The sequence below is a fragment of the Medicago sativa genome, chromosome 6 (genome assembly GCF_051527215.1).
Source record: "Medicago sativa cultivar Bolivia chromosome 6, Bolivia_mono, whole genome shotgun sequence".
NCBI classification, from domain to species: domain Eukaryota; kingdom Viridiplantae; phylum Streptophyta; class Magnoliopsida; order Fabales; family Fabaceae; genus Medicago; species Medicago sativa.
In genome coordinates, this window is record NC_140754.1 from 4,394,488 (window position 1) to 4,466,576 (window position 72,089).

The following is a 72,089-nucleotide window of genomic DNA, read 5'->3' on the forward strand; positions in this document are numbered from 1 at the left end:
TAATGAATAGTTACAAAATCAACTCACGAAATTCTTCTATACAACGTAAATGATATCTTTTACATTATTTCATGATTACTAAAACAATCAAGTCAGACAGTTGGCTTTCATATGTAAATGATAATTTTTAATCCAATGAAAATTTAACATGTGTCATTTTTATGTTGTTGAGCCAATCACAATGCATCATTTTGGCTTTGTCACATCATATTTTTTTTATTTTTAATTTGCTTCAACTAATATTTTACTTATACTATTAACCTATATGTACCTAACGACACCAAGATATGATAACATCTCTGAGATCAATCGTGACACACACCTGTTTACGTTTGTTGTTCATTGATCAGGTGATGATGATCTAAAGTTCACAAATGCATTTTTTTGGAACATGTGACGAATGCTAGAAATTAGAAGCATGATCAATTAAAAGTTGTAAATGTGGGAAATTTTCAAGGGAAAAAAAATAATATAAGTTCCCTAAAATATATATATATATATATATATATATATATATATATATATATAAGTAATTTGTTATGTATCTATTTTGGAGAACATGTGACGAATGCTAGGAATTAGAAGCATGATCAATTAAAAGTTGTAAATGTGGGAAATTATCAAGGGGAAAAAATAGATAAGTAATTAGACAATCATTAAACTGTGATAAATGAATAATGAATAGTTACAAAATCAACTCGCGAAATTCTTCTATACAACATAAATGATATCTTTTACATGATTTCATGATTAAACAAACCAATCAAGTAAGACAATTGGCTTTCATATGTAAATGATAATTTTTAATCCAATGACAATTTAACATGTGTCATTTTTTATGTTGTTGAGCCAATCACAGTGCATCATTTTGGTTTTGTTACATTATATTTTTTTATTTTTAATTTACTACAACTAATATTTTACTTATACTATTAACCTATATGTACCTCATGTTTCTTCAATCATTTCATTTGCATTTTCTCTTTCATAATGTGTTGTAACAACACCAAGATATGATAACATCGATCTCTGAGATCAATCGTGACACACACCTATTTACGTTTGTGTTTCATTGATCAGGCGATGATGATCTAAGGCGCACAAATGCATTTTTTTGGAACATGTGACGAATGCTAGGAATTAGAAGCATGATCAATTAAAAGTTGTAAATGTGGGAAATTATCAAGGGAAAAAAATTGTAGTGTAGGAAAAAATAATTTGTCATCAAATGAATTAATCTATGCTTTGTCTTTTGCTTTTTGATTGATAATGTTTATTTAAACCTAAATGAAGTCGTATAGTGAAAGGAAATTCAAGAAAGAGGCAGAAAAGAAGAGAAAATATAAGAGAAAATAAATCAAGAGAAACAATTTATTAAATATAAATGATTTAATGTGATTTATTTTCTTTGTATGCCTATAGTTTATGTACCTCAAGAATTTAAAATAGAAATGATTTAATGAATTTCATTATTCATAAACATGTATTAAATACTCTGACATAAAAAAAATACGTAGACATGAGACAATGTAAACATGTAAATATTATTACTCAATTCATTCATTCATTCTATGCTTATAATCAGATAAAATCAATTTAAAAAATTGTTAGAGCATCTCCAATATATTTTTTTTTCTTTTAAAACTTGCTTTGGGTCACATCCACTATGAAAAAATAGTCCCTCGATGTCACCTCATACTTATGGAACTTATACCCATTTTTCTTCGAGCATTGCTATTTATTTAGAGAGTTTTTATCAAGAAAAGGTTTCAACCAATTAAATTTGTTATTTGACGGAAATCAAGGGAGGTAATGGTGTGTAATTAAGGAAAGGTATTAACAAATACACTGTTTTGAAATTTTCTTGATAAATTTTGTCACTGTATCTATCATTTCTCTTTTTCTTTTACAATAAAAAAAATGCAACTCAATACCAAAAAATTATACAACTTTTAACAAAACACACACACACACACACACAGAGAGATATATATATATATATATATATATATATATATATATATATATTATTTTTATTTCTATTCAATGATATTCTATTATATCGTATTTTATTTAAGATATTTTTACAATTTCTATGCTACCTATTTTGTCATAATACTCCCTTCCAAACTCTAGCTACCACCAATTTATTTTTCTTGATCTACCGTATAAGGGTAGTTTAAGGTTTAATTTTGACCCAAAGTCGCTCATCTAAATTGTTTTTCTTTCTCTTTTAGTTAAATAAGTTATTTCTACATATTTTTCAATCTTATTTTTGTTTGTTTTGTCATTTCGTCATCATTAGCACGATTCTATTTGTTTTTTATTTTCCGTCTTTGTGTTGTGTGTTTTTGATTTACCGTCTTAATGTGGTGTTTACTTAATTGTGGTTGAGATATTAAATTTGATAAAATGCATATCTAATACTTTGACATCTTCAACGTTGATAACCTTTTTTGAATCTATAATATTAATACAATTTTTTTTGAATATATCTAAAATAATTTAAATTGTGCCAAATAAAATTACTTAACAACCCTTCAAAAAAATTACTTGACAAATATTCAAATGAATACTGTTCCCAAAACAAAACAAAAAAATCAAATGAATAACTCTTCAAATAAATATACATTTCAATCTCTTTATAAATTAGGAATGATCCACAAGCGATCACATGGACATAATTTTTTTAATTGACTTCAATGATATATATTGTGCCATTTTTCATAATGAAAGTAAATAATTACGAGTCTTATTAGCAAAATATATAAGGAAAAAAAGTATTGGATCCATTTCCTATCTCATGAAAATTGTTTGTCAATGACATTAACAAGAATATTTGTGGGATTTTGGAAGGTATGTGTGAGAAATTTATGGATTTCAAATAAATGAAATATCTGTTTTTGGTAAATTAAAATATCTTTTTTTAAGGAAAATATCTTCTTCTTTTTTTCTGCATCAAAATACATACCAAATACCAATATATATTTAACAAAAATCAAAAGTGAGGTTTGATCAAAATACATACCAAATACCAATACATAATTTTGGGACTTGCGGCGGATTCTATACTGAGTGTGATCACCACATTAGAGTATAAACCACACAAGTGAGGTTGATATCACATATTTGCCAAAAATCTTATGGCATCATGTATATGGGTCATTTTACTTATATGTGTTCAAAATCCACTCTTCCATCCTTTATAGAACTCTAACTCACAATTGACACGTTAACATCTTTTAATCAAGAGTGTGACTCTACGTGTCCGTAATTATGTGACATAGTCAAAAAATTGAAACGGAATCACATGTGCAAAAAGGTTGGTTGGTGTGATTTCATGGAGGGAGATTTAATGTTCCTTTCTTCCATAAGAAGAGATAAAAGAATTTAGAAGAAAAAAAAAAAGAGTATGGAAAAAGGAAATTTTACATTAGATAAGATAAAGGGAAAAATAATTATTGTGTGTTATCCGTGGGAGTAGATGGAATAGTGTAAGTTATAGGTAATTTTATGGGTTTGTTGTATAAGTTGGAGATTTTTTAGTGATTATTTAAAAAAAAAATACTCATTTAAAAAATGTTACATAATTGTAAATGTCTAATAAGCATGTATTTTGTCAACTCAACTTAACATTTCTGCAATTTCTCATTGTCACATGCACTAAAGACTAAAAGTAAAGGAATTTCAAATAATAAAGGTTGAATGAAAAAAATCGTAGGAAAGAGAATGACATTCAAAAACTAAATTTTAAGATAAAAATCAAACAAATGACATCCAAAAAAAAACAGTTCATCATAATGTTGTGACTTCTGGTGGATCCTACATTAAATTTGATCATCACATTAGACTAACAGATATCACACAAGTGAGATTGACTCTACATCTTCACCCTAAACCTTAAGACATTAGGTATATGATTAATATCACTTAAATGTTGTTCAACAATTACTCTTGCAGTCAATGCGAAACTTTAACTTAAACTTGACACATTAGCATTTATTCCTTAAGTACGAGACTCTTCGCATTTGTGATCTACCATCATGAATCAATACCACTTTCCCACAAAGTTGAATCGGGTTATGATACCACCGTCAGACCTTCTAAGGGAGTCAACAATGATGTGAGTCGACTCATTGCACAAAGAGCAACCACGCAAGTGTAAGAAGTTTCGCACTTATATATTGTTCAACTTTCATTGTACTACTCAATGTTAGACCGCATCTGACACTTGATAAATCACAACATATGCTCACCCTCAAGTATGGAGAAACTCTACCCCGTGCTTGGCACGGGTCCACATACTAGTTACTTCAATTTGGTTACCATGGTTAGTAGGGATTCTAGCTACATCAATACACTAAAACTCAGTTTTCCTATTCTTTTATCTGACTAATTAGATTCCGAATAAAAACCATTCAATACTGAATTGAGCTTGTTCAGTTATAGATATTCAATTAAAGTCATATTCTACTGGTTATGTGGAATTGGTATATCTATTCTTCTTTAATGTTTAGTTTAACAGTTTATTATTTTATGCTCTCACGGTTTGGCGCACGGAGTTCTACAATGTTTTTTTATGTAACTTGTATATTTTGTTTTATTACCACTGCGTTAAACATAAAATTCTATTTAGAGGGGTGGTAATTGATGTATTTTTGTTTTAATATGTATTTTTATTGATGTAATTTTTATTGAAGTACTGTTACGATATTATACTAGTATGAAACCCGTGCCATGCACGGGGAAAACTACGTCATTATATATATATATATATATATATATTAAATTCTGTTGATGGAAATTTATATATCTAAAAAGTTTATTCCAAACTATTTGAATATGTTTGTTCACATTGTCGAATGATAAGAGATCTTCAACACCAAAATTTAATAGTTTACTTTTTCCAACTTTCAACCTTCTTACACATCCTATCTACACATTAGTAATTCAAAGAATTAAAGTGTTTTTCAATATATTATATGTTGTTTAATAGAGTAAATTACACTCGCTTTCCCTATGAGAAATTTGAATTAGACTCTCCTCTCCTCTTATATTAAAATATACACTATATTTCATTGAAAAATAAAGTTTATACTTCATCTCCTATAAGATGTTTGAATTACAATTCTCTCACTTAATAATTAAATATGGATCACACTTTAGTCTATTTTAACATAAATAAATATTTTATTTTATAAACAAATATTGAACCACCATTCAAATAACATAAATAAATATTTTTATTAGATAAACTAATTTTCGCTCAAACAAAATTATATAAAATAATTTATATAAAATAATTTCTAACCTATATAAATTTCCAATGAAGAAAAAAGAAACCATGGAACAAAAAAAAAAACGTTAATTCCTAAGGTGGTAAAATAATAACAAAAAGAAGAAGAAACATAGTATGATTTCTTATCCTCTCGCATCCAGTGGCGGATCTTGTCCAAAAAGTTAGGGGGAGCGGCAAATACCAACTAAGATATATTTTTTTTATCATGACCTAGTTCAAATTGTAAATATTATTTATGTACTAATTTTAGAACAATAACCGAGAATTTATGTGCTATAAATCTAGATTTAGAAATAAGAACTAAGAATTGATTCGAACTCTCTCTTATATATTAGAAAGAATATTTGCTATTAGAAAAGTGTTCGGTCGCAAACACAAAAAGACTTTTTAATAAAATGACCTAGTAGCGAAGCATTTTTCTATGGTCATAAACATAAATGAACAATGTTTGGTCACAAACACAAAAAAAGTTTTTTCCCCAACATACTAAATCATTTTATTATTTTTTATTATTAGAGAAAGTCTTCTAATATATGTGTCAAAAACTGTTCATTCATGTTTGTGACCATTGTAGCATTCCTCTTTAAAAAAAAATGTCATAAAACAATAGATAAATAATTAAAGGTTTAAGGAAAAAAAAAAAAGCAATAGAGCAGCTTCCTAAAAACTAATTAAAAAGTAGAAGAAAGAGAACAGAAGAAGGGGAAAAAGCAACCGAGAAGCTTCCATCTCGGTTATTCCGATTCTCTTTTGTGTTGCTGCACATTGCAATCCAACATCATCCCAACATCAACAATCCATAGAGCAACTTTATTACACCGCAATCTAAGCGCCGATAGCTTATACGTTAAAAGGAAAGAGAGTTCAAGGAAGGAAAGGATTCGAAATTGAAAGGAATTGCCGTAGTGGGCAACTAATCTACAATGCCAAACACCTGCCCTTGTAATCCAAGGTAATAATTGTAAAATGCTCTTAATTATGTTCATCATCAGTTTTATTTCCAAACAATTTCACTCAATTTCATAAACAATATATCTACTCTGTGAGATATATGGCGATTAGAATAGCTTGCAGTTCAGCTTCCATCATATTTTAGTTAAATTTCTGACGTGGTTATCCATGTCGCAGTAGCAATAATTCCAGAATGTGTAACCCGGACCAACGTGATCATCCTTTCTCACAGGTTAGATTTAACTGTTAAACTTAATAATTTGGGGAATATGGTCGAATTAAGAGTCATAGACTTATCCAGAATGTTGTTGTGAATTACTATAATCACACAGTTTGAAGATACTTTTGTAAATAGTAATTAGTATAACACAGACTATATATGTAAATTGCAATAACTATAATAAAATTATATAACCATCCGCAATTGCCAATATCAACATAATTATAAAAACGTCAGAGTTGCGTATGAATGTTAAAATTGACTACAAAATGAAATTAGATATAACTTGCTGTATCCCTTGATCTGTAGATATTGCTTGTTTCCTGTGAAATCTTGAACCTACATGTCGTAGGTATATATATATATATATATATATATATATATATATATATATATATATATATATATATATATATATATATATATATATATATATATGTGAGTTGGATTTATGTGTGGGAAAACAATTTTCAATAAAACACACACTCAAACAACTGTAAGCATGTGGATTGTCTATATGATTTAGAATATAAACATACCTGCAGAATCAGTCAAACGTTGTCAAAAACCTCACGATAAACAACATTCTGAGTTGTAGTGCAGACTTTTTTGTCATCATCTAAAATCAAAATCTTGAGTCCCTTTCTTGTCTTGACCCGAGATAACGCCACATACAGTTGACCGTGAGTGAAAACAGGCTTCGGGAGATAAATACCTACATGAGACAGTGACTGGCCCTGACTCTTATTAATTGTCATTGCAAAACATAGCTGCAAAGGAAATTGTCTCCTGCTGAACTTAAAAGGCAACCCAGGATCACTTGGGATTAAGTTCATCCTTGCAAGTAAAATTTTATCCCCTATGTTTGTGCCTGTAAGCACTGTTGCAGATATAACATTTTTACCCAAACCTGTGATCAAGAGTCTAGTTCCATTGCATAATCCAGCGGATTGATCAATGTTCCTCATCAGCATGACAGGCACACCGACCTTAAGTACCAACCTATGGTTTGGAATTCCTGAACATTTAATTTCATTCAGAAACTCAGTAGTGAACCATCCACCTTCAACTTCAGTGTCTTCATCCGAATGACACACGGAGTCACTACTCAGATACTCTACTTCATCACCAGGAATTTGTGAAATAATCAACTCATTTACCTCTTGTACAGCATCAAGAGTAGGAGCAAGTATCGCTCTCTCATTAAAATAATCTTGTGTTTCCATATTCTTTAGTATCTCAGGATATGCAAAATTGATCAATGTTTGTAACGGTGTCTCACTGTCCTGTATCAACATATCAGATGGAATGTCAATGTCACTCTGACCATACTCGTTAGAAACTCTATCACCATCACCTATCTTAAGCAGCCATTCGCCAAAATTTTTGATATCCTCCTGCGCTGAATCTCCAGAGTTACACTGTAGCCTCATGTTCTTCGTGAGCCTCAAAACCTTGCATGTGTCCCATATCTTTGAAGAATTTACAGCAGACGAAACAATATCCTCCCTATTTGCTTTTCTGATCACTGGCAAAATTTGTCTGAAATCACCACCTAAAACCACCACTTTACCACCAAACGGTTTGTCCTTGTTGTTTTCATCTTGAATGCTCATAATGTCCCGCAAAGTACGATCCAAAGCTTCGAAACAAAACCTGTTCATCATCGGAGCTTCGTCCCATATGATAAGCTTGGTATGCAGCAGCAATTTTGCTCTTGGGCTTTGTTTATCTATATTGCAAGAGGAAGCCTCATGAATTACCAAAGGAATTGAAAACGTTGAATGAGCAGTTCGACCTCTAGGCAACAATAATGAAGCAATTCCGCTTGAAGCTACATTCAAAACAATGAACTTCTGTGATCGTAAACCTGCTGATAAAGTCTTCCACAAAAATGTTTTTCCAGTACCACCATATCCATAAACAAAAAAGAGACCACCGGATCCTCCGACGACAGAAGACATGATCTCGTTGTAAACCTCTTTCTGTTCTCCTGTTAACTTATCCATCAAATCTGCATGAGTTTTTTCCAATTCTCCTGTATCATACTGCAGCTCTTCCGCAATTAGCCTATTATCGAATTCGTTCATGTCTGACACTACTGGAAACGGCATGGTCTTAAATTTGGATAAAGACCTCCCACTTGAACACAATAATTTTTCCAATTCAATCAAACATAGGTTTTTTAACTCAGCATCAGAGATTTGTAGGTCTGCACATGTAATTATTAATTAATGACTAATATTTTATTACAACCATACAGAATATTTAAACAAAAAAAATAATCATTAACAAATATTAATAATATACCTGGAATATTTAATTCTCTCCTCTTGTTATATAGAATATCATCAGACAAAAGCCTCCATGTGGATTCCCAAACAATATCTGGTTTTGACATTGTATGCATCATTAATAACGAAACAAACAGCCTTCGTAATTGAAATGCAGATGCTGTCTCACTGCCTTCCTTGATTCCGTCTATGAACTCCCTGTCATCAGCGAGTAGTCCCATCTCATAACATGCTTCATGGAAAGAACCCTTTACTATCCCATTCACGGTTTTTATACTTTCATAGCTAGTACACCCTCTTTGAACGGTTAATAAAATTCTCATATAATATAACTCGCCAACACCAGGTGGAATGTACTGAAGCCTCCCAATACTATATCCTTTTTTTTCGTGGAAGCCACATCCTATCATCGCGATGGTAAGTGAACTTAGTAGGAAATTCAGCATATGTCAAATTCCTACCCTCAGGGAACTTTCGGTTTGCTTCAAACCATGCAAGAAACATTGTGTCGGCCTCTTCATTCTTCTTAACAACATCTGTAAGAGGATCATAATCATGGAAGCAGACAGACTGTTCATTTTCGAGGTGAAATTTCAACTTAAATACGGGCGGCCATTTATGATGAATATCAAATTTAAATATCCGCCAAATTGCTTCACATGGGGATACGTATCTACAGTCGTAATATTGCTTGATTTCATCGACCACCTTATCTTTGGCATTGTCATTGTCATCTTCTCCGTTTGAAATTTCCAAAGTAGCTTTATCCGGACCTTTGTTGACATATTTAAAAAGATATTTGATGGAGTTGGACTTGTTACAGTACTCTACGTTGACATGTCCACCATAACGCATCAGAAGATGCGGATTGTAAGGTACTACATTCCTGTTGTCCAATTCAACACCGTGTTTAGTAATGTGAATTCCACTAACACGACGTCTATATCTTGGATAACCTTCTTGATCAATCATGGTAGTAGGTGTGTAAGGCTTTGGATAGAACTTTGAGCATCGCTTATCTGTCATGCAAGGAGAATTGATGTTGGCAGGACCACATGGGCCATGAATCATGTATTTGGCAACGGCCTCCGACAACTTTGGATACAATCTCGAGTCAGGCAACTCTGCAGTTATGACATTGTCAATGTCCGCTCCGGTTTTCAGCTTTGCATCACCGTTTAACCATAACAAAATGTGGGCATGCGGTAGACCTCTCTTTTGAAACTCAACGGTGTACATTACTAAAACGAATTGAAATATTGGGTTAACAGTCATTGTTATTAAATAACATATATTAAAGTAATTCTAAAAATAAAATTTTACTTGCCTGCGTCAACCTTTCCAAACAGTTCTCCTTTCCTCAAATCATCCATTAGTTGATCCAACTTAATTTTAAAGACACGACAGACTATATCGGGTCTATCACATGCTTTCAAATTTCGGGCTTTCACAAAATCCTGAATTTCTCTCCAGTTTGAATTGCATGTAATTGTTATGAATAGATCAGGATAACCATAACGCTTACACACAGCCATTGCATCCTGGCAATTGTTGAACATATATCTCATACCTCCGGTAAATGAACCTGGTAGAATTACTCTTCGTCCAATAGACGATGCGTTAGTTTCGCCCCGGGTAACTGCATCTTGAAGACCGTGTAGGATGTCACATCTAATAGTCTCTTGGTTTGCTCTAATATAAGATAACCTTTGAGATTCAATCATCGTATACGTATCAACTGAATATTGTTGAAACAATCTCTGAGAGTTAACTATATTGCCAAACTCAACACTTCTCTTCTGGATTCGAAAAGCAATAAACTCCCTCATTGCTACCCTGGTTCGAGTACGGTCTGGATTGGCTTCCTCCTTTTGACTTATTTTAATATTTTCAGAGAAACCATCTTCACCGTAAGGGAAGATCAAAGGATATTGTAATGGAATAAAGGAAGTATGTGTCTCATGAAGTCTTTCCAAATGACCTGATTCCTTTCTGACGATAATATCTCTTCCATATTCTATACTGTCAGTATCTCCGACAATTAGAGCTGCCACCTCATCAACTTCTGGTATGTTGTGCATCCTAGCATCCTTTGAACGATTTCTCAACAACCTCAAACAAAAATCTGATGTTACATTTTGTTCAACTAAATCACGAACTTTTCTGAAATTCTTTGCGAGACGATTATGTCTATCAATCATTTGCGTCAAGTCTTGAATAAGTGTGTCGTCAAAGTTTTTTTCACCATCAGATCTGCATGCAACCAAAACTAATGTCAAGTTCTGTAATATAGAATTTAATTAAATTAAAACTCATAAGTAGAAAATTCCTAACCCGAAGTTGCTAACTCTGTTTAACAATTCGTTACTCGTGTCATATATGTAAAGTTGGGCAAACTTTGGCCTATGTCCTTGTTGAGGCAACAAACTCCCAATACGGTGATAATTCTGTCCACTAATGATGAATTGTGGCGGGCCACCTCCGTCATTTATGCATCTCTCCACCTTCCCCCCCATAGAAGTAAATGAAAACATGCTATTATATGCTCTTATGTTGTCCTTGAAATGGCTACTTCTGTGATCACTTCCATTAATCAAATTCAAGAGTAGGTCAGGTGGTTTTTTCAACAATGGTAATTGTACTTTTCCCTTCATACAACACAAAGAAGATTCTGGCCGTAATGCATTCTTGGTTTCTTCATGCCTCTCGTCAAAAAATAGAACTGCTTTACAGTGACGACAAACACCATCTGGATTGCCAATATCAAGACATGCTGTAAAATGTATTTGAATAAGAATATTAACACTTGTAGAAAAAAAACAAAAAGACAATGTTACGTATTACTTCAATGATAATTATGTATTTATAACACTCATGCTCTTCCTCTGCCTTGTCGTAAAGTATATTCTGTGACACATGGAGTTCCTCTTCAGAGTCTAAATATGCCAATAGTAATTGAGTTATTGAATATCATGATAAATATTTGCAAAAAAATACCTACAACATTGTTGAATTGCAATATTAAATTTAATGAGAAAATAGCCAATAGTCAATTGAGTGTGTTCAATTACCAGATGCAAAGGGTGGTTCCTCATCTTCATCTGAGTCAAAGTTAATTTGCACTCGTAAATTTTGAAATGACCCCATGAACCTGTTTGATCTTGACACATGTCTTTGCGGTCTTTCCCGGGCTGACTGATCTGTGACCTCGCAAAAAGGAGTGTCACTTGTTTGATTTCTAGAAGTGTCCCTGATACCTTGTATAAGTACTTTATAATATATGAATGGTCAATTTAGGTTGAAAATAGTTTTTAGAATAACATCGTCAAAAATAAATATTGATGTACAAAACTTTCATGAAAAAATTGGCATATATATTGCTATTTAACATTTTATTACCTGATCCTGAAGAAGATGCATTGTTGTGGTCCATGGTGATCCCACTGTGTGGTGTAATCATGCCATCTGAGATATTAATAGTAGTTGTGATATTTAGTTATCTAAAAGATAAAATTTGTGTACTCTGATATTAAAATATATATTTAAGAATGTAATTTTATGATTCAACATATAAGTTCTGTGATAGTACAAACCTTGTATAGATCCAGTTGGCAAAGAATTTCTAGCTGTCATGACATTCTTTTCTTTGTCTGTCACTCCGGAACTATGACGTGTATTCATATTTGCTAATATTGGTGTTTCAATACTCATCCTTTCATGACCTGCTATTCAACCAAAATGTTATTGTATGCAGGTCAATACTCAATTGAAATCGACATAAGATAACTGTAGACCAAGATTTTCGGGTGTCAAGCCATTGATTGAACTTGAACCTTCAATCTACCGGACTTGCTCGATTTTATTCTTGGGAAGGGAAAAAGAGATTGAAAAACCCTTTTTGGATCCGGGGGTTGGTTACGATTTGGGAAGGTGTTAGGCACCCGCGTCGTTCACGGTACTCCGTGAGAACCTCTTTCTAACTTTATTTTTATTTGAAAATTTTTGTTACTTAAAGCTAAATGAAAGAATGGAGGGAGAAGTAAGAAATTTGTTATTTTTATTTGATTGATTTGAAAGGAATAAAGCCTCTGCCTACGTACCCTTAAAAGGGATCAAAACCACCGTAGTTCACTCTCAAAAAATATTTTTGTGGGTTAGGTTGATTTTAATTTATTTTGAAAAAAGGTTTTAAGAATGGTTGCGAGACCTCAAGGTATAGAAGAATAAAATAGAAGTGAGGTTGTTTCATTTTATTTGAGAAATTTAGTCTAGGTTTAATTAAAGTTCATTTAGGAATTTGATTAAGAAAATAAAGGGAAAACAACTTGGATTTGGATCCAAGGTTTATTAAGAAAAATAATTTGACCTTTACTTATTTGAATTTTGAGATAAAAGTGATTTTTCCTAACTAACGGAAAGTTGGCGTACTAACGTGAAAAATAAAGCTAGAGTAAAGCGATAAATAAAATGATAGTGTCGGTGCTTGTGTCGGTGCTTGTGTTACCTACATTATTACAAAAATTCCTAGATACATTCTATGGCCTCTTTGCCAAGCTACAAGCCAATGGTAAAAAATATACACCCATTTCCTGGTTATACACACTAAAATCATGGAATTAAAGTAAAATGCAAGCATAAAGAAAATGCATGAGATCATCTAGAATTAAAGCAATATAGCAAGATAATAAGAAACTCAAAAACATCACATATTAGAATAAAATTCCAAAGCAATGCATGATGTTAAAAATTTTAAAGCAACGCATGAAGTAGAAATTGAAATATTAAAGCAAAGCTAACACAAGATATTATGGAGTGAAAAATTTGAAATGCATGGAACTAGAGTTGAATTTTAAAGCTAGGTTGTAAGAATGTTTGATGAAACCACAAACAAAAGATGCATAAAATGATTTTAAAGCCAAATTAACAATAATGCATGATGTGAACTTTTCAAAAGCCTACGTAAACTAAAAATATGCATGAGGTAAAAATTTAACTACTAAATAAATTAGATAAAAATATGCATTAAAACACTAATCAAAACATATGAAATAAAATCAAAGCACTATATGAGTTTTACAATAAAAATGCATGATATAGAAAATGGTTTGAGCAAACACTCATGGAAGCATGACTAAAATCTGCACAAACTATATAGTAAAACAATGCACAATGCAAGAAAAGATTTGAATGCATGAGATAAGAAAAAAATTAAGTTAAGGAATGCATGGTATGAAAATTGAGACACTGATTAAAACGCATGGAATAAAATTAAGAACATTAGATAAGTTTTTTTTCTTTAAAAAATGTGCGTGAGTTTTAAGAAAACGAATACTTAGAAAACTAATGTAAAGGAGGGTGCAACAAGCATATGGTAATCACAAAATGCAAAGTCCAGAAGGAGAAAGGGCCAAGCAGTAGCAGACTGGGTTTAGGATCAAGGTATCATGGGCTGATTCAAAGAGTTGGACCGGTTCAGGAACGGGTCGGTTCAACCGAACCGGTCCAGCAAGGGTAACATAAACCAGTTTGGTAAAAGCTTCTTCTTCTTAAAAATTCAGCAGCATCGCTGCTCTTTCCTTCCTCCTCCATGTTTCCTTTTCACAAAATAACTTCAACATGAATCAAAATTCTTCCTAACTAACATATAGTACAATGAATCGATTCAAACAAACACATATAAACTAACTTACTCCTCTATCTCTTCTCTACTCAATTTTGAAATCAGTTTTTGAAATCAAACAATAACAAGGCGTAGATCTAGGCTTAAAGCATGAACATATGATGAAGAAACAAACACTTATACCTTCTTCAATCTGGACAGTTCAGCTACTGTTCTTTTCTCCTTCTTCTTCTCAAACTGGTTCTATTGCTCCATTATAAATAGCTGCTGAGTCCGATTCTGTTCGTGCCATTATCGAACCGGTTCTGATCTGCTCTACGTTCTTCTCACTTCGAGCTGGACACTTCCTCTTCTTTCACCGAGTTTCAATTCACACTCTTCTCAAATCAGTTTTGTTGAAAAGATGAAGAGTGGGCCGATTTGATAGTGTATTGTGATGTTGATTCTGTTAAGGGTTGTTTGGTATAATGGACATGATTTTGGTTTGAGTTTGGATTGATTTGTTGTTTGAGGACCGATTTGTGTTATTTGTGAAAGGAGGTGTTGGATTCGAATTTGATATTATGTGTGATTGGGAACTTGAAGTCGTTTGGGTTATGGCTTATGTAATTAAAATGGATTTGGAATGGTGAGTTTGTGTAGGTTCAATCCGAAAGTAGAAATGAGCATGTAATTTATGTGATTTTGATATGATGATGATGATGATGCCTTTGATTTGAACATAATGTTTAACGTTTCTGAAAGTGCTGATGAATATGGATCGGAATTGTTATTTGTGATGGTTGTTGTTATTGTGATAGGAACTATTATTGGAAAAAGCAGTTTAAATGAATTTGTGTGATTGTAGAAAGGGAAGGTCGATGTTCATGAGTGATAGATATGCAAGCTGTTCTTGAGAAAGGTTTAAGAAGAATGGAGTGTTTAATATGATTTTTTGGGTCTGCCGATTTTTGACTTGTGTTTGTAAGAATTTCAGTGCAGCCCCCTTTCACCAATGATTGAGGGTCTATATATAGGGACCAACTAGGTTAAATGGAATGAATGGACAAAAGACAAGACTGCCCTTAATGAAACTTGGAGAGAAAGAAAATGCTTTGGATGCTCTTTGGACCAATAACAATGTAACAAGTGGACTTAAGACAAAACAAATTGTTGATAAAAACAAAATAAAAATAACATTAAAAGAAAAAAGAATAAATAGTAAAAATGAAAATAAAATAAAATAGAATTGTAAAATAAAATAAAAGTGATAAAAGAGTAATAAAATTTAAAGCTGTCGAAACTTCGACTGAGACGACTAAGACTCGCGGTGTTTTAAAACACGAACAAAACTTTTTAAACGGTTTAATAATGCGGACAAAAAGGAAATTACCTAAAAAGGTTTATTTATAAAAAGAAATGAATAAAAGACTTTAAATATTTTAAAAGCACGCGTAAAAATTTAAAATGCCTGAAAAGACAAATAAAGCAATTTCAACTGGACAAAATTTTACTTGCAAGATCACAGACTTTGAATGATTAAACAACGACTGAGAAAGGTTTTAACTCGTTAAAGCGAAAGGAAGAGAAATTGAGCCGTTTTAAAATACGGACAAAAATAGGTAAAAACAGAGCAAAGTGGTCAAAATTTGGGGTATGACAGATGCCCCTATTTAAGTTTCTTCGTCACGAAGATTTGAAAGAAAACTTTTAAATCGATGGGTCGAAGAATCTTAAATACTAAGTACACCGAATTTTGACCAATTGAAAAGCTGAGAATGCGATGAATACAATAATATGAATGCATGCGATGCGAGTATGAATGCAAAGACGACGGAAATAAACTGACTGGGGAACAAACTGATAGGTATCACTGGGGAGATAAAGCCTGCCTATTACCAACTGCCGTGAAAAAGACGAACATACGGAAGATAAAGCTTGAATTTTACCAACTGCTGTGGTAAAGACGAAAATACAGAAGATAAAGCTTGGAACGGGCAATAAAGCTTAAGACGGAAAATAAAGCTTGAGACGGGAAGTAAAGCTTGTCTATTACCAACAGCCCGTGGTAAAGACGGAGATACAGAAGATAAAGCTTGTCTATTACCAACTGACGCGGTAAAGACGAAAATACAGATGATAAAGCTTGTCGGAATATAAAGCTTGAACAGATGGTAAAGCTTGGAAGATAAAGCTCAGAAAGCAAATAAAGCTTAAGACGGGAAGTAAAGCTTGAGACGGAAAATAAAGCTTAAGACGGAAAATAAAGCTTATGACGGAGAGTAAAGCTTGAGATGGAAAGTAAAGCTTATCAATTACCAACAGCCCGTGGTAAACGATGACAATGCGGAAGATAAAGCTTGGACTGAAGATAAAGCTCAGACGGGAGATAGAGCTTGAGACTGAACATAAAGCTTGAGACAAAAGTAAAGCTTGAGGTGGAAAGTAAAGCTTATCAATTACCAACAGCCCGTGGTAAATGATGAAAATGTGGAAGATAAAGCTTGTCTACTACCAACTGCCGTGGTAAAAACGAAAATACTGATTAAAGCTTGTCTATTACCAACTGCCCGTGGTAACGACGAAAATGCCGAAGATAAAGCTTGTCTATTACCAACTTCCCGTGGTAACGACGAAAATACAGAAGATAAAGCTTGTCTATTACCAACTGCTCGTGGTAACGACGAAAATACAGAAGATAAAGCTTGTCTATTACCAACTGCTCGTGGTAACGACGATTAAACAGAAGATAAAGCTTGTCTATTACCAACTGCCCGTGGTAAAGACGAAAGAACGGAAGATAAAGCTTGTCTATTACCAACTGCTCGTGGTAACGACGAAAATACAGAAGATAAAGCTTGTCTATCACCAACTGCTCGTGGTAACGACGATTAAACAGAAGATAAAGCTTGTCTATTACCAACTGCCCGTGGTAAAGACGAAAGAACGGAAGATAAAGCTTGTTTATTACCAACTGTCGTGGTAAAGACGAATATACTGATTGGTATCGGTAAAGTGATTACTTGATGAGACCTGCCACTTGAACACATACTGATTGGTGACATTTATGGATTAGACACTTTGAGATTGACATCTTGTGTATTGGAGTAAGACGCAGGAAAATAATGCAACTATGCATGAATGATATTTGTATGCGTGCTATGTATGCATGGATGAATGAATGCATATGAGACTTATTTGACAGTATAATGGTGAGACTGTTGAGACAAGATTGGGCAGGTCTAAAGAAAGTGGCCCGCCATCACATTACAAGCGTTCATCACCCTTCACTGGGGATAACATTACTGGGGATGAATCAAAACACCGCTGGGGTAAAGCCTTTCCAACCATTGATGGGGTAAAGCCTATATTCAAACCAACTGACGGGGTAAAGCCCATATTCAAACCCAACTGCAGGGTAAAGCCCGTATTCAAACCCAACTGACGGGGTAAAGCCCATATTCAAGCCAACTGATGGGGTCAAGACCCATAATCACCTACTGAAGGGGGGAAGGGTCCAATAACCAATTACTGAAAAGAGAATGCCCCATAATCAAACCGCTTGAAGGGATAACAACCCATTGATCATACTGTTGAGGGGAGAATGCCCCATAATCAAACCACTTGAAGGGAGAACAACCCATTGATCATACTGCTGAAGGGAGAATGTCCCGTAGTCAAACCACTTGGAGGGGTAACAACCCATTGATCATACTGCTGAGGGGAGAATGCCCCATAATCAAAACACTTGAAGAGAGGATGAAACATTGATCGTACCGCGCTGCACGGGGTAACAACACATTAATTATGCCACTGAGGAGATACCAGATACCAACCCATTAATTGAAACACTGAAGAGGTAACAAACTTTTTAATCAGGCCGCTGAAGATGTAACATATCATCAATTCAACCACTGGAGGGGTAACAACCCATTGATCATACTGCAAAAGGGGTAATGACACATTAATTATACCGCTGATGGGATACAACCCAACAAACAAAACTGTTGATGGGAATATGACCCAATATGACGTCTCAGTTGATGGTGAAGTAATCATTCCTTGGGGTAAAGCCCGCCAATCAGAAACCTGACAGAAGTCGCCATTTCTTGAGATAAAAACCCATCAATCAAACCACAGGCAAAAGATGTCATTGATCAAACCACAGGCAGCAGTCACTATCAATCAAAGCATTGGTAGATGACGCCCTTTCTCAAACCACAGACAGAAGTTGTCATTTCTCGGGATAAAAACTCATCAATCAAAGTCTGGCAGAAGTCGCCATTTGTAAGCTAGCACAAAGTGCATTCTTCCATTTAACCCACTTGAAATTGTGATGCCTCTGTCTTTGTGTTTTTTTTTTTGTTCATTTTTTGTATTGTTTTTTTTTTGAATCCCTAATTTTTGCCTGGACCGCCCTTTCGGGCTTTCAATCCACCGGGAATATACTTCTTTTTTGTTTGCCCCTAATTTTTGCCTGGACTGCCCTTTCGGGTTTTCAATCCACCGGGACGCTCATTTTTGCCTAAGCCGCCCTTTCGGGTTTTCAACTTAGCGAGCTTTTTTTTTGTATTCTTCTTTTTTTTCTCTTTTTTTTTTGACAGAGGTCATCTCACAACTTTTGGTCATGTTTACCTTGCAGAGTTTAACTGTCCTTGAGACGAATGTTGATGTATGTTCCTACTGCTCATAAGTTCAAAGAAGATGTACTGTTGTTTATGCTTTTCAAAAGACAATTAAAAATGTTTTAAATTTTTGCTTTAAGTATTCACATCAAAAATAGAAGAAAATTATGCAAACAGAATAAATGAGAATTTCAAATAAATGGGCACAGGCTCAAATTAGATGTAAATAAGTGGTGACCTGCCAAAGGCGTGGCTCCACAGATTTTAAAAGTTTGGAAAATGGTAATTATATGGGAAAGGTACATTGAACACAATAACCGCTATGCTCTCTAACAACTTTGAATTTCACTGTTCTGAGTCTTTGATTTTGCAGATGCTTCGTGTCGAAGGTTCTTTTGACAGTTGAAAATGCCCCAGATGAATCATATCTGATTTGATGCAGTTACCTCGCCATAAGTTGGAGATCTTTTGACGGCTGAATTGCCTCAAGTGAGTCATGTCCGAACAGATGCAGTTACTTTGTCATAATCCTTAACTTTTGCATAGGTCGCCCTTGCGGGTTTCAACCTATCAGGATAAACATTCATTTTTTTTATGTCTCTAACTTTTGCATGGACCGCCCTTTCGGGTTTTCAATCCATCGAGACGCTCTTTTTTGCCTAAGCCGCTTTTTAATGTTTGCGACTTATCGAGCTGATTTTTGATTTTCTTTCTTCATGTCTCTAATTTTTGCATGGACCGCCCTTTCGGGTTTTCAATCCATCGAGACGCTCTTTTTGCCTAAGCCGCTTTTTCAAGTTTGCGACTTATCAAACTTTTCATTTTAACAAAGTATTTCTTGACTGCATTGGCATTCACAGGACATACAAGTTTGTCACCATGCTTTTGTAATTAGGCATTCCTTTGCCCCTGGAATCCGGTGACGTATTTTTGAGCACAAAGCCACTTTCTTGACATTCACGGGGACGAGCCTTCTTTATCGAATACTTGATATAACTGTCGGTGGCACACAACAATAACACTTTTGAATTCAACCAAGCTTAGCTTTCATTGGAACCTCTATTGACAGGACTTTGACCTCCATGTGGGACACTGCCTTTAAATTGCATACTGAGGGATGGTGGGGGGGTTGCCCCTGCTAAAGTGTGCACTTGAAGTACAATATCCCTGGAAGGCAGATGGAAGCATCTTGTGCCAGTCTTTGTGTATGAAAGTCCTCTTCAGGACGATCTTTCTTTGATATTTGCAGCTTTGATGGCCAAGATCCCCCAGTAGGCGAGAAATCACATTGGAAACTTCTTTATACTCCTCTTCAGTCTCGGATACAAGGAACTCAAAGTTGAGAGAGAGAGTACAAGGTTTAAGTGTTCAACGGGTTTATTAATGCATGGTTTGATTATTGATATAAACATTATGATTATGCAAATATGTGGAAATGATTTAAAGAAAAGAATTTTTGGTTTTTTGTATTACCATCTTTCCAGAAAAAGCACAAAATAAAAACAAAGTCGGGATCAAAGCGACCTTTTAATTAATGATAAAAATACATAAAGCAAAAAGCCCTAAATAAGTTCACTTCCGTCTCGGGTGGGACGAAAGGATTTTTTTTTTTTTTGAAAAACATAAAGCAACAAACAAACATATTAATTAAACAGATGAGTAATAGAAATAAACATCAACAAAGACCCAAATGCAGCTAAACATTCCATGTACCAACATCAGGTTCCACGATCCGATAACAGATTAACTTGCACCTTCAAATTCAAAACTCTTCAAAAGGTATGAGATTTTTCTGGATCAACTTCTGAACTTCTTCCTTCAAAGCGTAACATTGCTCGGCGTCATGGCCTGGTGCCCCCTGATGGAAATCACATTTGAGGTCAGGGTGATACCAAGATGGCAGCGGATTCGGCACCCGAGGAGGTGGTCTGGTTTGAACAAGTCTCTTCTTAAGCAAGATAGGAAGCAAAGTTGCGTATTTGATAGGAATTGGGTCAAACTGCGATGCTTTCCGAGTCTGATTTTGAAGAATGAGTTGCTGAGGAACCTGATTTTGAGGGATAAGCTGCTGAGGAGCCTGATTCTGGGAGGTAAATGGCTGAGGAGCCTGATTCTGAGAAGTAAATGGCTGAGGCTGTTGAGGAACCTGTTGTCGAGGTCGTTTCATGCACATTGGCTGACATAAGGGCTGAGACCTTTGCTGAACAAGCGGTGGATTCTTTGCAGCTATCAATGAAGATACTAGGCTAGTTAACTTGTCTACCTCAGCCCGAAGTGTTGTTACCTCTCCACGAAGCTCGTGGACCACTTGCTCAAGCTGATCAATCTTTTGTGTTTGCACGAGTGTTTGCATATGCGAGCTGAACTTGGATGAAGACATCGGACCACTTTACTGATGGATTGACCTTTTGTACATAGAGATAAAGTATGAGACACGGACTAGAACTATGAATGCAACATGATGCATGATATGTTTATGCAAAAAAATGTACAATCTTTTTGTTATCGAAGGATTTATCAAGGTAAATTGTAAACATTGCAGGTGAACATGGTTTCATTTTGAAGATTTGTAAAGATATTGCAATAGGTTCCCTTTTTCAAAAGTTAAGAACGAACCCAAGGAAGAAGTTCTTAACAAAAGCAAAAGCTTAGTTGAGATTGTTGAATTTGTATTGCTTGGTGTTCATTCTTACAAGGCCCATTCCTTTGATGTTTACAAAAAGCTTGGCTAAATCCTTCAATATTTTTTTTTGATGAAAAAAAAAAAAAAGTTTATGGATGAATGCATGTATGCATGATTATGCATGGAAAGTATACAATGTTGGAGCTTAGAGACAACAACGCCATTTGGTAAGAATTATGGTTTCCAATTGCATAAGTAACAAAGGTTCTACCAAGGTTCCCGAATTACAACCGCCACAGAACTTTATCGGATACCGAGACAACACCCGGTCCAACAACGTTCGTAGGAAAGTCTAGTTCGAGTGTAGCATTGCAAGTAGACTAATACCGAGACATCACCCGGCTTAGCCACCGCACTACATCCTAAAAAAAAGGCCAAGATGGGTTAAGGGTTACTAAAGGTCCTTAGCGTACAAACGGAAACTTAAAAGCAATAGAGTCTAAGCGTGACAACACCCGCCGACATATATCACTTTAAGCTCCTCCGCTAAGTGTGGTTATCTCACGTGTGACAAGACACAAGAATACTCTCGGTATGCCACTATGAGTCTACCACTCCTATCTTATGTTTCACTCGAGTCCGGGTATAGGACTTTGTCTCACCACTCACGTAAAAGTATTTACGAAATATATACAAATGATAAAGCAAAAAATAATAAAGAAAGAAAGGTGGGCTAAACCCGCGTAGGATCCCCAGTGAAGTCGCCATTTTTGTAGACCAAGATTTTCGGGTGTCAAGCCATTGATTGAACTTGAACCTTCAATCTACCGGACTTGCTCGATTTTATTCTTGGGAAGGGAAAAAGAGATTGAAAAACCCTTTTTGGATCCGGGGGTTGGTTACGATTTGGGAAGGTGTTAGGCACCCGCGTCGTTCACGGTACTCCGTGAGAACCTCTTTCTAACTTTATTTTTATTTGAAAATTTTTGTTACTTAAAGCTAAATGAAAGAATGGAGGGAGAAGTAAGAAATTTGTTATTTTTATTTGATTGATTTGAAAGGAATAAAGCCTCTGCCTACGTACCCTTAAAAGGGATCAAAACCACCGTAGTTCACTCTCAAAAAATATTTTTGTGGGTTAGGTTGATTTTAATTTATTTTGAAAAAAGGTTTTAAGAATGGTTGCGAGACCTCAAGGTATAGAAGAATAAAATAGAAGTGAGGTTGTTTCATTTTATTTGAGAAATTTAGTCTAGGTTTAATTAAAGTTCATTTAGGAATTTGATTAAGAAAATAAAGGGAAAACAACTTGGATTTGGATCCAAGGTTTATTAAGAAAAATAATTTGACCTTTACTTATTTGAATTTTGAGATAAAAGTGATTTTTCCTAACTAACGGAAAGTTGGCGTACTAACGTGAAAAATAAAGCTAGAGTAAAGCGATAAATAAAATGATAGTGTCGGTGCTTGTGTCGGTGCTTGTGTTACCTACATTATTACAAAAATTCCTAGATACATTCTATGGCCTCTTTGCCAAGCTACAAGCCAATGGTAAAAAATATACACCCATTTCCTGGTTATACACACTAAAATCATGGAATTAAAGTAAAATGCAAGCATAAAGAAAATGCATGAGATCATCTAGAATTAAAGCAATATAGCAAGATAATAAGAAACTCAAAAACATCACATATTAGAATAAAATTCCAAAGCAATGCATGATGTTAAAAATTTTAAAGCAACGCATGAAGTAGAAATTGAAATATTAAAGCAAAGCTAACACAAGATATTATGGAGTGAAAAATTTGAAATGCATGGAACTAGAGTTGAATTTTAAAGCTAGGTTGTAAGAATGTTTGATGAAACCACAAACAAAAGATGCATAAAATGATTTTAAAGCCAAATTAACAATAATGCATGATGTGAACTTTTCAAAAGCCTACGTAAACTAAAAATATGCATGAGGTAAAAATTTAACTACTAAATAAATTAGATAAAAATATGCATTAAAACACTAATCAAAACATATGAAATAAAATCAAAGCACTATATGAGTTTTACAATAAAAATGCATGATATAGAAAATGGTTTGAGCAAACACTCATGGAAGCATGACTAAAATCTGCACAAACTATATAGTAAAACAATGCACAATGCAAGAAAAGATTTGAATGCATGAGATAAGAAAAAAATTAAGTTAAGGAATGCATGGTATGAAAATTGAGACACTGATTAAAACGCATGGAATAAAATTAAGAACATTAGATAAGTTTTTTTTCTTTAAAAAATGTGCGTGAGTTTTAAGAAAACGAATACTTAGAAAACTAATGTAAAGGAGGGTGCAACAAGCATATGGTAATCACAAAATGCAAAGTCCAGAAGGAGAAAGGGCCAAGCAGTAGCAGACTGGGTTTAGGATCAAGGTATCATGGGCTGATTCAAAGAGTTGGACCGGTTCAGGAACGGGTCGGTTCAACCGAACCGGTCCAGCAAGGGTAACATAAACCAGTTTGGTAAAAGCTTCTTCTTCTTAAAAATTCAGCAGCATCGCTGCTCTTTCCTTCCTCCTCCATGTTTCCTTTTCACAAAATAACTTCAACATGAATCAAAATTCTTCCTAACTAACATATAGTACAATGAATCGATTCAAACAAACACATATAAACTAACTTACTCCTCTATCTCTTCTCTACTCAATTTTGAAATCAGTTTTTGAAATCAAACAATAACAAGGCGTAGATCTAGGCTTAAAGCATGAACATATGATGAAGAAACAAACACTTATACCTTCTTCAATCTGGACAGTTCAGCTACTGTTCTTTTCTCCTTCTTCTTCTCAAACTGGTTCTATTGCTCCATTATAAATAGCTGCTGAGTCCGATTCTGTTCGTGCCATTATCGAACCGGTTCTGATCTGCTCTACGTTCTTCTCACTTCGAGCTGGACACTTCCTCTTCTTTCACCGAGTTTCAATTCACACTCTTCTCAAATCAGTTTTGTTGAAAAGATGAAGAGTGGGCCGATTTGATAGTGTATTGTGATGTTGATTCTGTTAAGGGTTGTTTGGTATAATGGACATGATTTTGGTTTGAGTTTGGATTGATTTGTTGTTTGAGGACCGATTTGTGTTATTTGTGAAAGGAGGTGTTGGATTCGAATTTGATATTATGTGTGATTGGGAACTTGAAGTCGTTTGGGTTATGGCTTATGTAATTAAAATGGATTTGGAATGGTGAGTTTGTGTAGGTTCAATCCGAAAGTAGAAATGAGCATGTAATTTATGTGATTTTGATATGATGATGATGATGATGCCTTTGATTTGAACATAATGTTTAACGTTTCTGAAAGTGCTGATGAATATGGATCGGAATTGTTATTTGTGATGGTTGTTGTTATTGTGATAGGAACTATTATTGGAAAAAGCAGTTTAAATGAATTTGTGTGATTGTAGAAAGGGAAGGTCGATGTTCATGAGTGATAGATATGCAAGCTGTTCTTGAGAAAGGTTTAAGAAGAATGGAGTGTTTAATATGATTTTTTGGGTCTGCCGATTTTTGACTTGTGTTTGTAAGAATTTCAGTGCAGCCCCCTTTCACCAATGATTGAGGGTCTATATATAGGGACCAACTAGGTTAAATGGAATGAATGGACAAAAGACAAGACTGCCCTTAATGAAACTTGGAGAGAAAGAAAATGCTTTGGATGCTCTTTGGACCAATAACAATGTAACAAGTGGACTTAAGACAAAACAAATTGTTGATAAAAACAAAATAAAAATAACATTAAAAGAAAAAAGAATAAATAGTAAAAATGAAAATAAAATAAAATAGAATTGTAAAATAAAATAAAAGTGATAAAAGAGTAATAAAATTTAAAGCTGTCGAAACTTCGACTGAGACGACTAAGACTCGCGGTGTTTTAAAACACGAACAAAACTTTTTAAACGGTTTAATAATGCGGACAAAAAGGAAATTACCTAAAAAGGTTTATTTATAAAAAGAAATGAATAAAAGACTTTAAATATTTTAAAAGCACGCGTAAAAATTTAAAATGCCTGAAAAGACAAATAAAGCAATTTCAACTGGACAAAATTTTACTTGCAAGATCACAGACTTTGAATGATTAAACAACGACTGAGAAAGGTTTTAACTCGTTAAAGCGAAAGGAAGAGAAATTGAGCCGTTTTAAAATACGGACAAAAATAGGTAAAAACAGAGCAAAGTGGTCAAAATTTGGGGTATGACAATAACCAATATTGTACTCATGTATCCATATACATGGAAATAAGAATATACCTAAGGTTCCTGCTTTGCCATGCATACGCTTTTGTTGTAGAATGTTCTTCCGATTTTCTCGTGCAATTCTAGCTATTGATGCAGAATAACCATTGATTTAAAAACTGACATGAAAAAATTGACATCTATATTACGATTTAACATTTTATCACCTGATCTTGAAGAAGGTGCATTAGTGTGAACCATGGTGATCCCACTGTTTGGTGTAATCATGCCATCTGAGATATAAACATTAGGAATGGTAGTTATGTGCTTAAAAGATGAAATCCGTGTGCTTTGATATTAATATATAAGGTAAAGAATGTGATATGAGGATTTAACAAATAAGTTTTGTGATAGTACAAACCTTGTACAGATGCAGTTGTCGAAAAATTCCTAGCTGTCATGACATTCTTTCCTTTGTTTGTCACTCCTGCATTATGAGGTGTGACCATATTTGCTAATATTGGTGTATCAATACTCATCCTCTCATGACCGGCTATTCAAGCAAAGAGTTATTGTATACAGGTCAATACTCAATGTAAATCGACATAAGATAACCAATATTGTATTCATGTATCCATATACTGGAAATAAGCATATACCTAACATTCCTGATTTGCCATGAATACGCTTTTGTTGCAGAATTTTCTTTCGATTTGCTCGTGCAATTCTAGTTGCTGATGCAGCATAATTATGAGAAATCCGGCCATCTTAACAGAAACCGAGTAAAATTTTAATAGTCATATATAGGTGACCTCATAAAAGACACTATTCATAAACATCATAGTTGTCCTTGAATTATACCGCATGATTGTTGTGCCGATAATTTTGCAACACTTGAAGCACCATTTGATACGTGTGTATATGCTTTATTTGGATCTTTGTTCTCATCTGTACATGAGTAGTCCATTGATTATTTTCTTCGTTATAATGGCGTAAAAACATCTGACTAAAATCTTAATTTTTATCAGCTAGATTGATACCTGACAATGATGCTTGTCTTTTTTTAGATCTCTGCCGCATAATTTCCATTCTATTTGAACGGGCTATTTTAGCCAAAAATTGGTTTTGGTTACTCTGTAACTGTTGACGCTTCAATTCATGAACATCCGTGGTTGTCTTTTGAAATTGGGTGTTTCCTACATGTATTCAAAGTCATATAATGGCGTGAAAATAATATATTTAATATTAGGTTTGTGTGTGTGACTAAAGGAAAAAATCGGTTAAAAATAATATATGTATACCACTCGATAATTGTCCCAACGGTTTTCTAACATTATAGCAATGATCAGAAGCATCTGAAGAGGATTCCTGTAAACATACACTTTTATCATCCTGTGAATCTGTAAAAACATATTACAGCAGAACCATTAAGACGTTAACATACAGTGATGAGTACATCACAATATATATGTCTATACAAATCCAGATTTTTATATTATACTACCTAATAAGTGTATCTACAAATATAAACCCATATAATTCAATATTGCATAAGACATATACTAAAAGTTAAATTCATAATACCTGATTTTCTTTTTTTTGACAAATTATGCTCTTTGATGATTCTACTATTGTTATTTGAACATAATTTAGACTGATTAAGTGCTTTCATCCTGCAAACAATAATGAAATGCAAAAAGGGATGCAACAATGGATTGTAGATACCACAAAAATATATGTTACACGAAATTGCAAATAAATATAGGACAGTCCAGGGTTCATCTTATAATATAATAAATGTCACCATTCCTTGATTACAATACAACTTGTTGCTGACCTTATACTACTCTGTTGTAGATTCAATATTGTTTAAATTTTGAAGAGGTACACAATGCACAGTAGGAGCTCTATGTAACAGAGGTGAGAGTCACTCTTATTTTTATTTTTAATGAATCACCTTTTTTTGTAACTGATTACAAAAGTCATAATAAAAAAAAAAACTGATATTAAATTTGGAACTTATTTTGTATTTTAAAGAGTATATTAATGTCTTGATTGATTTTTTGGGTCACTGATTACAAAAGTCAAGCTAAAATAAATTGATACTAAATTAATGTCTCGATTAGTGCTTTAAAGATTTATGTTGTATCACATAATTTTTTTCCTTCCTGATTTATATGAAGACCATACTCCTTTGAAATTGTAAAGTAATGACTTAATTGATAATGAAAGCAATTTACATGAAATAATTTTACTTCCTCAATTAGTTGGAAATATTGATAAGTATTTGAAATCATAAATTAATTTTCAGTTGTCAACGCAAGATTCATACCAACTTTTTTTGATTTAGCACCATATTAATTTTTTTTTAAAAACTAAATTTTTCCATCTAAATAGACACCATGAGTATCGAAGGTGAGACTTTGTTTTAGTAGTATATTCTAATCAACCTTTAATATTCCTATATGAAAATTGTTTTGTCTCCTGATTCTTCAAAATTAAAATTTTGGAAAATTAGTCGCATGGCTGCAATGACTGTGAAAATTAATCAACGTTGTTTTATTTTTTTTGAAGGACGTGAATATTAATTAACGTTGTTTACATATATTTGTTACCACTACATTTATTAACATGATACATAATAATTATAATTTTAAATTTTTTTAGTAAATATAATTATAATAATTAATAATGTATTATTTACACTGCTCAGTTATACGTTTTGACGGAACAACTTGACAAACTTGCAGGATTCATCTCAGAATATGGATAACCTATCGAGTGTAGGTACGTCATCAATTTAATGTCTTACACTATTTAATTGTCGATATTTGAATCAACAACACTCTAATTACATGAATAATTAACACAATTATTATACTTGTAAACTTATTAATTTCAAAGATAATTTCTTTAATTATATTACAGGAGGATGATAAATTTTTTGTATAGTTTGGTAATATTGTCGCACAAAAAAATATAGAACAAAACACAAAATATGTATAATAAAACACTGAAACTTTAATTTTGTTTCCGTTTACATGAACAACACACGTAATTTGGAATCAAAAGACACTTTGCAAGAAATATGACATAAGATTCACCAGAGTGAGACGTCTGCAATTATTGACACAAAAAACAACATCTAACATAAACCATGAGCAGAGACTCCATAACCAACACTTGTAACATCCACTTCAATCCCTTTCAAGCTTGACAATTTTCTTCTCCACATAAGATTCAGGCATGTGATCTTCAACATCTGAAAACGGGAAAGGCCTTTTCACATCTAGACCAATTTCCTTAGGCTCATTAGCAGCACTTACTGCAACAACAGCTGCAACCTTTTCAACTCCTTGAACATCATTCACAAAATCCTTATCACCCTGGTAGTCCTTGTTTTCAGCGCTTTTGTCAACCTTGTTCGCATCAGCTTGAGCAAGATCGGAAGATAAGACCTATGAATAAGTATACATTTTTAGCTCTGTGTTTGTAGTTAATATATGAAAATTATATGGAAATAAAAAACTATAATGATATTGATTACATACCAAACCTACAGAATGATGACGTCTGAAATATGCAATGAGTTCATAATCGTCATTGACTTTTGAAATTGGATAACATTTCTCACCATCGACTCCAGTACCAACCTTGGTGAAAATCATAAATAAGTAGGATTTTCCAATCATCTTCAATATTTCATCTGGGACATACGTAGTCACTCCAGCCTACATGATAAATGTTTAAAAAAAATTAAATTTAACAATGTTGTAAAATATACTTTTTATTGTATAAAAACTATAAGTTGCCAAGGACATTCTCAAATATACATTTCCACTGGATTCAAGCATTTTACTGCACGACATCCCAAAAAACTCAGCAGCAACATTATCATGCATTATAAATGTAGCTGATCCTGTGCTATCACTCACGCGAAATTTGATGCTATACCTATAAATAGAGAATCACAAATTATATATAACATATAATATATAATTTATTCACCATTAACAGAAACAACTGCAAAACTGTGAAATAAAAAGCCTACCTCGGAGTAACCATTAAAACATGCTTATTACACCTTTCACAATAATAGATAGGGCTATCAGGAATCACTTTTTGATTGCACACACAAGACAGGTACCACCAACCCTCATCGGTGCCACTTAGCTCAACAGTGGCGAATACGACAGACATTGATTCCTGAATAAGTTAAAGAATACGAATTATACAGTGCGCGCGCAAAGACGTATATAAATACAGCCCAATCAAATTTTAAATAGAATGAATAATTGCGTTTGACAATTACCACTGTATTCTTTTTAATAGCAGATACATTGGTTACTGCTGTTGAGTACACCCACTGATCTAAATTATGAAACCAAGTATTTTCACTACTTTCATATATAGCCTTGTATGGTGAAAAAGTTTTGTCCAACATCCTACAAATGGGAGATAAATTATTTTATATTTTGGTAAAAAGATAAATCTTCAATTTGAATTGATCAGAAAAATAGTATAAAAATAAGAATATATACAAACGAAACCTTTGCTTCAAGTCTACAGCAGCATCGAAATTTGGATTGAACATAATCTTGGTATAATGACCGAAATTCTGAACAGTGGGTATGCCTGTATACACCCTAATTTATTAGAACGAATTGTAAAATATAGATTTTTATTTTAAAAAATTTGTAAAATACCTTTCCACAATTTGATCTTGCCGAGAAAAAGCGCCACACACGCATTGTCAGAAGATCCGGATAGCAAAAAATCGCTCAAGTCATCCACAAAATGGCCATGGAGAATACACTTAAATCGATAACTAAATAAACCACAAATATCAATGAATATTGTCGTGTTACAATTTATACAAAATAAATATTTCTTCATTTTACATTGTCAAAGAATAAAAATACCCATTATTTGCCAAATCCATGGAAACAATCCTGGTCATAATACCATCAATGACATATTCATCTTCAACATCAACCTTCGCAAGGACTCCAATCACATCTAAAAAATTCAGACAGACTTATGTACATAGATATGGAAATTCAAAATAATATCTCTAACCTTATATGATTATATTTTAAATTTGTTTTCAAAAGCAAGCTAAAACTCACCAACCAAAACCTCAGATTTGTAATTGTTTGAAAGGAAAACTGAAGGATGGGCGAAAAAATACGAATTATAAGGCACAATTCCATGGTCAACTGGTCTGATTTTTGTCTTATCGGTAAAGTAGATACAATATTTGTGCGAGGTCGTCATGACCTCTTGGATCTCATTTTTACCAACTCGGAATTTATACATTATGTAAACTCCTTCTTCTCTCAAAGAATGACCAAATTCCTTGATCAGTTCGCTTCCAAGGATCGCATGAATTTTGTGGCCCTACGTACGAAAACAATACAAAAACATAAATATAACATATCAATCATATCTAAATTATGATAATTTAACAGTATCATGATATAAAATCTGAAGAACTCACATAGTTATCCATCAGAACCAAATGGATAGTTGATGGTCTATTGGAATATTTCGAATCAACTGAGTTCCACAACCTAACAACTCTTGCAAAAAAACACCATTTACTTTTGGTGTCATTAATGGAAATGACTGAATCATAGCTGGGAGCCATTCGTGTGAAGACGGACTTAAGCGTTGAATGATTGGTGTACAGTATGGGCGATATTGGAGTCAATTTATAGGGTGAATGATAAGCTATGACTACACATGCGTTTCACAAATCCCCTTTTTTTTTGGTATAATCTCAAATTGGTTTTTTTTTTTTGACAAAAGTAATCTCAAATTGTTTTTCTTCAGCGTGACAAATCAAAAAATCTCTACTATTTAATTATATCAATAAAATAAATTATGGGCTGAAATAAAATCTTCGTTGAAAATTTTCAATGACATTAATTTAGGCGTGTAATCTGAAATTAATACCATAAAAAAAAAAAAGATTCGCGTTATTTGAGAATAAAAGAGAATTGTCTTCATTTTTTCAATCATATCTCTGCTTTAGTCAATACAGGAAAACTGCCAATGATAATAATGGTTTCGATTAAATTACTTTTAGTAAAAAAATTGTGGTATCAAATATGTCTGTTTAAGCACGATGTATTCCGTTAATGAATACATGAATTATAAAGTCTCAATAGACAATCAACATTTATGGTAGGAAGAATTAATTTAATTTATTTAATAATATTGGAGTCATTTATGTCAATGTGTGACTGTACGATGAAATAATCACATAGAGAATCATATCATTTATGTCATTTATTCTCTTTAAAATAATGAAAATCAACTCATTTAAGTATGCTTAGAAGGTCTTACAGCTGGGATACACACCATTTAAGAATAAAAAAAGTGAGTCCTTGATGAAAACGTAATAAGCCTGATATTATTTTTGACTAATTCATTGTGTGAAACACTAACCCAACAGTGGGCTAATGTGCCGGTTAAAAAAACAAAAAACCAATAACTTTCCTTCATTCCAAGCTAATAACATATCATAGTAAATTATAAGAAAAAAAAATAAAACATCATAGTAAATATTTATTTAAAATAACAAATACAAATGCAGTCTACATTAACCTATGTAACTCATACTTCTTTTATCTTAGTTCTTCTTTGGCACTCCTTGTGCTTGATAGACTAAAGTTTGATTAATATATTTCATCTTAGCTTCTTAAAAAAAACAAAAAAATCAATGATGTGTGTATTTCATTCTTAATATAAATACTATTAAACAAAACGATGAATGTTGGACAAATACATCTCTGCTTTTGGCAATACAGCAAAATTGCCAAGGGTAATTCCCTTTTTATGAAGATATGAGTAGCATGAATAATACACTTTTAATAAAGAAATTATGGTATCAAATATGTCCAATTAAAAACATGGTTTCCTGGTAGTGAATACATGAAGCATATAGTTTTAATAGGCCATCAACATTTTTCCCTTTTTTTTTGTGAGGAGGACATTTATCTTTATGAACACCGTATAAATTATAATAGAATGTTTGTCTTGTTTCAGGTCCTTTGTACGAAAACGATTGAATGCATCATCGCAAAATTGAGGCCTACTCATATATGATCATGAAATCATATGCTGATATACTCAGTTAGTTTACGTGAAAAGTATGTTAAAGCCATGCAATCTACCCCCCTTCAACTTGAATTATTGAAATATTATTTATGACATATTGATTACCAAATGTATTTTACTTTTGATAAAAAGATATGTAAATGCTTGCAGACTATTTATTATTTACTTATCTATCCAGCGTACGTCGAAATTCATAGTCAAGGTGTTGAAAGTTGAAAATAAAGATGCGAACATCTCAGTCTGCATCGTGGAACTGAAAGGTAACTTGCAAGTTTATGAATCACATTCACTCTCTTCAATATTAATGTAATACACAGTGTCTATAACCAAACCTTGTTTATACAAATTCAGATCTCACCAACAAAGTAATGGAGTTGTTCAATGAAAACAAAAGTAGACATTTCAACACAGCTTGGATGTACATGCTTGTGTTATATTGATAAAGGTATGGTTCACTTTTACTTTTTCATGTTTTTTTTTTTTTAATTTTGTAATATATTGGCTTTCATTCCATATCATAACTATTTCCCAAACTAATACACAGAGATATGCTTCGGATACGAAACTAACGATAATCATTGAGATAAGATAAAATGTCTTAATAAACAAACTCTTGTAAACAAACGAAATTTGAACCTAAAAAACTCTCAAAACACCACAAATAAGATTGATAAACGAAAACAAAAACAAACACAAACACAAATCATTGTCCGACATTGTCGATAACTTCAGCCTAAGAAATAGATTTACTCTATAGAATGATGATGTTTGAAAGATTGTATCAGCACATCATCTTCACTGATTTTTGTAACTCGATAACAGATATTAGCACCATCTCTTCCACGGAGATTTGTAACAACCATGAACAGATACCAGTTTCCAACCATATTCTGAACTTGCTCAGGGACTTGTCCATTCAGTGCACCCTGAATAATACAAAACAATTGCAAAATAATTAATATTAGCATATTAATTAAATAAAAAGTTCCTAAAAAAATCGAACTGCAACATATACATTCGTTGTAATACCTCTCCAGCTAGTTCTAGCATGTTTTTGCATGACATTCCAAAAAACTTAGACGCCAATAGATCATCCATAACAATCGTAATTGATCCTGTGTTGTCCCTCACACGGATCCTGATCATATACCTATGAAAATAATATTGATTTCATATATTAGTCCTATATTTTTTTTTAAAAAAAAAATTCGATAGAACTAAATATATTTTTAAAAATTACCTTGGAATGGCGGTTAAAATATGCCTCTGACACCTCGGACAGTAAAAATAGCCTCTATCAGGAGTCACTCTTTGACGACACACACAGGATAAATACCACCAATCAAAGTCAGGCTCGATTACTTCAACACTGGCCAATAAGAGGGACACTGATTCCTGTAACAGATATATATGGTAAGTGTATTGTATACAAACTAAATAATTTAAGGGTATAGGTTGTGAGAATTACCATTCCGCAGTTACGCAAGCCATATACAGTAGATCTTGCTGTAGAGAGTACCCACCAATCAAAGATATGCAATTTTGGTGGAGCTGAGGGATACAAATGTTTACATGGGGCAAATGTTGTGCCTGACATCCTGTTTCATTTTAAACTACATTAATTATTGAACTACATAAGGTGTATTATGACTGAATATAAATATACAAATGCGAATAACAAAAATTTAATACCTTTGTTTTAGATTTACCGCAGCATTGAAATTTGGATTGAATAGCATCTTGGTATATTGTTCCAAATGATGAACAGTAGGTTCACCTGAGTTTTGTAAATGTTAGACAACTTTTTAAACAGTGATATAAAATTTAATCTTATCCACTATTTGTCAATACCTTTCCAAGACTTAATCCTCCCAAAAATCATTGCAACACATGCATTGTTCGACGATCCGGACATTAAAAATTCACTCAGTTCATCCACAAACCGGCTATGCAGAATACACTTAAAACGGTAGCTAAATAAAACAGAAAGATTAATAAAATATGTGTGTAAATTTGATTCAGTATTTTTCTTTAAGTTCATCGCATAATAGAGATATAAATAATGAAAAAACAAACCCATTATTGACCAATTCCATAGACACAGTCTTCCTCACTTCACCATCAATCATACAGTCATCTCCAACTTGAACTTTATCTAGCATTCCAACCACGTCTAAAAAATTCACACATGCAAATCTTGATTAACACACTAATCAATGCAAATCTAGAATTTTCTTATAATTTCAGGGAAACTTACCAACCAAAACTTCAGATCTGTAATTCCTTGAGAGGAATTCAGTAGGATGGGTGAAAACATATGAGTATATAGGTACCAACTCATTCTCGACTGCCTTGATCTTCGTATCGCTTGTGAAATTCAGAAAATATTCGTGGCTTGTTGTCTTCAGTTCCAGTTGATTAAGCGTTACATAAAAATTATACATTATGTAAACTCCTCCTTCTTTGACTGATTGTTGAAATTTGGTAATTAGTTCCCCACCAATAGTTGCATCTATTTTATGGCCCTTCATATAAAAAAACAAATAATAAAAACAATCATAAAACATATATCCTCTCAAAAAATCATATAACATATATAAAGCAGAACTATATTAATGTTGTAATTAGAAACTATCTTGAAAACTTACATAGCAGTCCATTAAAACCAAATCAATGGACAATGGCAATGGCGAAATCTGTGTATCTATTGATTCTGACAACCTAATCACTCTTGCCATAAAACACCATTCACTTTTCTGGTTGTTAATTTCAAGAATGGAATCGTAGTTAGGAGCCATTAATCAAATTTGTATTGAAGTGGAAAACACAATCAGCACTGCATATTTTAGGGTCTATGGTGGATGATATATATATATATATATATATATATATATATATATATATATATAGAGAGAGAGAGAGAGAGAGAGAGAGAGAGAGAGAGAGAGAGAGAGAAACATATTTTTTAGGGTCAAAGAATCGTTATTAAATCAGTAATAACTGGTACATTCTTAAAATGTCAACTTTTTTTTTATCAAAAAGAGGACTAAAACCACGGTATATTATTGTCTTAGGTTTTGATAAAACATGTGAATGTGTAATATGAAAGTAAGAATTACCAATAAATTAATTAATTGCAAATTAATTATCGTTGGTCAAAATATAGTATAAAATGGGCAATTTGAGAACGTTTTCCATTCTAATTGGTTATAGACACTCAATTAGTTATGTTGTAATTAAATGCTAATTTTATTGTCACTGATTAAATTGTCATAAGAGAGAAGGAATTTTATATAATACTCCCTCTGTTGTTGTATGTAAGCCCCCTTTGTTTTTTCTTATTTTTAAGAAAAGCTGTTTTTGTAATTTATGTGTCTATTTTATTGGTTAATATTACCAAATTGTTTTTTATTTGTATGTGTATTAAATTTGACTTTTCATATTTCAAAGATATTTAGTAGTATTAAGTAGGAGTATGTTTAGAAAAAAATAATAAATGCATCTAGTAATTTGAAAAGGAGTTTACATTTAAGAACAAAAATAAAGTCAAATGGGTGCTATTAGATATACGGACGGAGGGAGTACTATAATTTTAATGTTAGTTTTAACGGAGTCTTTTCCGTTAATTGCGATCATATGATTAAACAATCATATAGAAAATCATATAATTTAATCATTATCAAGAAGGGTCATTAGGTTCGTATACACACCATTTAAATATATTACAAATTAATAGTATAGATATTTTATCAATAGTATAGATATCTTGGTGTCAACTATCCGATTTATATGGAGAATCAACCAAATCAAGTTTTTTTTAGAAGGGTTATTAAGGTTCCTATATACACCATTTAAAAAATAAAAAATAATAGTATAGTATTTTTAGGTTATAACTATCCGATTTACAGATGTAATAAACCACAATAATTCAAAGTTTGATTGTTAGGTATGTAAATAAAATCGGTGGTATGAATTATTCCAAGTATTGGGATCATTTCGTACCAAGAAAGTATTAGTTTCTCTTAATTTTGATTTGACATTTCTAATAAAAAAATTGGCTCGAATATTACGATTGACTAAGAAGACTATTTCCATTTCTCAATGGTCGAAGAGGAGTAATATTTGTACAACTATTTGTGACAACTTGTATGCGAGTATGGGAGAGGAAAATGTCAATAGGTTGTGATTAAATATTAAACAAAAATTTATGTGTCTATTTTATTGGTTAATATTACCAAATTGTTTTTTATTTGTATGTGTAATAAATTTGACTTTTCATATTTCAAAGATATTTAGTAGTATTAAGTAGGAGTATGTTTAGAAAAAAATAATAAATGCATCTAGTAATTTGAAAAGGAGTTTACATTTAAGAACAAAAATAAAGTCAAATGGGTGCTATTAGATATAGGGACGGAGGGAGTACTATAATTTTAATGTTAGTTTTAACGGAGTCTTTTCCGTTAATTGCGATCATATGATTAAACAATCATATAGAAAATCATATAATTTAATCATTATCAAGAAGGGTCATTAGGTTCGTATACACACCATTTAAATATTACAAATTAATAGTATAGATATTTTATCAATAGTATAGATATCTTGGTGTCAACTATCCGATTTATATGGAGAATCAACCAAATCAAGTTTTTTTTAGAAGGGTTATTAAGGTTCCTATATACACCATTTAAAAAATAAAAAATAATAGTATAGTATTTTTAGGTTATAACTATCCGATTTACAGATGCAATAAACCACAATAATTCAAAGTTTGATTGTTAGGTATGTAAATAAAATCGGTGGTATAAATTATTCCAAGTATTGGGATCATTTCGTACCAAGAAAGTATTAGTTTCTCTTAATTTCGATTTGACATTTCTAATAAAAAAATTGGCTCGAATATTACGATTGACTAAGAAGACTATTTCCATTTCTCAATGGTCGAAGAGGAGTAATATTTGTACAACTATTTGTGACAACTTGTATGCGAGTATGGGAGAGGAAAATGTCAATAGGTTGTGATTAAATATTAAACAAACATTTCCTCTCATAGTTTAATATGTTCAAAGGAGTTTCACCTCGTGCAAATGTTCTAATTATATTATGTACATGGTTACTAATTAAATTGTCGTTGTGTATGCTTATTCTAATTGAGTCATTTTGGCTAACATACTAATTCAATGGTGTCATTTTAATACTCATTTAAATTTGTATTTCGCAACAAAAAAAAGAGATATTCCGCTTTGCAGAGAATGGTCCTTAAGGTTTTTATACACACCGTTTAGTTTTTATTTAGAATGAGAGTATTAATTTCAAGTAATAAACACCTTTTAATTTGTCAATTTATATGTTGCATGTTAAACAGGTACGACCTCAATCAACTGGGTCGCTAAGCTGTATTGGACACCGCAAGAAGGAACTCACTTATTACATTTCCATAAGAATGGTATGGTTTTACAAAATTTAATGTTTTGTAAAGTTATAATATGTCACAGACTAAGATTAAATTAGCAGACCAAATGTTCGCGAGACAGCAAAATAGAAAATTTCGTGGAGAAAAAAAATACCAAAATTACGGAAATCAAAAGAGTTGTCATTGATATTGTTTACAATAAACCCATCATTGAGTAGATGGTGGGTATTACAGGGCACAACAACGACACCATTATTAAAACATCTTGAAAGGGAAACACTTAAGACTCTAAAACTCGCAAAGCTAAAAACCAAATTCAAATGTGTTGTCGTTAGTAACAGCTTGACAATAAACTCAACATCAAGTAGATGGCAGAGTACGTCATTACTACGACACACTTATTAAAACATCTAAAAGGCAAATACTTAGACCTTAAGAACAATCTAAAAGTCCATCAAGATAACACAGGAAAAATAGCTCAGTAGCAATCTCGATGTGAATTCACTTATTTCAAATTTATTCTTTTTCAACTTTGATCACCTTCTTCAAGACCAATGAACCTGGTGTGCCATTCTCATCCCCTTCAAATGGGAAAGCCCTTTTACTGCCAGCATCACCATCCTTTTTGTCACCTGACACATTATCATTTACTTCAGTAGTGTCTTGACTTAGATCGATAACAAATGAAGATGTAGTTCTGCTACAATTTTCACCTTCTGCTTCCTCAAACTTGTTATAGAGATCCTGATTAAAAAAATATTGTATTTTATATTTTAAATAAAAAATGTAAGAAACAAAGTGAAAATAAAAAATTGTGGTTTTTATCAAACCTGCGCAACCCCTGAGGTTCCTATGACACTTGTAGTATCCTTCAGTTTATCTTTTCCTTTGTCAACCTGCATTATCAACATATAATTTAAAGAAAAATATCAGTTGCTTAAAATTATTTCATTATACAGTTAAACTTAACTATAATTTTCACTATAAAGGAGATTTTTAGTTGGTATTAGACCTCTGAGCAAGAGTTCTCGAATTTCTGCAACATTTCTCCATCAGGTACAACTCTTTTGACCCTATAAGACAACCTAAATCTAGAACTGCTACCACTTGGAACTTCAACTTTGAATAGAAACTTCTTCCCAACCAAGTCAGTGATATCCTTGGGTACAGTTTCTTCTCCTGGAGTCTGATTCATTTTGAGACGGGAAAAAAACATGTCATTATAAATTCATTTTGATAGGTCGCACTACGCGTCCTAATTGTTTAACTACACACATAGTTACCAGGTTGCTAGCTTCAATCAATTCAACACAACTTTTTTTCAGCAATAGGGTAGCATCACGGTCAAAAACGACAAAGGTTGACATAGCTGTGTCATCCTTGACACGAAGCTTCAAGCAAAACCTATGACAAATGAATAAATGTACCATAGTCAAAGAAATGAAAATAAATGTAATAAGGATATATTAATAAATAATTTCAAACTTTGACCTTGGAGTCACATTAACCACATGGCGATCACACTTCTCGCAAAAATACATATTGTCTGCAGGATAGACCTTTTTGTTACACTGACATGCAGAATACCACCAAGTGCTAGAGTCAACCATGCTATCAACAGTGGCAGCAACAACATAAGCAGAACCCTAAAAAAATTGGAGTCATCAGTATACAAAGGAAATCAAATAACTACATTGGATAACATAATAAACAGAAAAGGAAATATGATAATTACTTCGTTGCAATTCTTCAGGTCAACAATACTTGCTCTTGGTGTCAAAGTTAGCATTTCCTCTTCAAAGGAAACCTTATATGTGTCCCTCAGCTCAGTAACCACCATTGGTGGAGAATCTTCATTTGCAGCCACGCTGATAACAGTGTAGAAAACAATAATTATGTAAATCTATTATCTAGTAGGTTACAAAGGATAAAAAAAATGCAGTAGTGTTATTATTTTTTACCTAGCCCTAAAAGCCAAAGCTTCAGGAATTTCAGGATTGAACAATATCTTTGTAGCATTTATTGAATTTTGCAAAACAGGTTTCCCTAAAGAATAAAAAAAAAGTATTGAATCAAATCAAACTAATACAATATTAAGCTACTTTACAAAGCCAAATGCAACAAATGAAAACAACGTGGATACTTTGGAAGATTTTGGATTTTGCAAAAAGTACAACGACAACAGCATTGGTCGAGTCCCCGGATGCTAGGAATGAGTTCAGAACATCCACATATTGTCCAAACAATGAACACTGAAACCTATAACTGAACAAAAAAAAGTAATATTAGATATGTTTAAACCTAATATGTATAACATAAACAAATCATATTGTTCATCTGAACTACCCATTGTTGTCGAGCTCAATGACATTAATTTTTGAACTCACGCCATCCTTGACATACTCCCTTTCCTTGCCAACAGCGGTTAAGACCCCAATCACATCTGATAAACAAAACCAAGTTATTAGTACAAAATTACAATTAAAATGTATATTTTCAAAAATAATCAATAGACAAAATTACTAACCGACTAAATAGTCACGGTCAAAACCATCTTCAAATATATCAGCAGGTGTTGTGAAATTATAGATAGTTAATGGAACAACACCACTATCAGCTCTCTCAAACTTAGTGTCGTAAATAATATCAATCTTAAAATTGTGATGTGTGGTCTTATATTCCCCCGTGTTTTTTACAACATTAAAGAGAGAAACATTATAAACGACACCCTCTTTGAGCTGTTTTTGAAACCTATATATCAGTGTCTTCTTGGCAGTTGCATGAATTCTGTTACCCTATATGTATACATAAAATCAAAACGATTTAGTGCAAGTAATAATATATAAAAAAAAAACACAACAAAAATTCATAATATTTTAATCAACCTCACGATCTTGCAAAACCAACTCGAGTGAGTGGGATTTCTGAGGATTCGAGAACTCAGGCACAAGCCACATTCTCACAACCCTCACGGTTAACACCAAATTGTGGGCTTTTTCAGTAACATCGGAGATCAAGGCGTTTTTGGCCATTTGAAAAACAAACAGAGACAGAAAAAAGATGTGATGGAAAGTGAATGAAGAATCATCCTATTTATAGTACAATTGGGAACACGGTCTTGTCAAACATATCAATTATTGTAATTATTGTATTGTCTCTTGATTTTTCCAAGGTCAAAATTACACAATAAAACAATAATTGTAATTATTGTATTGTCCTTCATTGTAATTATTGTATTGTCTTTCATTTTGTTTGACTCTGTAGTCAAGGATGGTCTTCAAACAAATTAAAACAACGTTGATTAATTTTCATAGTCATTGCAGCCATGTGACTAATTTTCCAAAATTTTAATTTCAAAGAATCAGGAGACAAAACAATTTTCATATAGGAATATTAAAGGTTGATTTGAATATACCATTAAAACAAAGTCTCACCTTTGATACTCATGGTGTCTATTAAGATGGAAAAATTTAGTTTTTTTTTTAAAAAAATATTTTGTCAAAAAAAAAAATATGGTGCTAAAACAAAAAAAGTCGGTATGAATCTTGCGTTGAAAATTAATTAATTTATGATTTCAAATACCTATCAATATTTCCAACTAATTGAGGAAGCAAAATTATTTCATGTAAATTGCTTTCATTATCAATTAAGTCATTACTTTACAATTTCAAAGGAGCATGGTCTTCATATAAATCAGGAAGGAAAAAAATTATGTGATACAACATAAATCTTTAAAGCACTAATCGAGACATTAATTTAGTATCAATTTTTTTTAGCTTGACTTTTGTAATCAGTAACCAAAACAACCAATCAAGAATTATCAAACACTTCCTTCAAAAAAAAAAAAAGAATTATCAAACACTAAAGCAGTACTAACTCTAGCCCACAATGTTAATTTAACACGGTATACTATTATGTCAGATTTTGATAAAATATGTGAATAATAAATTAATTAATTGCAAAATAACTATTGTTGGTCAAATAGAGTTAGAATTCTTAGAATTATTGTCCTGTTAAAGATATCAATTATTGTAATTATTGTCCTGTCTCTTGATTTTTCACAGGTCAAAATGATACCAGAAATAAAATATTTTATTTTGTTTGATAATAAAGATAATTCACTTTAGTCTATGGTTCTGATTTTTTTTTACGCCAAAATGATTATAATATATTGTTAGAATATGTGCCTTCTTTTTTTTCAAATAAAAAACTAATTATTTTATATGCTAGATAGACATATAAATTATTGTGACTCTTATTTTTTCTGAAAGGATTTTCAAAAATTATTAGAATTACTTTTTTTTTGTTTTATCTAGGATTTTCAAAAATTATTAGAATTACTTTATTTTTGTTTTATCAAACAAAAGCAAAGCAAATATTTTAAATCACAACAGATGAAGCAGCATCATAGAGAGAAGAAGCATTATGTAGAATTTTTTAAATGTAATATAATACTGCTTTATGTAGTTTTTTTTTTTGTGGTAGTTGCCTTAAGTAGATTAGTGCAAGCAAAGTTGTTAAATATAAGATAGAAATGCCAAGTGGCACAATTGCATATGTGGACAGGCTAGATAGAAAAAGCATTTATTATTGGCCATTGTAAAACATTTGTATTTGTATATAATATAGATGATCTTCTCATTATTGTAATTAATATCTCAATTATAGTAGGATCAATTAGTTTTATGTGTAATTATTTTCCTTGATTTCTTGTCTCCTGTGCTACAATATATATAGGAGCACCTTATTGTAATTGAGAGCATTCAGTAAATACACATACATATTTCTCTCTGTCTTTTCCTGAGCATCTACATAGTATCTAGAGCTTAGGCTTTCGATTCACTATTTTTCTTGTGGTGTCACCGTTTCCACCATCCCACATATTATCTCATCATATTTGCTTTATATAAAAAATAAAAAATTACTGCCGCCACCGTCTTATTTATTTACATGCTCACGTTCCATTTCCTCACAAGTTCTACTTTTTTGAGTCTCTTTTCAACTTATAACAATTGTTAGGTTGCGACAACAATTGTTAGTAAGAAAATATTAGTTCATAGTAAGACACTAACTGACGCAGTACGGAAGCGTAGGGTTAGCAAGCGCTAAACCTAGATAGAAAAGAACAAGTTTGCAAGCGACAAACTTGTGAAAATAGGGTTGCAAGCGACAAACCTATCAAAATAAGGGTTCCGGAATCCACCAGAAATTGAGAGAAAATCTCGAATATTATTAATGAATGAAAAAGTGTGCCTCTTAGGCTGCATAAGTTCTGCTTATATAGGGAAAGAAATAACAAACCCGTGGGCCAAAATAAAACAAAACGAAATAATAATAGAAAGTTCTAGAAAATTACTAAGATTTGGTTAAAATAAAATACTATGAAATTACTAAGAAAGCCCTCCTACATCAGTCTCCTCCACCTCTGAAGAACTCGACCCCGAGTTCTCATCTTGATAAAGGACTTCATCTGCATGGTATTCATGAATGTCTGCCACATTGAAAGTGTTGGAAATGTTCATAGAATCTGGAAGTGCTACCACATATGCATTATCATTGATCTTGCGAGTCACTTTGAACGGACCATACTTGCGGGGCTGTAGCTTGCTGTAGGTACCAACGGGAAATCTCTCTTTTCGCAGAAACACCATCACATCATCCCCCACATTGAAAACCTTGACTCTTTGCCGTTTATCTGCAGCAGCTTTATTTTTCAACCCGGTAGCTTCTAACTTGGCCTTGACAGAATCTTTCACAGTCATAATCCCTTCAGCCATCTTTTCAGCAGCTACGCTAACTCCAGGAGCTTTAGGCAACTTAATCAAATCAACCACATGTCTAGGGACAGAAGTGTAAACAAGTGCAAAAGGTGTTTTTCCGGTAGCAGAATGCACGGTGCTGTTATAAGCAAATTCAACCTGAGGTAAAGCCAAGTCCCACTGTTTCGGTTTGTCACCACAAACACAGCGAATCATATTTCCCAAAGTCCTGTTCGTGACCTCAGTTTGTCCATCAGTCTGGGGGTGAGCGGTAGATGTAACACCCCAAATTTCTATTTAATTAATTTTGTGAGGTTAAATAGGTGGAGTTGTGTTTATTATGATTATAATGTTGATTAGTGACGTACTATGAGGGCTAATAGGATGAAGAGGAGAATTAAGTAAATAAAATACAAAGTCGGAGGTGTAGAATATAAGTTTTAAATAAGTGGGGGAGGGGAGGAGTAAAAGTATAGTGAATAAAGGAGAAGAAAGTTATAACATGTGATTGACCCAAGTATAAATAGAAATATTAGGAGTTAGATGAGTCACTTTTGCTGAACGTGCAAAAAGAAAAGAAAAGAGGAGCATAGGAGAAGAAACCCTAGTTGCGACGGGATCAAGCCAAGCTGGAAATTTCAGAAGAAATCGAGGTAAGGGGGAGAATCTCTTCATCTCTAGGGTTTAATATTTTGTTGTGGGGCTGAAAAGGGGTTATAGTAGGAGTGTCGTTATGATGGTGATGAGGACGTTTTTGGGGTTAATTAGTTCTTGAGTTATGATTATTGTTAAGAGGAAGATGTCCCACCGAAAACTATGATGAATGAATCAAAAGAAATTGTTGTTGGAAAAGGTGATATTAAGGGAACGTAGTTTTGAGATTAGGGTTAGAAGTTGTAGATTGTTGATTAGATGACAGATGCATGTTGAATTGATGTAGGAAAATAGTGTTCAGACCTTAGAACTTTCATAGTGCAACGATTAGAACCAGTTTTGGGGTTGGGCTGATGAAAATTGAGATTTTGAGAAAAAGTGATTTTAAGTGTTTTTTGGGAAACAAGTGATTCTGGGATAAGCTATTTTGGAGATTTGAAAATATGATTTTTCAGTAAAATATGATAGGATTTGTCGATTAGAACGCGTAGGCGCAAACGGAATTGGAATCGGGGTAACGGTTAGGTTTTTACGGACGAAACGGTGAAACCGAAAAAAAAAAGGGACTGCACAGAGCTGCAGCGCAGGTGGCTACTGCCTTCCCACGCCTGGGCGCAGTTTTCCACGCCTGGGCGCAGCAAGGCAGCCCCTCATGGGTGACTGCTTGTTGTGTTTTCGTTGCGTGCTGTCAGAACTTCGATTGTTGCGTTCTTGTGTCTTTTTCACCCCTTTCGGTGTTGAATTAGCTTTCGGTGTAAACATGAAAGTTGTAGGTATGTGTGTTAGCTTTCCAATGGCTTTGATTTCACCTCAACCAGACCTCTACAACTTGAGTTATGGTCAATTTACCGTACCTAGGTCATGCTGCGTGTTTCGTGAAACTTCAACATAATCTTTTCAAAGAGCCTTAAAACGTCCTAGAAAATAATAGAGTTTAAGAAGGTTGTTAAAGAGGGAGGTAAGAGTAAGGGTCCTAAACTATATAACTTAATGAAGGAGTGAGTTTAAGCGTAATTAGAAGTGATTACCTCATGATAATAACAAGCTTAAATATGAACCGAAGATAATAGTCTATGAGAAATTAAGGATGCCAAGATGACTTGGAAATAGGAGGTGAAAGATAAATGGATGACGCTACAAGGAATATTAGTATAGGGGTAAACACTTAAATTAGAACAGAGATTGAGGTATACTATTAGAATGAAAGATGTAATGATGAAGAGAACGAATGACGAGAGTAGATTCCAAATGTAGTAATGAATAACAAAGGAATGTGATGTGTACATATGCTTGTGTGAGATGTTGTTTAATGATGAGAGGTTACTGTCGTATGATGAAGATCTATGTGGATATGATAATTGTTGATTGGTGATAATAAATGATGTCTGTGAATGACGAGTAATGTTGATGACGTATCATGTTTAGGGTGGTGAGTAAATGATGAAGTGGGTTATGTTGCTAGTTGGAGTTAAAACATTGGGTAAGGTCGGTGGTGATAATAACAGTGAGAAAAGATATTCGGTTAACTAAGGTTTATAAGACGTGGATTCAATAGAGTAAAAGAGCCAATGAAGTTAAAGAACTTACTATGAATGTTAGATAGTTGCATATACGGTGTAAAAATGAATAGAGAATATAGTAGTCTAATGTAGATGATTGTAAACGATGAGAGGGTCATTAAGATGAACCGTAAGGGAAGATAAGGAGTTGTATATGAGGTAATGAAAGATAATAGGAATGATGATATTGATGAATAAAACGGGGATCGATTAGAAGGGGGCAAGATTAATAGGAAAGAGGATATGAGGTAATAGTTATAATGATTGGCGATAATAATAACTTTAAATTAGAATGGAGTTATGATTAGGGGAATGGATGATGAATACATGACTACGAACATCAGAACAAAGTAATAAGATATAAAATAGTTTTTATTGAGGGGGATAAGTATGAAAGAGTTAATGGCAATGGTGAGGTAGAACCTAGTTATGTAGAGAGGGTAAGCTGTATGTTATAATAATGAATAAGAAAACACCTTGAGACTAGGAATCGGGAATAAGATATGATATCAGAGATAAAGTTTATAGAGAGCCAGAATAAATGAGAGAATAGAGTATTCCCATAAAATGAATAATGAAATAAAATAGAGTGATGTTGACGTAGAAATGAGTCATGCATAAGGGTTGGAGTAATAAAGAGATAAGGTAGTGATGTAAACGGATGATAGAGAGTAATGATGAGGAATCCATAATGTGATGAAGAGTGGTGACGATTGATAAATACAGTGAGAAATGATAATGTTTATAATAGAATAAAGATGAGAATGACGGTGACTATGTTGCTGTGAGGATGATATTGTTGATGTTTATCTATGATGATGAGAGTGGTGATGATGTTTTGTGTGCTTGCATTAGAGTCGTGCATTTTAGTGAGAGTCTTGCATTAATATGTGGGCTATGTGATTGACTGTATACTTGTAATACTTGTTGATTTTAATTCTACGCGTCCATGTAGAGTCTAGAGCATGATGTCTTGCATTGTTATGTAGTGAAAGTCCAGTAACATATCTCTGGCAAATTATGCAGTGAAAGTCCAGTAACATACCTCTGGCAAATTATGTAGTGAAAGTCCAGTAACATATCTCTGGCAAATTATGCAGTGAAAGTCCAGTAACATAACTCTGGCAAAATGACGAGTAGGTGTGGTACCACATTCATATAGGTCGATAGGAGAGTCCATATGCATGAATATGATGATGTTTGTGCTTGGTGGTGTTAAGCGTGAAAAATGATGTGATGTTGTGACATGTGAAAGGAAAAGATTATACATAATAACTGTTGAGGGTGAAGATATGGTTGGAATTATATTATTTAGATATTTATTTAATATGCATGCTTTTCCCTATTATTATGTTGTGGCAGGATTTCTCACCCCTTATTTTTGTTGTGTTTGTTTTCCTTTATGGTGACCGTACCGTGAGTACAGACACTCAGGTTGACGAAGAGTAGCTTTGGGACGTTTAGAAGGTGGAGAAGAGAGATGCTCTCCGCTTCAACTTCTTTTCTTTTAGTAGTTGAAAATAAAAATGTAGACGTTGCGTGCTCTGATTCCTGTAACACTAGGGTTGAGGGAAACGACTATATGTCTTGAATTGCAAAATTTGAATTACTTATATGTGAACCTTGTTCCTTTTGTTTATGAATATCGAAGGACAAGTATGAGATTTATTATTATTATGAATCGTTTTAACAACTTATTTTATGAAGGTGCAATTTCGTTTTTAAGGATGCATTGTTTATGATTACTTAGTGTTAATGTGTTCGAGTTATGTAACATCCTTGCTAATAAAAATATAATCATTCTTATTATTAATAATTATAATATTCGCACGGGAAATAGGGTGTTACATAGTTGGTATCAGAGCAGGTCGGTCCATCCGGCCTAGGTTTTATGATTTTGTTGAGTCCCCACAGGCGGCATGTGTGTAGACACTGTCGAAGCTTGATTCCTTTAAATAGTTATCTAATTGATGATGATGAGTGGAAGGGTGGTTAGAGAAGGATAGCTGCGCAAGGATCATCTTACTACAAGGGAGCTTGGGAGGAGATTGGTAAGAATCCGGAGTGTAGTAAACCTTATGAGGTGACGGTTGATTAGAGAGAGTGAAAGTCTCAAAAGAAGGCTAAGTGTGGGAAAGAAACAAGTGGCGGAGACACTCCTACTCCTTTGAGAAGTTTCACAGACGGTTCCATTTCAGAGGGGAAGGTTAGTACTCAGACTGAGAAGTTATGCGTGACGGAGAGAACCTTGGAGTTAGATTAGTGCTAGATATAGGTTGAAGGAATATAGGGCATGTGTTAGGAATTGAGGTTTAAAAGTTAGGATGGTGGTATGAGTTGAGTGTTTTCGGTTCGACCTTGTATGTATATCTATGGACGAAAAAGTGGTAACAAAATGATGAATGTGGTTTAGACTAGTTATCAGCTGGGATAAGAATCATTTGGCGGGACATGTTTCAGATGGATAGTCATAAAATGTTAAAGAGAGAGTTGTTTGTGGAGAATGTAGGTTAGGTAGTATTTATTTATAGAATGGGGGATATAAGATTTGATCAGTGAATCATCTTAGTAGGAATGAAGTGTGGGCGTCCCTGCATCATACAAGTTGGGATCTAAGTTTACATAAATGGCCAATGACTAGATAAGTAAAAGATGATTATAGAGTAATAGAGTAGAGTGGGGGGTACAAGTGAGTAATGACCCGACCGTTGAGACTTCGTCTTGCGGATAAAAGATCGCAAGGTGAAACACTTGGGAGGTAAAGGTACCTGGTTAAGTAAATGTATGATAAGGGGGACCTGACCGTGGGAGTATAATGTACAGTTGGAGAGTCGGATCAGGGAATTATATTCGGAGTTTTTTTTTTTTTCCAGATCATTTTCGAGGACGAAAATTCTTTAAGTGGGGGAGAGTTGTAACACCCCAAATTTCTATTTAATTAATTTTGTGAGGTTAAATAGGTGGAGTTGTGTTTATTATGATTATAATGTTGATTAGTGACGTACTATGAGGGCTAATAGGATGAAGAGGAGAATTAAGTAAATAAAATACAAAGTCGGAGGTGTAGAATATAAGTTTTAAATAAGTGGGGGAGGGGAGGAGTAAAAGTATAGTGAATAAAGGAGAAGAAAGTTATAACATGTGATTGACCCAAGTATAAATAGAAATATTAGGAGTTAGATGAGTCACTTTTGCTGAACGTGCAAAAAAAAAAAAAAAAGAAAAGAGGAGCATAGGAGAAGAAACCCTAGTTGCGACGGGATCAAGCCAAGCTGGAAATTTCAGAAGAAATCGAGGTAAGGGGGAGAATCTCTTCATCTCTAGGGTTTAATATTTTGTTGTGGGGCTGAAAAGGGGTTATAGTAGGAGTGTCGTTATGATGGTGATGAGGACGTTTTTGGGGTTAATTAGTTCTTGAGTTATGATTATTGTTAAGAGGAAGATGTCCCACCGAAAACTATGATGAATGAATCAAAAGAAATTGTTGTTGGAAAAGGTGATATTAAGGGAACGTAGTTTTGAGATTAGGGTTAGAAGTTGTAGATTGTTGATTAGATGACAGATGCATGTTGAATTGATGTAGGAAAATAGTGTTCAGACCTTAGAACTTTCATAGTGCAACGATTAGAACCAGTTTTGGGGTTGGGCTGATGAAAATTGAGATTTTGAGAAAAAGTGATTTTAAGTGTTTTTTGGGAAACAAGTGATTCTGGGATAAGCTATTTTGGAGATTTGAAAATATGATTTTTCAGTAAAATATGATAGGATTTGTCGATTAGAACGCGTAGGCGCAAACGGAATTGGAATCGGGGTAACGGTTAGGTTTTTACGGACGAAACGGTGAAACCGAAAAAAAAAAAAAGGGACTGCACAGAGCTGCAGCGCAGGTGGCTACTGCCTTCCCACGCCTGGGCGCAGTTTTCCACGCCTGGGCGCAGCAAGGCAGCCCCTCATGGGTGACTGCTTGTTGTGTTTTCGTTGCGTGCTGTCAGAACTTCGATTGTTGCGTTCTTGTGTCTTTTTCACCCCTTTCGGTGTTGAATTAGCTTTCGGTGTAAACATGAAAGTTGTAGGTATGTGTGTTAGCTTTCCAATGGCTTTGATTTCACCTCAACCAGACCTCTACAACTTGAGTTATGGTCAATTTACCGTACCTAGGTCATGCTGCGTGTTTCGTGAAACTTCAACATAATCTTTTCAAAGAGCCTTAAAACGTCCTAGAAAATAATAGAGTTTAAGAAGGTTGTTAAAGAGGGAGGTAAGAGTAAGGGTCCTAAACTATATAACTTAATGAAGGAGTGAGTTTAAGCGTAATTAGAAGTGATTACCTCATGATAATAACAAGCTTAAATATGAACCGAAGATAATAGTCTATGAGAAATTAAGGATGCCAAGATGACTTGGAAATAGGAGGTGAAAGATAAATGGATGACGCTACAAGGAATATTAGTATAGGGGTAAACACTTAAATTAGAACAGAGATTGAGGTATACTATTAGAATGAAAGATGTAATGATGAAGAGAACGAATGACGAGAGTAGATTCCAAATGTAGTAATGAATAACAAAGGAATGTGATGTGTACATATGCTTGTGTGAGATGTTGTTTAATGATGAGAGGTTACTGTCGTATGATGAAGATCTATGTGGATATGATAATTGTTGATTGGTGATAATAAATGATGTCTGTGAATGACGAGTAATGTTGATGACGTATCATGTTTAGGGTGGTGAGTAAATGATGAAGTGGGTTATGTTGCTAGTTGGAGTTAAAACATTGGGTAAGGTCGGTGGTGATAATAACAGTGAGAAAAGATATTCGGTTAACTAAGGTTTATAAGACGTGGATTCAATAGAGTAAAAGAGCCAATGAAGTTAAAGAACTTACTATGAATGTTAGATAGTTGCATATACGGTGTAAAAATGAATAGAGAATATAGTAGTCTAATGTAGATGATTGTAAACGATGAGAGGGTCATTAAGATGAACCGTAAGGGAAGATAAGGAGTTGTATATGAGGTAATGAAAGATAATAGGAATGATGATATTGATGAATAAAACGGGGATCGATTAGAAGGGGGCAAGATTAATAGGAAAGAGGATATGAGGTAATAGTTATAATGATTGGCGATAATAATAACTTTAAATTAGAATGGAGTTATGATTAGGGGAATGGATGATGAATACATGACTACGAACATCAGAACAAAGTAATAAGATATAAAATAGTTTTTATTGAGGGGGATAAGTATGAAAGAGTTAATGGCAATGGTGAGGTAGAACCTAGTTATGTAGAGAGGGTAAGCTGTATGTTATAATAATGAATAAGAAAACACCTTGAGACTAGGAATCGGGAATAAGATATGATATCAGAGATAAAGTTTATAGAGAGCCAGAATAAATGAGAGAATAGAGTATTCCCATAAAATGAATAATGAAATAAAATAGAGTGATGTTGACGTAGAAATGAGTCATGCATAAGGGTTGGAGTAATAAAGAGATAAGGTAGTGATGTAAACGGATGATAGAGAGTAATGATGAGGAATCCATAATGTGATGAAGAGTGGTGACGATTGATAAATACAGTGAGAAATGATAATGTTTATAATAGAATAAAGATGAGAATGACGGTGACTATGTTGCTGTGAGGATGATATTGTTGATGTTTATCTATGATGATGAGAGTGGTGATGATGTTTTGTGTGCTTGCATTAGAGTCGTGCATTTTAGTGAGAGTCTTGCATTAATATGTGGGCTATGTGATTGACTGTATACTTGTAATACTTGTTGATTTTAATTCTACGCGTCCATGTAGAGTCTAGAGCATGATGTCTTGCATTGTTATGTAGTGAAAGTCCAGTAACATATCTCTGGCAAATTATGCAGTGAAAGTCCAGTAACATACCTCTGGCAAATTATGTAGTGAAAGTCCAGTAACATATCTCTGGCAAATTATGCAGTGAAAGTCCAGTAACATAACTCTGGCAAAATGACGAGTAGGTGTGGTACCACATTCATATAGGTCGATAGGAGAGTCCATATGCATGAATATGATGATGTTTGTGCTTGGTGGTGTTAAGCGTGAAAAATGATGTGATGTTGTGACATGTGAAAGGAAAAGATTATACATAATAACTGTTGAGGGTGAAGATATGGTTGGAATTATATTATTTAGATATTTATTTAATATGCATGCTTTTCCCTATTATTATGTTGTGGCAGGATTTCTCACCCCTTATTTTTGTTGTGTTTGTTTTCCTTTATGGTGACCGTACCGTGAGTACAGACACTCAGGTTGACGAAGAGTAGCTTTGGGACGTTTAGAAGGTGGAGAAGAGAGATGCTCTCCGCTTCAACTTCTTTTCTTTTAGTAGTTGAAAATAAAAATGTAGACGTTGCGTGCTCTGATTCCTGTAACACTAGGGTTGAGGGAAACGACTATATGTCTTGAATTGCAAAATTTGAATTACTTATATGTGAACCTTGTTCCTTTTGTTTATGAATATCGAAGGACAAGTATGAGATTTATTATTATTATGAATCGTTTTAACAACTTATTTTATGAAGGTGCAATTTCGTTTTTAAGGATGCATTGTTTATGATTACTTAGTGTTAATGTGTTCGAGTTATGTAACATCCTTGCTAATAAAAATATAATCATTCTTATTATTAATAATTATAATATTCGCACGGGAAATAGGGTGTTACATAGTTGGTATCAGAGCAGGTCGGTCCATCCGGCCTAGGTTTTATGATTTTGTTGAGTCCCCACAGGCGGCATGTGTGTAGACACTGTCGAAGCTTGATTCCTTTAAATAGTTATCTAATTGATGATGATGAGTGGAAGGGTGGTTAGAGAAGGATAGCTGCGCAAGGATCATCTTACTACAAGGGAGCTTGGGAGGAGATTGGTAAGAATCCGGAGTGTAGTAAACCTTATGAGGTGACGGTTGATTAGAGAGAGTGAAAGTCTCAAAAGAAGGCTAAGTGTGGGAAAGAAACAAGTGGCGGAGACACTCCTACTCCTTTGAGAAGTTTCACAGACGGTTCCATTTCAGAGGGGAAGGTTAGTACTCAGACTGAGAAGTTATGCGTGACGGAGAGAACCTTGGAGTTAGATTAGTGCTAGATATAGGTTGAAGGAATATAGGGCATGTGTTAGGAATTGAGGTTTAAAAGTTAGGATGGTGGTATGAGTTGAGTGTTTTCGGTTCGACCTTGTATGTATATCTATGGACGAAAAAGTGGTAACAAAATGATGAATGTGGTTTAGACTAGTTATCAGCTGGGATAAGAATCATTTGGCGGGACATGTTTCAGATGGATAGTCATAAAATGTTAAAGAGAGAGTTGTTTGTGGAGAATGTAGGTTAGGTAGTATTTATTTATAGAATGGGGGATATAAGATTTGATCAGTGAATCATCTTAGTAGGAATGAAGTGTGGGCGTCCCTGCATCATACAAGTTGGGATCTAAGTTTACATAAATGGCCAATGACTAGATAAGTAAAAGATGATTATAGAGTAATAGAGTAGAGTGGGGGGTACAAGTGAGTAATGACCCGACCGTTGAGACTTCGTCTTGCGGATAAAAGATCGCAAGGTGAAACACTTGGGAGGTAAAGGTACCTGGTTAAGTAAATGTATGATAAGGGGGACCTGACCGTGGGAGTATAATGTACAGTTGGAGAGTCGGATCAGGGAATTATATTCGGAGTTTTTTTTTTTTTCCAGATCATTTTCGAGGACGAAAATTCTTTAAGTGGGGGAGAGTTGTAACACCCCAAATTTCTATTTAATTAATTTTGTGAGGTTAAATAGGTGGAGTTGTGTTTATTATGATTATAATGTTGATTAGTGACGTACTATGAGGGCTAATAGGATGAAGAGGAGAATTAAGTAAATAAAATACAAAGTCGGAGGTGTAGAATATAAGTTTTAAATAAGTGGGGGAGGGGAGGAGTAAAAGTATAGTGAATAAAGGAGAAGAAAGTTATAACATGTGATTGACCCAAGTATAAATAGAAATATTAGGAGTTAGATGAGTCACTTTTGCTGAACGTGCAAAAAAAAAAAAAAAGAAAAGAGGAGCATAGGAGAAGAAACCCTAGTTGCGACGGGATCAAGCCAAGCTGGAAATTTCAGAAGAAATCGAGGTAAGGGGGAGAATCTCTTCATCTCTAGGGTTTAATATTTTGTTGTGGGGCTGAAAAGGGGTTATAGTAGGAGTGTCGTTATGATGGTGATGAGGACGTTTTTGGGGTTAATTAGTTCTTGAGTTATGATTATTGTTAAGAGGAAGATGTCCCACCGAAAACTATGATGAATGAATCAAAAGAAATTGTTGTTGGAAAAGGTGATATTAAGGGAACGTAGTTTTGAGATTAGGGTTAGAAGTTGTAGATTGTTGATTAGATGACAGATGCATGTTGAATTGATGTAGGAAAATAGTGTTCAGACCTTAGAACTTTCATAGTGCAACGATTAGAACCAGTTTTGGGGTTGGGCTGATGAAAATTGAGATTTTGAGAAAAAGTGATTTTAAGTGTTTTTTGGGAAACAAGTGATTCTGGGATAAGCTATTTTGGAGATTTGAAAATATGATTTTTCAGTAAAATATGATAGGATTTGTCGATTAGAACGCGTAGGCGCAAACGGAATTGGAATCGGGGTAACGGTTAGGTTTTTACGGACGAAACGGTGAAACCGAAAAAAAAAAAGGGACTGCACAGAGCTGCAGCGCAGGTGGCTACTGCCTTCCCACGCCTGGGCGCAGTTTTCCACGCCTGGGCGCAGCAAGGCAGCCCCTCATGGGTGACTGCTTGTTGTGTTTTCGTTGCGTGCTGTCAGAACTTCGATTGTTGCGTTCTTGTGTCTTTTTCACCCCTTTCGGTGTTGAATTAGCTTTCGGTGTAAACATGAAAGTTGTAGGTATGTGTGTTAGCTTTCCAATGGCTTTGATTTCACCTCAACCAGACCTCTACAACTTGAGTTATGGTCAATTTACCGTACCTAGGTCATGCTGCGTGTTTCGTGAAACTTCAACATAATCTTTTCAAAGAGCCTTAAAACGTCCTAGAAAATAATAGAGTTTAAGAAGGTTGTTAAAGAGGGAGGTAAGAGTAAGGGTCCTAAACTATATAACTTAATGAAGGAGTGAGTTTAAGCGTAATTAGAAGTGATTACCTCATGATAATAACAAGCTTAAATATGAACCGAAGATAATAGTCTATGAGAAATTAAGGATGCCAAGATGACTTGGAAATAGGAGGTGAAAGATAAATGGATGACGCTACAAGGAATATTAGTATAGGGGTAAACACTTAAATTAGAACAGAGATTGAGGTATACTATTAGAATGAAAGATGTAATGATGAAGAGAACGAATGACGAGAGTAGATTCCAAATGTAGTAATGAATAACAAAGGAATGTGATGTGTACATATGCTTGTGTGAGATGTTGTTTAATGATGAGAGGTTACTGTCGTATGATGAAGATCTATGTGGATATGATAATTGTTGATTGGTGATAATAAATGATGTCTGTGAATGACGAGTAATGTTGATGACGTATCATGTTTAGGGTGGTGAGTAAATGATGAAGTGGGTTATGTTGCTAGTTGGAGTTAAAACATTGGGTAAGGTCGGTGGTGATAATAACAGTGAGAAAAGATATTCGGTTAACTAAGGTTTATAAGACGTGGATTCAATAGAGTAAAAGAGCCAATGAAGTTAAAGAACTTACTATGAATGTTAGATAGTTGCATATACGGTGTAAAAATGAATAGAGAATATAGTAGTCTAATGTAGATGATTGTAAACGATGAGAGGGTCATTAAGATGAACCGTAAGGGAAGATAAGGAGTTGTATATGAGGTAATGAAAGATAATAGGAATGATGATATTGATGAATAAAACGGGGATCGATTAGAAGGGGGCAAGATTAATAGGAAAGAGGATATGAGGTAATAGTTATAATGATTGGCGATAATAATAACTTTAAATTAGAATGGAGTTATGATTAGGGGAATGGATGATGAATACATGACTACGAACATCAGAACAAAGTAATAAGATATAAAATAGTTTTTATTGAGGGGGATAAGTATGAAAGAGTTAATGGCAATGGTGAGGTAGAACCTAGTTATGTAGAGAGGGTAAGCTGTATGTTATAATAATGAATAAGAAAACACCTTGAGACTAGGAATCGGGAATAAGATATGATATCAGAGATAAAGTTTATAGAGAGCCAGAATAAATGAGAGAATAGAGTATTCCCATAAAATGAATAATGAAATAAAATAGAGTGATGTTGACGTAGAAATGAGTCATGCATAAGGGTTGGAGTAATAAAGAGATAAGGTAGTGATGTAAACGGATGATAGAGAGTAATGATGAGGAATCCATAATGTGATGAAGAGTGGTGACGATTGATAAATACAGTGAGAAATGATAATGTTTATAATAGAATAAAGATGAGAATGACGGTGACTATGTTGCTGTGAGGATGATATTGTTGATGTTTATCTATGATGATGAGAGTGGTGATGATGTTTTGTGTGCTTGCATTAGAGTCGTGCATTTTAGTGAGAGTCTTGCATTAATATGTGGGCTATGTGATTGACTGTATACTTGTAATACTTGTTGATTTTAATTCTACGCGTCCATGTAGAGTCTAGAGCATGATGTCTTGCATTGTTATGTAGTGAAAGTCCAGTAACATATCTCTGGCAAATTATGCAGTGAAAGTCCAGTAACATACCTCTGGCAAATTATGCAGTGAAAGTCCAGTAACATATCTCTGGCAAATTATGCAGTGAAAGTCCAGTAACATAACTCTGGCAAAATGACGAGTAGGTGTGGTACCACATTCATATAGGTCGATAGGAGAGTCCATATGCATGAATATGATGATGTTTGTGCTTGGTGGTGTTAAGCGTGAAAAATGATGTGATGTTGTGACATGTGAAAGGAAAAGATTATACATAATAACTGTTGAGGGTGAAGATATGGTTGGAATTATATTATTTAGATATTTATTTAATATGCATGCTTTTCCCTATTATTATGTTGTGGCAGGATTTCTCACCCCTTATTTTTGTTGTGTTTGTTTTCCTTTATGGTGACCGTACCGTGAGTACAGACACTCAGGTTGACGAAGAGTAGCTTTGGGACGTTTAGAAGGTGGAGAAGAGAGATGCTCTCCGCTTCAACTTCTTTTCTTTTAGTAGTTGAAAATAAAAATGTAGACGTTGCGTGCTCTGATTCCTGTAACACTAGGGTTGAGGGAAACGACTATATGTCTTGAATTGCAAAATTTGAATTACTTATATGTGAACCTTGTTCCTTTTGTTTATGAATATCGAAGGACAAGTATGAGATTTATTATTATTATGAATCGTTTTAACAACTTATTTTATGAAGGTGCAATTTCGTTTTTAAGGATGCATTGTTTATGATTACTTAGTGTTAATGTGTTCGAGTTATGTAACATCCTTGCTAATAAAAATATAATCATTCTTATTATTAATAATTATAATATTCGCACGGGAAATAGGGTGTTACAGTAGAACTCCTGTTCAGTGATGTTCCAAATAATTTCCACAGAGTAATCCAAAAATGACTGAGGAATTTGGTGTCTCTGTCGGAGGTAATAGATGTAGGAACCCCATGAAGGCGCACAACCTCTCTGAAAAACAATTTGGCTATGTTGGATGCATCCGCAGTCTTCTTGCATGCAATGAAATGGGACATCTTGGAGAATCGGTCCACAACCACAAACACAGAATCCACACCTCGCTGGGTACGAGGCAAACCCAACACGAAATCCATAGATAAATCCTGCCAAATGTCATCAGGAATGGTTAAAGGCATGTAAAGACCAGTGTTTTGCGACAAACCTTTAGAAACTTGGCAAGTGTAGCATTTCCTGACAATGGTTCCAACATCTTTTCTCAAGTGCGGCCAATAAAACCTTTCTTCTAGACTAGCAATGGTCTTATCTCGCCCCATGTGTCCACTAAGACCGCCACTATGTAGGTCCCTAATTAATTTCTCCCTCAAGGATGAGCAAGGAATGCACAGTTGGTCTCCTTTAAAAAGGTATCCTTCTCGAATATGAAAATCTGCACAAGGATGCTCCTTGCAATTGGCCCATAATTCTTTGAACTCAACATCACTCTCATATAATTCTTTTAGGCATTCAAAACCCACAACCTCTTGTGCTAAAGTGACAAGCAAAGAAGCTCTCCTACTTAAAGCATCAGCTACCTTGTTGAGAGCACCAGATTTATGCTGAATAATAAATGGGAATTTTTGCAGAAAACTCACCCACCGAGCGTGCATCTTGTTGATTACTTTCTGACTATGGAGAAATTTCAGAGCTTGATGATCAGTAAACAGAATGAACTCTCTATGAATCAAATAATGCTCCCATTGGCGAAGGGCTCTGAAAACGGCGTAAAATTCTTGGTCATAAGTACTCCATTTTTGGCGAGCTTCACTCAACTTCTCACTAAAGAAAGCAATTGGCTTCTTCTCTTGAGACAAAACAGCTCCTATTCCAATTCCACTAGCATCACATTCAACTTGGAACACCTTTTCAAAATCAGGAAGAGCTAAGACTGGGGCGGTGCACAACTTCCTTTTTATTAAGGCAAAACTCTGATCTTGCTCGGAACCCCACTTGAATTTTCCTTTCTTCAAACATTCTGTGATTGGTGCAGTGATAGTGCTGAAATCTTTGATAAATCTTCTATAAAAAGTGGCCAGTCCGTGAAAACTACGTACTTCAGTAACTGATGTGGGTGCAGGCCAATCTCTGATAGCCCTCACCTTTTCCTCATCAACCTGGATTCCTTCTTCACCAACTATAAACCCCAAGAAAAGTAACTTGTTGGTACTGAATGTGCACTTTTTCAGATTAATGTACAACTGATTATCTTGTAAAACTTGCAAAACCAGCCTCACATGTTCCAAGTGCTCTTTCTTGGACTTACTATAAATCAAAATATCATCAAAATAAACTACCACAAAGGATCCAATAAAGGGGCGTAGAACCTGATTCATTAATCCCATGAAGGTGCTAGGGGCGTTTGACAATCCAAAAGGCATCACTAGCCATTCATAAAGTCCATCCTTACTCTTGAAAGCTGTCTTCCACTCATCTCCTGGTCTAATTCTGATTTGATGATATCCACTACGCAGATCTATTTTTGAAAACACCTTAGACCCTGACAACTCATCAAGCATGTCTTCTAAACGGGGAATTGGAAACCGATACTTGATAGTTATCTTGTTGATGGCTCTACTGTCGACACACATCCTCCACTGATTTCCTTTCTTTGGTACTAAAAGGACTGGGACAGCACAAGGACTCATGCTCTCACGGATGAATCCCTTTCTTAGTAAATCCTCAATCTGCTCCCTTAAAATCTCGTTCTCTTTAGGACTCATGCGGTAATGAGGAAGGTTTGGTAGGCTAGATCCTGGAATCAAGTCTATCTGATGTTGAATATCTCTCATAGGAGGTAAATCATTTGGAAGCTCATCTGCAATCAGCTCATTGAAATCTTTTAGAATTTCTAAGACTTCACTTGGTATCGGAATCTCTTCTTTCACCACATTCATCAGCCCTTTGATCACAACCGGACAAAAACACTCAGTTTCCTTAACAGCATCATCAAGTTCCTTTTCATTCTGAGTCATCACTAGGAAACTCGTTTTCTTCTCTTTCGGGTTCTTATCAAATTGTAAAACAGGTGTCATAGCAATCTTATGGGCTCCCCAAGTAAACAACATCACATTATCCCGTCCCCGATAAGTAATATCATTATCAAACTGCCAAGGTCTACCAAGTAAAATATGACAAACATCCATATCAAGAACATCACAAAGTACCTCTTCTCTATAATGTTTGCCGATGGATATAGGAACTTTGCAGGACAGCGTCACTCGTACCTGGGATCCCTTGCTGACCCAGCCAAGAGAGTATGGCTTCTCATGAGGCTCCGTGGGCAGCTTGAAATAATCCACCAATTTTTTTGACACCAAGTTCTCCGTGCTTCCATTATCAATTATCAGGTCACATACTTTGTTATTGACGGAACAACGAGTCTTAAATAAATTTTTGCGTTGGCCTTCCTCTTTGGATGCCAGCAACGTTCGCTGAAGCACAAAGTTCACTCTCTCTTCAGAATCTTCCTCAGCAAACTCAACTCCTACATATTCATCTTCCTCGTCAAGTTGCTCATCACCATCATCCAAACCTTCTGCTACTCCAGCAACCCTCCTTGATGGACAAACATTGGACTTGTGACCCTTCCCACCGCAGCGGTAACAATTATCACCACTAGGATACGCATAAGGGTTGTTCTGCTTTTGAACGGGGGCCTTGACTGGAGGTGCACTGCCAGAACTGCTTGCTTTGCTAACATGGTTTGAATCTTTGACTGCTGCACTTTTCTCTTTGTCATCAGCTTGGTTCTGTGGAGAATATCTTCTGAAATTTGAGAAATTTCTAGGGGATTTCTCTATTAATTCCGCCTTTAAAGCTAGGTTGGACGCTTCAGCAACGGTCCAAACAGTCTGTAATCCCATTTTTTCTTGCAATGAACTTTTCAAACCGCTAATATACCGAGCCACCTTCTGATTCTCGACTCGCCTAATTCATTACGTTCAGAAAAACGCAAAAATTCAGCCGTGTACTCAGTCACTGATCGCTTGCCCTGAACACATTCAATATACATCTTATATAGAATCTGTTCATAATCTTCAGGTAAAAATCTGTCAAGCATCAACTGTTTCATCTTTCTCCAAGTTCGAATAGGGGGTTTATTTTGTCTACGCCTCTGAACAACGAGCTTATCCCACCAAACAGCTGCGGTGCTTTTCAGCCTGATCGCAACCATCTTAACCTGCTTGTCTGTCGGGATGCCCATGACTTCGAAAAATCTATCAACATCGATCTGCCAGTCCAAGAATTCTTCTACTCCCATCGTTCCGTGAAATAGGGGAATATCAGCCTTAACGCGGTAATCTTGGTGATTCCCACGTTCACTCCCATCATCGATCACGACTTCATCCTCATCAAAACTCAAATCATCATCAGAAGGGTTGTTGACATAACGAACCCTAATATCCGGAGTTGGTCCTCCTCCCCTGTTGTTGCGGTTGTTGTTGTTATTTCGGTTGTTGTTGTTGTTTCGGTTGTTGTTTTTGTTGGCGAGGTCGTCCACCCTAGCCGTCAACGTCGTTATTTGAGCCGTCGTTGCCGTTGTTGTTGTGGATATCACTGCAATCTGATCTGCAAGAGCTTTGATGGTTGCAGCTAAACCGTCAAAATCTGCCCTGGTAACTGGTTGATCTCCCATGGCTGATCACGTTAGAAAAAAGAACAGGAGAAACCTGCTCTGATGCCAACTGACGCAGTACGGAAGCGTAGGGTTAGCAAGCGCTAAACCTAGATAGAAAAGAACAAGTTTGCAAGCGACAAACTTGTGAAAATAGGGTTGCAAGCGACAAACCTATCAAAATAAGGGTTCCGGAATCCACCAGAAATTGAGAGAAAATCTCGAATATTATTAATGAATGAAAAAGTGTGCCTCTTAGGCTGCATAAGTTCTGCTTATATAGGGAAAGAAATAACAAACCCGTGGGCCAAAATAAAACAAAACGAAATAATAATAGAAAGTTCTAGAAAATTACTAAGATTTGGTTAAAATAAAATACTATGAAATTACTAAGAAAGCCCTCCTACATCACTAACAGTCTGTTTGGATTGAGAGAGAGAAAGAGGGACGAGAGAAATAGCAAAGAAACTGTCCACTTCTTTCGTTTGGAACACGAGAGAAACAGGGGCGAGAGACTAAACCAGCGTGGGTCCCACACCTTTTTTCTTCTTCTCTAACCTGCGAAGAAAACAGAGAGAAAGCTTTATTGATTCATTTTTCCATTAATACCCCTGTTTCTATGTAGATAATGGAGAGAAGCTCAAAAAAGTGATTGTGGCTGAGACGAATGGAAAAACGTGTCTGTATATATATATACCATGATGGTCTTTGGGTTAACTATGCATATTTATTAGTTAATTTAGTCAATTAAATTTAAAACTTAAAGTTATAATAACAATATTTATCAATTCAAATTTATAATTTCTAAAATTGCAAAAATAATCTAATATTTTACTTTCAATTAAAACAGTAATCTAATAGGTTAAATTACTAGAAAAATGATTTAAGTTATTTAAAAAATTAAATAAATGGCTCAAAAAACATTAAATTAATTTTTATATAAGGTTTTTCACTTAGGGGTATTTTGGTACATTTCAAAATAATCAACACTTCTTTCTTCTCTATCTCTTCTATCTTTCTCTTATACCAAACAACCTATCAAATCAACTCTATTTCTCACTTATTTCTCTTTTTTCAAACTCTCTCTCACTTATTTCTCTCTTTACAATTTCTCTTTTAAACCAAACACACCCTAAGAGTATACATATTAATGTATCAATTGGGAGGAGGCTTGAACAATCAATGAATATATGACGAAGAATTAAGAAACAGTAAGCACAAAAGCCATGATGAAATGGACGAAATTGATGAATCAATCAAAAAAGTAGTAGTAACAAAAATGTATGCTTTTATAAGAAAATTTATGGCGCCAACTAATAAATAAAGTTCCTTGATCCGTCAATGGTGAAAAAAAATTGTTCATTTTTTCATTCACTTTTTATAATCAATGAAAATATTGTGTGCGAGCGAGTGTGCGGTCGTGCAAGTGTGCTTGTATTATATATGTGCGAGCGAGTGTGCAGGCGTGCAAGTGTGCTTGTATTATATATGTGCGAGCGAGTGTGCGGGCGTGCAAGTGTGCTTGTATTATATATGATTGAGTATTTTATATCATGTTATTATAATAAAAAATGATTGATGTTTCCCATAATATTTACTAATGTCCTCTCTCTTTTGACGAAATCCAGTTTAGATGATGTTGACTGAAAATAATCTTTAGAGTATTATTTTTTCCACCCTATGTCTTTCCTCGCGCGCCCTATTTTTTTTCCAATTTTACCCCTAGTCCGGATTTCGTATTCCGGAACGTATTGTTAGTATTCTTCAGATGTTTCCGGATTTTAAAATCCAGAATAGTATTTTAGCAGAACTTTTGCAATGTTAAGCTCTACAATTCGTAAAATAAAATGCGAATAAAATTAAAAAACAGAAATAAAAAGACACAAACATAAAAACAACTCATTTTATTAATATATGAACAATACATTACAATAATTTTCAAGCTTTTTAAGCTTATTACATAAGATCCTAAATCTATTTATAATCTCCTAAGAGCCTAATTCTAATCTCCTAAGAGCATAACCACTGCTATGTGATAGGACATAGCAGTAGCTTGGCTATTGGAGGAAAACCGGAGGAGGAGGGAAGAGGAGGGGCGGGAAGAAGAAACAAATGCCCCTGAGGGAGGTGGGGGGTGCTCAGACTTACGCTCAGACAGACGAAGCTAAGAATCACACTGACCCACATTACCCTCAGATGAACCGCCCCAACATTATTATAAAAGGAACGTGCATCCATTGAATTTGACTGAAGAGAATGAAAATGTTAACCTTGCTATGAATTTCCTTATAAAATACCTTGTTTGTGAACTTAGTAAAATGGGATAGATACCAAAAGAACCAGCGAATTGGTGCAAATATTAATTGAGAACAGTCTAACTATTTTAAGGATAAATAAATACTACAACTTAACAAATATACATATCTTCAAACCAAATACTACAACTTAACAAATAAAAAGAGTTATAAAAAGGGAACTTAGAATGGTAATTCCTCTTCCTTTTCCTGCAGCTTCATTTCTACTTCCTCCAGTTTTTTCGTTACACGGAAAACTCCTTTCAGCTGTTCTATCTCCAATTCCAAAGCATGTTTTGCATCAAGTCTTTTCACCAGGTCATGCATTTTCTTGTGAAATTTTTCCTTTTCTTTCTGCAACATCCAACCAAAAGAGTCATCAAAACATAAGTGGATACATGTAACTGAATTAAAAAATGTTGATAAAAGGAAAATCAAATGTGTGTCTTATGGTCTTCAGCCAAATGCATCATTTTTTCATCAGCCTTTTGCATCATTTTAATAATCTGATACTCCCGTTCAACCTGCCGCATCTTGCTGATTTCTAAGGGAACAATATGAAACAGACTAAGCTAGCATGAAATATTAAAAAAATCATATCAAGTACAAATCATTACAAAATGCAACAGAATGTAAGCTACAACAATGTATTGGGAGATGGAGATTAAAGGTAATAAAATTGAAGCTTTGTTTTGGGTAGATAGGGAAGAGGGATGTTGTTTGAAGTCACATAAACATGGTGCTGTCTACGGTGAGAGACCTCTATAGGTCTCCTACCGGTGGGAGACCCGCACTTTTTTTTTTTTTTTGTAAATCAATTAAAAACCATTGGATGTATTGATGAAAGACATTGAACGGTTGTGATGTATAGGGAATATGGCCCACAAAAATTAATATTTAATCATAAATTTTGATTTTAAAAAATGAAATGGAAATTGAAATTAAACTTAGGAAAGGGTGTTTTGGGAATTGTCACAAAAAATTTTAAAAACCCAGCACGGTTTGGAAACACTATATTCAATTTTTTTTTTAACAATTGCTAAAACATTATAATGGAGTTTGATAATTTTTAATTTAATTAAACCTCTGCAAAATTAAGCCTATTTTAATTTAATTTCTTTTTTGTCCATCTGGATTGTTATTATTTATCTTCTGTTTTCGTTTTATTTTCAAAATAGTCGTTGTGCGTCTTATATGGACTAGCATTATAATGGTTTAATTAAAATAATTTTTTTGGATTGTATTAAAATAAAATTTAATTTTAGAGAGGTTTAATAAAATTTAAAATTATCAAACTGTTGCCGGGTTTTTTAATTTTTTTGTTACAATTCCCAAAACACCCTTTCCTAAGTTTAATTTCAATTTCCATTTCATTTTTTAAAATCAAAATTTATGATTAAATATTAATTTTTATGGGCCATATTCCCTATACATCACAACCGTTCAATGTCTTTCATCAATACATCCAATGGTTTTTAATTAATTTGCAAAAAAAAAAAAAAAGTGGGGGTCTCCCACCGGTAGGAGACCTAGAGGTCTCTCACCGTAGACAGCACCCATAAACATGTGGTTATTTATGGTCTTTTTTTCTTATGATAAAAAAATTTAAGGTTAAAGTAAAGTTTACTAGTTAGTTTGTTAGAGATTAAATATTTCTTATTTGGATTTGAATTTAGAACATTCAACTTCTTTGTTTTGAGCTTAAATCAATTGAACTAGTCATCTTTTAAGTTTAAAGAACAATTACATTTACCTCCTAAAAATAATAGTTCGAAGTACGAACCTCCGATTCCAATTTTTTTTTGTCTATAGGCCTCAATCTTTTAATTAACATGAATTAGGACAGAACCAAATCTCCTTACTTGTTAATGTGTTGTCTTTTGTCATAAAGTTTTGATGTATCTTAAACAAATATGAATGTTGGTCTATAAGATATGTGGCTCGTTTACTTGACGTCTTTAAGTTTTGGGTCCCAACAAGTAGTATCAAAGCTCTTGGTTCGACTTGATGGCAGAGCGAGAGGTGGATCATGTGTTGGTTTCTGTTATAATAGATGAGAACTCACACTCGAGCAAATTTGTTAGGTTTAAACTTGAGTGGTTATGTCTCATGTCGCTTATGAATAAATAAAATGTTAGATATATAAAAGGGGATACTCATACATCTATCACATTAAGGTTTTGAGTGAAGATGTGATGTCTTCCTCTCTTGTGGTCCTGAAGCATTGACATGTTGTTGCTTCCTTGCCGCCTCGGGCTCCCCAACATTTTGGAGGGGATATGATGACTTACTTTTCTTCTTTTAAATTACAAACACTATAAAATAGTTTTTTAAAAATAAATTAAGTGTGATTAAAGTAGTATATGATCACTTAACATGCTCTTTCAATTTTTATAAAAGATCAAATATATTTCAAAATAGAGTTAGTCATCAGAAAACATCCCCTCCAAAACCTTCAAAATACTTCTTCCAAACATACCCTAAGAGATGAATATGGATCCGATCATAATGAGATGTACTCCCTACTAATTTATTCTTCCAGTAAATATGATTATATGTTACCTATCAAATATATTTCAAAATAGAGTTAGTCATCAGAAAACATCCCCTCCAAAACCTTCAAAATACTTCTTCCAAACATACCCTAAGAGATGAATATGGATCCGATCATAATGAGATGTACTCCCTACTAATTTATTCTTCCAGTAAATATGATTATATGTTACCTATTGTATGCGAATATACATTTCTTAGTACTAACTTCTTTTTGTTGCTCAAGAGCTAACTTATACATTTTTTACTAAAAAGAAAAATGAAAGTTACTAATATGGTGAATATCGGAAACCCTTGTTCTTCATAACTTGTAATTGTCATTTCATATAATTCAGTTAAAGGTGATGATAGGAAAGTAACTTTAAGAAAGAAAAAAAAATATGATAGGAAAGTAATATTCACTATTTTTTTAATAGTTAAAAGATGCAATATAATAATTATATTGCCAAGACCAACCAATACCATTGGTTGATACAAAGTTATGACTTTGTTAGACACATTTGATGTGGAAAAAAAATGTAGTGGAAAAGGAGTACAAGTGGAGCAAATATTTACATAATTCTAGGACATGAATCATCACAAGATCAAATATTGGTGGCACAAACATAAATAATGCTCTTCTCATGGAGGAATCAAAACCATTCATACAACAAGTTTCATTCAGTGTTATATGTTTAAAACTATTTCATTTGAACAAGTTTTGTTTGGTCTTAATATTTTTCGTCAAAAAAAAATTTGTTCTTAATATTTCATAAATATACAAGCACTTCAAACAAATTCTCTATGCAACAATATGTTTAAAACTAAATCAATTATGCTCAAATGATTCTTAAAGAACCACTAATCTAGTTGGAATTAGTTGAGAACAAAAAAAAAGTATAATTTGAGCTTTAATCATCCACTCACATACTAAAATTCAAGTGCAAAAGAATTGAAAAAGAAAAGGTAGAGATAAAAAGGAAGCATAACCAGCTATAACGTTTATTAATTGAAGGGATAAAGTGTTAGCATAAGCATATTATGCACCAACAATCCCTTAGCATTTTCTACTCCAAAAAAATTCAACTTTATTAATCTTCATCTTCTTTTATTCCACCATGAATAACATCACATTCTCTATTTCTCTTTACAACCTCAACACACCTATTTAACTAAGAATTCATTGCTTTTTCCTTCCATATACACAAACCAAAATAAAAATTGAAAAAAGTATTTCAATTAAAAGAGTATTTTCATTTTTCCATTCTCCACCCAACTTAAAAAATAAGAAAACAATGGAAAAATTGTAAAAAGAAAAGAAAAAGTACCACAATCTCCAATTTCTACCCAAGTAAACTTCAACAACATTGACTTGAAAAGAAAAGAAAAAAAACTAATAATCACATTGAAAAAAAAAACTTCAAAAGAAAATTTCTCATGTATTCACAGCTCATCCGATTTAACACTTGACCCGTCCAATCCACTGTTGAGTCGACTCATAGTTCGACCACTGAACCCTGAGTTAAGCAACTCCTCCCAATCCACTTCCTCCTCTTCAACCTCTTTTTCTCGCATCACCTCCAATATCCTCCTCACCTTTTCATTAGCCTTCTCGCTCTTCATTTTCCCCATCTTTTGCAACATTTCCACAACTCCAACCTCCTTCGCCACCGCCTTAAACCTCAACCCGCCATGACTCAATGCATACAAAACCCCAACACAACTCTCTCTGGTCGACTCAGACTCCAACCCGGTCCCACACAATAAACCCACCAAACACTCCACAACACCTGCATCCAACATAGCAGCCCGACCATCCGATCCAAACCCTAAATTACCCAACATTAACAAAACTTGATCCATCATATGACCCGACTTAACCATCCCCAACAAAACCGAAACAAACCCTAGCTTAACCATCTTAGCCCGATTACTCCTCACTAAAGACAAATGACAAAGAGCCAAACCCGAGTCATGGCGCGTCTTTTCACTCTCTGATTTAAGCGCGTGAAGTAAAGGCAAAAGAGCACCTAAAACACCAATCGCAGTTTTATTATCATCATCAAGCGCCAAACTGAACATCGCACACGAAGCATGTTCCTGCGATTCACACGATCCAAACCTCAAAACTTCGATCAACGGTGGAACAATTCCTGACCGAACTATCTTCACTTTGTTGACTTTCTCAAGTGAAAGGTTGACCAATGAAGCAAGTGCATTGACCTTTACCACCTCATTTTTAGACACAATCAAATAACGCAAAGAACATAGTACCCTATTGGTGCAAAGTTGAACTCTACTTTCCAAATTCGTTCTTGTGATTTTTCTGAGTGAGATTAAACCTTCTTCTACTATAACCAATTCATGGTTTCTGAGTTTTGTTACTATTTCTTCTTCTTCTGGTGTTGTTGAAGGTTCAAGTTCAGATGAAGAAGGTGAAGAGTAACAGAAACTTTGAAGCTGTGGTGGTGTTGTTCTTGTTGATGATGATGACGTGACAGTAGCTATAGATTCCTCTGAGCTTGAGTACGAGGTTTTTCTTGGTGTTAACATTGATATTGGTCGTGTTTCTTCTTCTTTGTCGTTTCTGTTTGATACTAGGTTGTTTTGATTATGTTGATGTTGTTTTGAAGACATTAGTTTGAGTACGAGGTTGTTTTGATTCTGTTCATGTTGTTTTGAAGACATAAGTTTGAGTACGAGGTTTTCAGTTGTGGTTAGATTTTGGTTGGTTTGGATTTTGGTTTGGAATTTGGTTTGTGTTTGGATCCATTTGAGAATGGAGGATTTGAGGTTAAGATTTGGTATTAAGGTTGTGAAATTTGGGGTGGTGCCATCAGCAAGTTGGGGGGTATAGTTGAGATTTTTACAGGCTTGGACTGAGGTTCGGTCAAAGGAATGGCCAGAGGAGACAATTACAGGATCAGACATGAGAGAACCAGAAATGGGGCATAGAAATTCTTGAGGTGGGTTTAGGTTTTGGGTAGTTTTTGTTGTGTTGAAGAAAATCATCATTTTCTTCCACTTCATCTTTGGAGTAGTTGTTGTAATTGGTTCTAATGATTTTGATTCCTTTTTTGTACTTCCCCATTTCTTATTTGTATTTTTGTGAATCTCCATGAAATGGTTTCAACTTGTTTGTGTTTTTGTGTATCTCAATGAAGTTTGTGTTTTTGGTTTTGGGTGAGTGTGAAGAACAAGTTGTTTAGAGAGATAAGAGCAAGGTTAAGGAAGAGTGGAGATTCCATTGTTTAAGGTCTTGAAAATTTGAGGTTAGAATTTTGAATGATATTGAGTAGAAGAGAGTTTTAAGACAAAGGGAAAGGTTGATTGTGAAAGAAGAGATAAAATGATTTGAGGGGAAGCATGGGCATGTTAGTGTATTGGCTTTTTACGTGCTGATTGGGTGAGGAAAGAAAAAAGGAGTGAATGGTTGTGTGAGGAAAATGATGATGATTTGGTGTTGGAGTTGAAGGAAAGGTTATGGGGGGAATAGAGAGTTTTGATTGATTCCTTTTGCTTTATGAAAATATAAATGTAAAAAGCTTATGAGGTGAGTGATTATGTTCCAAAGAAACTCATATTTTAAGCCATTAGCATGTTAAGTTATTTTTTCCTTCTAGCTAACTCCTTGCGTGATAAACTCATTAAAAAACATATACATCATAAGAATGCTAAAGATTACTTATGAAGTGTGCACATAACAATTTTAAGTTTAGAAATAGACAAATGCCTTATAAGTTGGTATTTATCTTTTCATTAGTTAAGTTTAATGTGAAACAATGAGGTTTGTTAATTATTATCATTTTTTCTTTTAGACAAGATTATCATTGTTGTGTGTGTATAATTGGGAAATTGATATTAACTATTTGATCTTAAATTAATGATCGGAATTGTTTAAAACTAATTTATTGATTGTGTAATTTAAATTGTCTAATATCAAATCAATGATCGCGATTAATTAATAAGATGGTTGATGAATTGTGACTCTTGTAGATTTTAGAGTATTATGTTTAATTTCTGCTTTAACCTGTAAAGTAAAAAGAGAGAGAGAAATGGTGTTTGGCTTTATTTCTTTTTAAGTTCTTCATGATGGTCAACTCTTCAAATTGGTCAGACATTTGTTTGCTGTAAAAGTTTAGCACAGATGCGTAAGGGCCAATAGAAAATGACACCTCTGAATTCTACAAGCTTTATGGTGTTAGAACAACTTTGGCATTTTTCTCATTTTTGAACAATGAAAACTATGCAATGGCCTACATCGTTTATAACATGCCAATAATCAAAATAACCATAATATGCAAATTTTTATAGTGTTTCTAAATTTCTATTGTTGGAAACACATTAGTGATTTGGAAGAACCCTAACATTTCCCTGTTTGAAGTGGCAAGGATATAGGGGTGTGCATGGTCGGATATTTGACCGACCAAACCGTATCCATATATAAACCACTAATATGGTTTTGGATTCCTAACCATAACATATTTAATTGTAAACCGGTTTAAGAGTCCGTTTACAATTATACTGACATATTTTATATATAAAAAAAAACTTGTAAATTGAGTTTATGAAACAATAATATAGTACTCCCTATGAATAAAAGTTGGTTTCTGCTTCCTAATTTTTCAAGAAAACCTTACTTCCCGGTCATAATTATAAGCAAAAAATAATTTTTTAGGTTTATTGAATAATTAATGTACCTGATCACATTTATAGACCAAATACATTAGTGATTCAATGAAACTAAGAAGTTGTTTTTTCTTATAAATTTGACGGGAGAAAATGTCATTTAGTCTTTCTAAAACCCCTTATCAATCAATTTTTCCACCGGTCTTTTTTGTTAGCCTTTTTTTGTTAATAATATTATAGTTGTAGAGTATCACCAACTTCGAATGACTAATCTTTGTCAAAAAACTTAGCTAAACTATCTTTAGGTATGATCTATTTTACAAACTACATTTTTTATTCACAAGGTTCGGATCCGAGACTTTAATTAAGAGAAATAACATCTAAGTGCACTTCCACTCACATCCATGTATGGGGATGTTTAATATATTTTTATTAGAAAATTTATGTAAAGTAGAATCCAATGAGTCTAAATTATGGCCAAATAGAGTAAGGAAGCTCTAGCAGCTTGGACATTTTCTAAGTGAAAGAGAAAAAAAGAAGGACAATGCTATGTATTCCTTTGAGGCTAATCCGCAATCAAGAACCAAAAGTTAAAATAAAACGATGTTTCTTTTGTCTTTCTTCTATCTCACATTCACTTTTTTGTTGTAGATATGAAGTATCTCTCATCATTTAAGAATGGCTAATCTTTATTAGAGAATTTACAATATGAGAATTACGTGTAACAATTTGTTGAAAGAGTTTGAATCTCTTACCACCCTGACATACCACATATACTAGGACCCTACCTGCACTTTGCAAATGTAGTTCTATTTTTTTGACAAACATGTCAAATATTGTCTTGATTGATTAGACAAACATAATGCTTTAGCATGAAGAAATTGTTTTTCCAACTAAGTCCACAATTTCATATAATTATTGCAATCTTAATAGCTAAGTCTCTGC

At 33.9% G+C, this 72,089-nt stretch overlaps 3 protein-coding genes, 2 long non-coding RNA genes and 3 pseudogenes across 6 annotated transcripts; all 8 read right to left on the reverse strand.

Moving 5' to 3' along the window:
* Positions 1-7,016: 7,016 nt before the first annotated feature.
* On the reverse strand, positions 7,017-10,965 carry LOC146912191 (uncharacterized; annotated as a pseudogene).
* Positions 10,966-12,809: 1,844 nt separating this feature from the next.
* On the reverse strand, positions 12,810-15,331 carry LOC146912192 (uncharacterized). The gene is made up of 2 exons (XR_015015956.1): positions 14,568-15,331; positions 12,810-14,358 (listed from the first exon to the last, which is right to left on the reverse strand). It is a non-coding gene; the product is annotated as an uncharacterized LOC146912192 (long non-coding RNA).
* A 4,094-nt stretch (positions 15,332-19,425) lies between these two features.
* Positions 19,426-25,162, reverse strand: LOC146912193 (uncharacterized). Its single transcript, XR_015015957.1, has 2 exons — positions 24,399-25,162; positions 19,426-21,393 (listed from the first exon to the last, which is right to left on the reverse strand). It is a non-coding gene; the product is annotated as an uncharacterized LOC146912193 (long non-coding RNA).
* A 3,866-nt stretch (positions 25,163-29,028) lies between these two features.
* LOC146912194 (uncharacterized) lies at positions 29,029-31,481 on the reverse strand (annotated as a pseudogene).
* Positions 31,482-33,702: 2,221 nt separating this feature from the next.
* Positions 33,703-35,754, reverse strand: LOC146912195 (uncharacterized). Its single transcript, XM_085720698.1, has 9 exons — positions 35,605-35,754; positions 35,214-35,481; positions 35,033-35,129; positions 34,808-34,929; positions 34,649-34,733; positions 34,425-34,554; positions 34,197-34,351; positions 33,986-34,094; positions 33,703-33,882 (listed from the first exon to the last, which is right to left on the reverse strand). Exons 1-9 carry the CDS (start codon positions 35,752-35,754, stop codon positions 33,703-33,705), a joined length of 1,296 nt encoding a protein of 431 aa, XP_085576824.1.
* A 2,777-nt stretch (positions 35,755-38,531) lies between these two features.
* Positions 38,532-40,298, reverse strand: LOC146912196 (uncharacterized). The gene is made up of 5 exons (XM_085717501.1): positions 39,861-40,298; positions 39,653-39,773; positions 39,382-39,555; positions 39,200-39,265; positions 38,532-39,113 (listed from the first exon to the last, which is right to left on the reverse strand). Exons 1-5 carry the CDS (start codon positions 39,977-39,979, stop codon positions 38,886-38,888), a joined length of 708 nt encoding a protein of 235 aa, XP_085573627.1. The 5' UTR covers positions 39,980-40,298; the 3' UTR covers positions 38,532-38,885.
* Positions 40,051-41,408, reverse strand: LOC146912197 (uncharacterized). The gene is made up of 6 exons (XM_085720700.1): positions 41,255-41,408; positions 40,897-41,164; positions 40,716-40,812; positions 40,513-40,634; positions 40,331-40,415; positions 40,051-40,237 (listed from the first exon to the last, which is right to left on the reverse strand). Exons 1-6 carry the CDS (start codon positions 41,399-41,401, stop codon positions 40,051-40,053), a joined length of 906 nt encoding a protein of 301 aa, XP_085576826.1. The 5' UTR covers positions 41,402-41,408.
* A 26,170-nt stretch (positions 41,409-67,578) lies between these two features.
* Positions 67,579-70,118, reverse strand: LOC146912198 (U-box domain-containing protein 40 pseudogene; annotated as a pseudogene). The gene has a single exon (XR_015015974.1). The product of XR_015015974.1 is annotated as a U-box domain-containing protein 40 pseudogene (transcript).
* Between the last annotated feature and the right edge of the window lie 1,971 nt (positions 70,119-72,089).

Bases quoted from the DNA above. Each gene is read 5' to 3' on its own strand.
- LOC146912195 (XM_085720698.1), bottom strand. From the start codon at position 35,754: ATGGCTCCTAACTACGATTCCATTCTTGAAATTAACAACCAGAAAAGT. The intron at 34,930-35,032 runs GTTTGTTTTTTC...TGTTTTATTTAG, and splicing joins ATGGAATTGGTCAATAATGG to CTACCGTTTTAAGTGTATTC. The intron at 34,352-34,424 runs GTAATTCTCACA...TATCTGTTACAG, and splicing joins GCTTGCGTAACTGCGGAATG to GAATCAGTGTCCCTCTTATT.
- LOC146912196 (XM_085717501.1), bottom strand. From the start codon at position 39,979: ATGGTTGACTCTAGCACTTGGTGGTATTCTGCATGTCAGTGTAACAAA. The intron at 39,266-39,381 runs GTCTAATACCAA...TTGATAATGCAG, and splicing joins TCGAGAACTCTTGCTCAGAG to GTTGACAAAGGAAAAGATAA. The intron at 39,114-39,199 runs GTTTGATAAAAA...TTTTTTAATCAG, and splicing joins GAACCTCAGGGGTTGCGCAG to GATCTCTATAACAAGTTTGA.
- LOC146912197 (XM_085720700.1), bottom strand. From the start codon at position 41,401: ATGGCCAAAAACGCCTTGATCTCCGATGTTACTGAAAAAGCCCACAAT. The intron at 40,416-40,512 runs GTATCCACGTTG...TTTATTCTTTAG, and splicing joins AAAATCCAAAATCTTCCAAA to GGAAACCTGTTTTGCAAAAT. The intron at 40,238-40,330 runs GTAAAAAATAAT...CACTGTTATCAG, and splicing joins GCTTTGGCTTTTAGGGCTAG to CGTGGCTGCAAATGAAGATT.